Source organism: Cebidichthys violaceus, unplaced genomic scaffold (assembly GCF_023349555.1).
Source record: "Cebidichthys violaceus isolate CVI_PGR_0920_01 unplaced genomic scaffold, fCebVio1.0.p SCAF_14, whole genome shotgun sequence".
Lineage (NCBI taxonomy): Eukaryota > Metazoa > Chordata > Actinopteri > Perciformes > Stichaeidae > Cebidichthys > Cebidichthys violaceus.
In genome coordinates, this window is record NW_027176307.1 from 9,998,881 (window position 1) to 10,070,969 (window position 72,089).

General features: G+C 41.8%; 2 protein-coding genes and 1 pseudogene across 3 annotated transcripts; 1 reads left to right on the plus strand and 2 right to left on the minus strand.

Moving 5' to 3' along the window:
* Positions 1–3,163: 3,163 nt before the first annotated feature.
* LOC137871130 (NACHT, LRR and PYD domains-containing protein 12-like) lies at positions 3,164–40,119 on the minus strand. 2 transcript variants are annotated; one of them, XM_068708760.1, is made up of 14 exons: positions 40,032–40,119; positions 35,504–35,784; positions 33,193–34,996; positions 32,918–33,091; positions 32,263–32,436; positions 25,637–25,810; positions 21,359–21,532; positions 19,833–20,006; positions 16,356–16,529; positions 14,664–14,837; positions 10,578–10,751; positions 8,938–9,111; positions 7,578–7,751; positions 3,164–5,913 (listed from the first exon to the last, which is right to left on the minus strand). In XM_068708760.1, exons 2-14 carry the CDS (start codon positions 35,775–35,777, stop codon positions 5,895–5,897), a joined length of 3,837 nt encoding a protein of 1,278 aa, XP_068564861.1. In that variant the 5' UTR covers positions 35,778–35,784; positions 40,032–40,119; the 3' UTR covers positions 3,164–5,894. The 2 variants fall into 2 exon arrangements, with proteins under 2 accessions (XP_068564861.1, XP_068564860.1); XM_068708759.1 differs by having other exon boundaries at positions 40,019–40,110.
* An 18,413-nt stretch (positions 40,120–58,532) lies between these two features.
* On the minus strand, positions 58,533–65,150 carry LOC137871146 (transcription factor 24-like). The gene is made up of 4 exons (XM_068708779.1): positions 64,577–65,150; positions 62,972–63,118; positions 60,937–61,101; positions 58,533–59,804 (listed from the first exon to the last, which is right to left on the minus strand). The coding sequence occupies exons 1-4, from the start codon at positions 64,745–64,747 to the stop codon at positions 59,667–59,669; spliced, it is 621 nt and encodes a 206-aa protein (XP_068564880.1). The 5' UTR covers positions 64,748–65,150; the 3' UTR covers positions 58,533–59,666.
* A 2,859-nt stretch (positions 65,151–68,009) lies between these two features.
* Positions 68,010–71,502, plus strand: LOC137871410 (scavenger receptor cysteine-rich type 1 protein M130-like; annotated as a pseudogene).
* The last annotated feature ends 587 nt before the right edge of the window (positions 71,503–72,089 follow it).

The window sequence follows — 72,089 nt, forward strand, 5'->3', positions numbered from 1 at the left end:
CACAGGTCTACCTGCTCCCATCCGGTGTGACTGAACTAAGCTCCGCTCTGAACCACACAGAGGAGCCGTCTTGGGCCGAGGAGACGGACCTACCTTTAGTTCCATTAGGCAGTGACTTGATATATTTGAAGGTAAATATGATTCAGTCATCTGGTATTTTTGTAGTCTCATTCAGGTTGTCGTCAGTGCCAGTATGTGATTTGCTTAATAGTGTGTATGTTTGAATATTATTGTCGTCCTGTGTTTTGGAATCCCAGAATTCTTGACCATCCTCATTTTAGCGTTTGTCATCCATCGTCACCGTGTAAGAGAGGTGTGTGTGTGTGTGTGTGTGTGTGTGTGTGTGTGTGTGTGTGTGTGTGTGTTTCTGCATCAGTGCCGTCTGTGCTGTTGACGATGGACCGTGTGACTCACTGCGTTTGTTCTGTGTTAAACGTTAAAGTTGGGATTCCTTTCCTACTCATTAGTGGCACCCTGTGGCCATGAGACGCAGGTGTGTTCTCTGTGGGTCCCTTTCATTGTCTGTAGTCGTCGCTCAGCCACAGAAACACGCTAACTAGCAACACTAGCAGAGACCGGGAAATAACCGCACGTTAGCGCCGCCTGCTGGTGTTGGTGAAAATATTCACTAACCGTGCGCCGACACCCTCGGTGACTTCACAGACATCTAAATGAAAATCTGTTATTATTATTATTACTTAAAGCTGGTACCGGCTAAAACCAGTCTGACATGTTTCCAAAGAGCGTTCTACAGTTTAGAGAGAGTCCATATGAAGTGCATTGATCCGGTGTTTACCTCTCATTTAAACAGACATCCAGGGTTAGGTTAAGAGTTTTCTGGAGTTGTATTTGAGGTACTTGTCAGACGATCAAGGTAGACCTGGTCTAGTGTCCGATAAGAACCGCTTAGCACGTCTCTTTTATTTAAAGATTTGAAAGTGTCCGGACCACGAGCTTCCCCGTCTGATGGAACGTTGAGCCCGTTTTAAAGCATGCAAGCACCGGTCCATCACGTCTGTGCCATCATACTCAGAAATACCTCGACTTATCCAAAGCATATAGAATATGAATTTATTTCATATTTTGATTTGTTTTTTTGTTTTTTTACCAACAGAAGATCTATTTGAGATTGTGTATATTTTTGTAAATTCACGTAAAAGCCACATTTCATCTGTTGAAATGTGGAATTCTATATGCAAGAACCACGAAGTGTTTCCTTTCTCGTGAACATCCGGCAGCATTGGGGAAGTAGCATCCTTTGCCTTCGACAGCGTTTCACACCGGGAATTATGAATTATTATTTTAGTGCTACATCTCATATGCTGGCCTCCACAATCACGTTTCAAGACATCTTAACGGTTCCTTTTAACTGAAATGACGTGACATTGTGTACTTTTATTTATGATTTATGATGCCTTCATACTTGAAATTACTTGAAGTGTGTGCCTGTAACGATACACAGATAGACCCCGCCCCCTTTTGATAACGTGAGGGAACTTAATTGAAGTGCTGACATGTTGTTGTTAAAGATGTCCTTTTATAGACCCAGACTGGGTGGAGCACTGTGATCCTAATGAACACTAACACGTAATAAAGCACAATGATGTTGATTTTAATAAGTCCGATACATGCTTATTCTAGTCATTAGTGGCCTTTTTAAATCAGAGCTCAGAATACAGTTTGTGAAAGAAGAAGCATGGCACTTAGTAATTTCCAGCAACGATAAATATTGTTTTTTTAAAACAATATTTATTATATTTGTTCTCCCATCCACAAGAATTCTTCCTGTTAGCATTCCAAAAACAAAAGAGAACTAAGCACTTAAGTGGAGGTGATGACTCTGCTTTGGCTGTGCCTTCATTTTGTGATGTTTTTAGTTTCTTCTGGATCCTCATGTCATTTTCATAAAAGGATATTGACATGAATATAAGCCCAGTCCCAAACATCTGTCCAGATGTATGAGTGAATATGATCTAATCACCTGTGCTCCTGTGTCTCATGAAGTGATGGAGTATGAAACCCAAAACTGTCTGATGCACCTTTCATGAAAAGCTAAATTGACTGCATTTTAATCTGTTGACATGTTTCATGTTGTTTGGATCTACGACTATTAGATTTATAAATTAGATGTACTTGGATTGAGATGATATTAAAAAATATACAACAGCTGTTTTTTGTATCTGTAAATAAGTTTAATGTATGCCTTTTTCTTTTTAAAATAGACATGTGATTTGTTCTCTTCTAAATTTCTACAATCCCAGCAAGTCATAGAATGACATTTTAAAGATATTCTTAGGATGGCGTACTATGAATATTTCTATGATTTTGTGACATAAGATAACTTTACAACGTACTATACTGTGACATTTTTGTCATTCTGTACCCGATTTTTACATTTACAGTTGTTTGATGTTTTACCACAATATACTGTGACTTTTCTGACGTACTATACTACCACGTTTTTCAACAAATGGAAACTTTTTGTTTTCTATGATCATTTTTTTTTTTAGACTTACTATAGTTTGTATATTATGTAAAAAAGTTAAAACATCGTAGTGTAGTATGCGAGGAAAAAAGGTCACGAAAAAGAATTTTTAAGTCATAACTTTTACTTTTTTTTGACATACTACCCTATAATTATTTTTATCACACGCTAAAGTATAACTTATTTTTCACGTTTTAGACATAATGTACTATGACGTTTTAATGACTTTTCCTAAACATACTATAGTTTGGATTTTTACTTTTTTCGAAACTTTCGATACTGTCACAGCCCCCATATGGGAGACAACGAGCTAGCGGCCAAAAAGAAACAATTTATTTGTCTCGCCAAACAGGTAGCACAATGTTCACAGCCGATTACACCACAACAGCACCAACAGCCGTGAGCCCGTCAACAATGACCTTCCTTCCAACCACCGCGGCTGCCAACTGCCAAGGGTATTGAAGCCAGAGCCGCACCGGCACAGGTGTGGCTCATCCAGCTGATGAGCCTCCGATCAGCACCTGTAACAAATGAAACATAACGAGTCACCCAGTGCATGATGGGAGGAGGGTCGTGTTATGGGTCTCAACTCTCTCCCAGACAAAGGGAGGCCGCATGTCTCCCACTGCTGCGTCTTTCGTCAGCAAAGCAGTGCTAAAAAAATCAGCTGGTTCCGGCTTACAATCAAAAAGTGTTTAATAACAAACAGAAGCTATGAAATTACAAACTGAAGTACATTATCGATAGAATATGTTCCACAGATCAGAGTTAACGCCCCCACCAAACAGGCCACCTCTCTGGTTACCTGTAAGGAGGCCAGCAACGAGAACTGAAGAGAAATTCTCAGCAACAATGTCTTATACTTTAAAGTCCATTATCAGCTTTGTGATTGGCTGAAATCCAAATGTCCCCTCCTGGATTCGGACAGTGTCCACTCTCGGCTGACCTCTTTGGCCTGGTCTGCCCCCCCTCATCTGAAGTGAACCACCCTCGTTCCATAGGGCTGTATTCACCAACATCTCTGCTTGTCCTTCCCCCGCTGTTCACACCTTCTCACATTCCTGAAGCCGGCCTCTCCAAACTCATCACCATATGGTTGCTTACGAATCTGAAAAGCCTATCTCAAAGGTCCCTGTCTCTCCCTCACGGCTCAATACTATACCTTTAGTTTATATATTCAACGGTTATGCTTCTATGGTTTGACACGTCTACAATTAACCATGTTATGACATTTTATATAATAATACCTTTGGCTTAAAACTTATAAAGAAACATTGGCATAATATATCCACCACTAGGGGTGCTATTAAACATACTAGGAATGATTTCTAAACTTAAATTCTTCACAGTCGTCACAATACTCTTATACAAGTTTTTTCGGCAGACTACTTTTTTTTTTTTTTTTTTACTAAACTAATACTTTTGACTATTTAAGACATAGTACTGTGACTTTTGTTAACTATTGTATGACTTTTCAAACTGCTATACTACGTTGTAGGATTTTTTTTCTTTGGCTTTTTTCAATATACAATATGACTTTTCTTTGAGCTTTTTAGAACTTTTTTGAAAAACTATACTTTTCTGACACTACATACTGACTTGTGCCATTTTTTTAAATTCTATGACTTGGCTGACATACTATAGGATTACTTTTTAATATTTTTATATATTATCTAGTAGTATACTATTACATGACTTTTTCAACATACTATGACTTCTGTTTTAGAACTTTTTTCAACTTCTAGACTAATTGTTTATGACTTTTTTCAACATACCATACTGACATTTGTATGACTTGTTTTTATATATTATACTATGACATGACCAACATATTGTACTTTACTGTACTATGACTTCAACGTACTACACTTTGACTTTGTTCAACCTATTATTATACCACAACTTTTTAATGACTTTTTTCCACATATTATTAGTACGACATATTTTTCCAACATACTACACTGACTTCGACTTTTTTCGACATACAATATTATTATGACTGTTTGAAGTACTATATCATGCTTTTTTTCGACATGCTTTATTGTAGCCTTAATAGCCTTAAGGAATGGCGTGTTGCCAATCAGGTGTGCAAGCATTGATATACCGTCTGTCCTGCCTGCTTGTTTTGCCTATATGTGCATGATATAATCATAAATAATCGCATGCATGAGCTAACTTCAAATCACATTCATGAGACAATTTGTCTAATTTCAGATTAGAGTGACACGTTGAGGTGGTCTACTATCAACCTGAGGTGAAATGATTTTGTAACTATTCACCATTTCCTCTAAAATCCAATCTGAAATTAGACAAATTTTGTCATGAATGTGATTTGAAGTTAGATAATGCATGAGATTTTGAAGGGCTTTAATTTTGAAATGACTTTATGAGTCTAAAATATAACTAAAGAAAACAAGCCAAGTCTGTTTCACGGTGCCGGGGTTACAACTGAAAGAAGAAGACTAAAACATTGTCATTCATTTCATCAGAAAACATCTGCAGCACATTAATGTAACAGAATACACACATGTAGTAGATGTTGTGCTCTACACGAGACAGTGATATTATAAATGTGTTAATTTCATCATTCACACAGTCTGTGATTTATTGACAGCTGTTCTTTCTGCATGAAGCAGTTTGAACTGTGTTACTTTTATGACTTAACTTCTTCTTATTTCTTCACTATTTCCTAACAATCCACGTACTGAGCTCTGATTGGTTAGTAGGCGGTGCTTTTATACAAGTTGATGTCTCATCTAGAACGTGTTCAGCATCAGTTACCACGGTGATTTACCAGGTATAGTACCAGGTTTACCAAGATATCCACAAGATGTTGGTAACCTTTGACAATGTTTTAGCAATAATGATCCTCAGAACATTTGGTAGCAAACAGAGGTAAGGTTTAGGAGGAGATAGCAAACATCTGCATACACTCCAAAACACTGTTCTGTAGAGCAGACTGAGCTGGACATGGGTGTCAAATTTCCAGTCAATGGGACTTCTGGTGTGAGGAGCGTGGCTTTTCAAAAATCGCATTTTGGGAGGTTAATTACAGCGCCACCATGTGGCCGATCGGAGTCATATTTCTTGAGAAGCACATGAACATCATTTCCAGTTATTGATCTAAGTTTCATTTTTTGACCTCATTCCAGCTCACGGGAGTTTGAGTTGAAGCAGCAGACAACAAATAAGAACCCTAACAAAAATAATCAGAATTTCAAAAGGTCCTCGGGCCCTAAATAAGAGTAAATATGTTGTTATATGAGGCCCAATGTCTTTACATGTGAGAGGGTGTCAGACTTTAGTCTTTTTAAAGTCTTCTGGTGTTTAATACACAAAATAAAATCCAGGTGGAGGTGGTGGAGCAGTCTCCAGTCTCCAGATGCTCTCTGGATCATCAGGACTCAGCTTATTCATACCACTGCAATCTGATGAGAGAAGAAGAAGACAAAAGAAGAGATGAATGAGTGTTTACAGAGACTCCCTTCATCAGCTGTCAGTCAGTGACAGCACATCCAGTAGAAAGAGCAGCTTCCTCTCAGCTCTCATGTTAACCTACACTGAGCTCCAAGCTCACACACCTGCAGACACTTTGGGCCTCCAGTCTATTGACTCTGCAGGTTTCACTGAAATAAAGTGCTGAGAGTCCTGAACGCATCATGACTGCAGAACCAGAGAGGTGTTCACTACTCACTGTTAAAATGGATTTAACACTGTTATGCTGCATTCACAACAAATGCCAAGCGGATTTTGAACACGACGCCATTACATACAAAGTAAATGCAAAGACGCTAATAGATGTAAATTTGAGCCAATGAGGCGAAAGGCGCGATGTGAACTGAAATATTTCCAATGGAGTAAGAAATACACGTGAGGCTGTGTCGTTAAAGCCTTTCAGCGTTGAGATTGACGTCCTGACGTTGTTGAATCAAAAATGGAGGATAAACATATAATATAAACATATTGTATCCGTCTGTGTTTACCCAGAGCTCTACGATACCTCATATTAGTACAGAGACCAGACTATGTGTATAAATGTATGAGTGTGAACCACAGACTGTCTATGGTACAAACAATAACCACGCTGACCTATGTACGCCTAGATGATGGAGCAGCTACAATGTTAGCATAGCCTAGCATTGATTGAGCCAGACTCAAAAACAACCATTTTAACAGTTCTTAGCTTGTCATCTTGTGGACAGACCTGACAAAGCATGAATTCAGACTTTTTACAAATCAACATCAATATATAGTTATTTCAGGATCTTTTGAATGTTTCTTGAACTTAAATCACAGCTGAATCTGTTTATTCTGGGTTCATGCAGCTGTAGTAAACCAGCCGATGAGTGTCTGGAAAGATACAGTGAATACTCCTCCAGATGATATTATGAACCAGACATGATGGAGTTTGGTTTCATAAGATATCTGGGACTTCCTCAACTTGTACAAAGCAGCACTAGAGCTTATTTCAGCCATGATTGATGATTGGCTACATGGAGGTAACCCCCCCTTGATCAAACTACCACGATGCTAACATTAGCTTTGCGTTTGGTGTGAACACAGCATTAGAGTTCAAAGAGTCTCCGTCACATTTCATCTACTGTGAAATATTCAATGTCAAACATGTAAATATGGAGTCTGTTCTAAAAATATTAAGACAAAACTAAAGACAAACGGACAGATACCTACAAGATGTTAAAGGTTCCACATGTTCCTACAAAGACTGAGCAGTAAAACATCAGCAGAGGTTCTTGGTTACTAAATGTAATGCTGGTTCTATGAAGTGAGAGCCAGTGATGTGCTGGCTTCAGTCAGACTGATCTCAGAGCTGTGACAAAGATGAACTGATCAATAGTTTGATGAATGAGGATAATTGTCTCTAAACATCTGGTGATGCTGTCAGCTGTTAACAAGCTTCACTTCCTGTAGACGTGAACAACAACACATTGACTCAAACACACAATCACAACAAGCTTCTGACTCATCTGATTGGCTGACTGCTCTCTCTCTCGTCCAATCTTGAAGCCTGTGGATCTCTGTTTGGTACAATACTGCTGAAACCAGCACGGACCGACTCCAACCCTCTACTGACCTCAGAGTCTCCAGTCTACAATGTGGACTCTTCTTAAGATCAGACAGCAGCTTCACGTATGAATACTTCAGGTTGTTTCCACTCAGATCCAGTTCTCTCAGATGGGAGGGGTTTGACTTCAGAGCTGAGCCCAGAGAAGAACAGCCTTCCTTTGTGATCTGAGAGTTGAACAGACTGCAAACACACAAAACAACACACAGAGTTTCTTATATCGATACACAATGAATAATTATTTTCATCATAAACACGGGTGGCTTTCTTTTTGGTTTCATCTTCTTTTGTAAATAGACATTTAGTGAAAATCCAGCACGACTTAAACCGTCCTGGTTCCCTGAAAGCAGGTGGGCCAAAGGACAGAAAGCTCAGTGAGACAGTCAATATGAAAAAAATTAACAAATAAAATAAATAAATAAGTAAAGCTCTAAAACCAAACTGAAACTTATCCAAGCCGTTATTAAGACACATGAAGTGGGATTGAAACCACTTCCTCTAAAAGTTTTGATAAAAACAGAAGTTTAGAAATGGGTCTAAAATTGCTAAGAACAGAGGAATCAACATTAGGTTTCTTTAAAAGAGGTTGGACCACAGCATGTTTAAGAGTTGATGGAACAGTTCCTGTTGCTAATGAGCTAATAATAATCAATAAAACACTGTGACCAACTGTATTAATAGCCTCTTTAACAAATGTAGTTGGTATAAAATCCAGACTGCATGTAATTGATGTCAAACAGGATATGATTTCAGCTAAAAAGGACAGAGAAATAGGTTTAAAGTTGCTAAGATAACTAATATCTATCCTGACATGTAAAACACAGTGTGGGGGGTAATGTGTTGCCTGATGTCCTCGACTCTGTTTGTAAAAAGTTTAAAAACTGCTCACACATCTCTTGTGAGGCATCAATTAAATGACGGGGGGGGGGGGGGGGGGGGGGGCACCAAGTTGATTGTCTTATATAGAATTCTCCGATTCCAGTGATTTTTTGTGTCTCTTTGAAGTCTTTTTGTGTCTCTCTGTAGTCTTTTTGTGTCTCTCTGTAGTCTTTTTGTGTCTCTTTGTAGTCTTTTTGTGTCTCTTTGAGTGACATTTTGTAGGTGAAGGTCAGGGGGGCCCCTGACACTTTGGGCCCCTGGGCCTGTGCCCGGTAGGCCTGTTCAGTAATCCATCCAACAGCAGAATGAAGCCAGACAAGTTGTACATTTCATGATTGTAGAGAATGATATGCAGACAACGAGGCAGCTGATGTGAAGTGGAACATATTACCAGAAAATGTAACACTTTATGGATCTATATGTAGATAAATCAAATACAGTTATTGATGAAACATGAAGGTGCTACACTAGCAGCAGACACTGAACCCACCGCAGAGTCTCCAGTCTACAATGTGGACTCGCCAGAAAACCACTCAGCAGCTTCACTCCTGAATCCTTCAGGTTGTTTCCACTCAGATCCAGTTTTCTCAGATGGGAGGGGTTTGACTTCAGAGCTGAGCCCAGAGAAGAACAGCCTTCCTTTGTGATCTGACAAACTGACAGACTGCAAACACACAAAACAACACACAGAGTTTCTTATATCGATACACAATGAATAATTATTGTGTATAATTGAAATGGCTTTCATTTTGGTTACATCTTCTTGAGTAAACAGACATTTAGTGAAAATCCTGTCACTGTTGTGACATTTTAAAATCATTATTACAGTGAAATAAGTTATTCCAGTGTAGTAGATTGCTCTAACAACCTAAAAGCACAACTTAAACCATCCTGGTTCCCTGAAAGCAGGTGGGCCAAAGGATGTTCATGTTGGTTGGACAAGCCATCCAACACTTTGATCCCGAGCAGGATAGTGACCAGTTCACCATTCACTTTACACCATTATTTCCAAATGCATATTAGCAGAGACACTAGTAGACATTGTTATCCCACAGTAACATGTTGGTAACACCACCATGAACTTGTATGCAGTATGTTGATTTCCCAACAAGAGGGGAAAACATTTTGGATCTGGTCTACACTACTCACAAAGGAGCGTACAAGGCCTCACCCCTACCCCACATAGGACTCTCTGACCAGATGAAGAGAAACAATCTGTTCATAATTCAATCAGATGTGTTCATTTTTTAAATGTGGAACTCGACTTCACCAGGGTTTCCTGCAGCGTGGTAGCAAATGAGTAAAAGCAGCTTAAGTCAGGAGAATTCATGACTTGTTTCAAATATAATTTGAACTTTCAGGACAAACTGATCACATAGCAAATGTTCAAATGAACCTGGAGCACAACAGGTTGATGAAAGATGTGAAATGAATGATGCTTTATAGAACTTTGAGACATCTGTTACAAAATGTATTGATCAGTATTGATCCAGATTCTAAAGAGCAGATCAGAAAATAAAAAATAAATTTAAAAAGGCAGTATCAGAATTGTTTTGTTTTTTAAAATTTCTTTAATAGTTATTTTCCTAAAACTTAAAAAAAAATTGTTTCTTTACGTGTGATTAAATTACATTTTCATTTTTTTATGATGAACATTGAGTCACTCAAGTATAGTTTCTATATATATAGTATATTCAAGTAACTTTTTTGGCTCTCTATAGTCTTTTTGTCTCTTTGTGGTCTTTTTATCTCTCTTTGTAGTCTTTTTGTCTCTTTGTAGTATTTTTATCTCTCTTTGTAGTCTTTTGTGTCTCTTTGTGTCTCTGTAGTCTTTTTGTGTCTCTTTGAGTGACATCTCGTAGGTGAAGGTCAGAGGGGGCCCTGACACTTTGGGCCCCTGGGCCTGTGCCCGGTAGGCCTGTTCATTAATCCATCCAACAGCAGGATGAAGCCAGACAAGTTGTACATTTCATGATTGTAGAGGATGATATGCAGACAACGAGGCAGCTGATGTGAAGTGGAACATATTACCAGAAAATGTAACACTTTATGGATCTATACGTAGATAAATCAAATAGAGTTATTGATGAAACATGAAGGTGCTACACTAGCAGCAGACACTGAACCCACCTCACAGTCTCCAGTCTACAATGTGGACTCGCCAGAAAACCACTCAGCAGCTTCACGTCTGAATACTTCAGGTTGTTTCCACTTAGATCCAGTTTTCTCAGATGGGAGGGGTTTGACTTCAGAGCTGAGCCCAGAGAAGAACAACCTTCCTCTTTGATCTTACAGCTTGACAGACTGCAAACACACAAAACAACACACAGAGTTTCTCATATCAATACACAATGAATCATTATTTTCATCATAAACATGAGTGGCTTTCATTTTGGTTACATCTTCTTTAGTAAACAGACATTTAGTGAAAATCCTGTCACTGTTGTGACATTTTAAAATCATTATTACAGTGAAATAAGTTATTCCAGTGTAGTAGATTGCTCTAACAAACTAAAAGCACGACTTAAACCGTCCTGGTTCCCTGAAAGCAGGTGGGCCGAAGGATGTTCATGTTGGTTGGACAAGCCATCCAACACTTTGATCCCGAGCAGGATAGTGACCAGTTCAACATTCACTTTACATCATTATTTCCAAATGCATATTAGCAGAGACACTAGTAGACATTGTTATCCCACAGTCACATGTTGGTAACACCACCATGAACTTGTATGCAGTATGTTGATTTCCCAACAAGAGGGGAAAACATTTTGGATCTGGTCTACACTACTCACAAAGGAGCGTACAAGGCCTCACCCCTACCCCACATAAGTCTCTCTGACCACATCACCATCCTGCTAATGCCAGCATACAGACCAAGAGTGAAAGTCTCCAGACCGGTTCTGAAGCAGGTACGGGGGTGGCCAGAGGGGGCCTCCTCTGCTCTCCAAGACTGCTTTGACACAACAGACTGGGGAATGTTTAAGCAGGCAGCCACATACAACAACCACACAGACATTGAGGAGTACACAGACACTGTTACTTCTTACATTAGTAAGTGCATTGATGATGTGACCCATATAAAAATCATCATCACTCGGGCTAACCAGAAGCCATGGCTGACAGGGGAAGTGCATCGGCTGCTGAGGGCCAGAAACAACGCCTTCAGAGCCAGGGATGAAACTGGCCTGAGAAGAGCGAGAGCCAACCTGTCCCACGGCATCAGGAAAGCAAAAACAGGAATACTCAAATAAGATAACCTGTCACTTTAAAGACAGCAGAGATACACGGAGCCTGTGGCAGGGCATTCAGACCCTTACGGACTACAAACCCGTGAGCACAGATCTGCGACAGCAACATCTCTCTGCTAAATAACCTCAACAGCTTCTTTGCACGGTTTGAAACACAAAACAGCACACGTCCACACAAGACTCCGTCCCCTCCCCACGATCAGGCTCTGTGCCGGTCTGCTGCCAGCGTGAAGAGGACACTCTCCACTATCAACACCCGCAAGGCAAAAGGTCCAGACAACATCCCTGGTCGTGTGTTGAAGGACTGCGCAGAGGAGATTAAGGATGTCTTCACGGATGTCTTTAATATTTTTCTGAGACAAGCTGTTGTTCCATCATGCTTCAAGGCCACCATCATCATACCTGTGCCGAAGAAATCCACTCCGTCCTGCTTTAATGACTATCGTCCGTTGGCACTGACCCCCACATTCATGAAGTGCTTTGAACGGCTAGTCATGTCACATATCAAATCCATTCTTCCCCCCACCCTGGACCCTTTCCAGTTTGCATACCATGCCAAACGGTCCACGGAGGATGCAATCTGCTCTGCTCTCCACCCAACCCTCACCCACCTGGACACAAAAGACTCATATGTGAGAATGCTGTTCATAGACTTTAGTTCAGCATTCAACACCATAATCCCACAAAATCTCATCTGCCAACTTGACCAGCTGGGGCTCAACACCTCGCTGTGTAACTGGCTGCTGGACTTCCTCAGTAAGAGGCCACAAGCAGTACGTGTCGGCAACAACCCCTCGAGTAGCATCACACTGAGCACAGGGGCCTCTCAAGGCTGTGTGCTCAGTCCACTGCTCTTCACCTTGCTGACACACAACTGCACAACAACCTTCAGCACCAATCACATGGTCAAATTTGCAGATGACACAACTCTGGAAGGTCTCATCACCAAAGATGATGAGACCTACTATAGGAAGGAGGTCAGCCTTCTGGCCACGTGGTGCAGAGACAACAACCTCCTTCTGAATAACAGCAAGACCAAGGAGATTGTTGTTGACCACCGGAGAGGCCACACTCAACACCCACCACTGACCCTCAATGGTGCTGATATAGAGAGAGTGAGCAGCACCAAATTCCTGGGGGTGGACATCAGTGAGGACCTCGCGTGGACAGCCAACACAACATCACTGGCAAAGAAAGCCCAGAGGCGCCTCTACTTTCGCCGCAAACTAAAGAAGGCAAGAACACCCCCTCCCATCATGTGCACTTTTTACCGAGGCACCATTGAGAGCATCCTGACAAACTGTATCACTGTGTGGGGCGGAAGCTGCACCAACTACAACAGGAAAGCCCAGCAGCGCATAGTGAACACAGCTGGAAGGCTCATTGGTGCCTCACTCCCCTCCCTGCAGGACATATATGTCACCCGCAAAGCGACCATGATCGTGTGCAACTCCAGCCACCCTTCACACAGTCTCTTCAGCCTCCTGCCCTCTGGGAGAAGATACCAGAGCCTCCATGCTCGCACCACCAGACTTTCAAACAGCTTCGTCCACCAGGCTGTTAGGAAGCTGAACTCTCTCCCTCCTCTCTTTTAAGTCTCTTTTAAGACTCCCTATGTCTGACTGCTGCTAAATACAGAATGAGAGTTTTTCTTAATATATATGTTGTCTCAATATTTTTTTTATTTATTTGCACTTTATCTATTTTCACTTTATATTTTGGACTGGAGAGAAACGTTTTTTCAACTCCTCTGTATGTTCGGTACATATTGAGAAATTGACAATAAAGCTGACTTTGACTTTGAGTAGATCACTTCAGAGCACTTCAGATGTCAGAGCTTAGAGCAGAGAAGAGCAGCTGACCTCTGTCATACTGCAGTAACTCAATCTGCATAAAGAAGAAATGATGAAGAGAAAAAATCTGTTCATAATCCAATCAGATGTGTTCATCTTTTAAATGTGGAACTCAACTTCACCAGGGTTTCCTGCAGCGTGGTAGCAGACGTGTAAAAGCAGCTTAAGTCAGGAGAATTCATGACTTGTTTCAAATATAATATGAACTTTCAGGACAAACTGATCACATAGCAAATGTTCAAATGAACCTGGAGCACAACAGGTTGATGAAAGATGTGAAATGAATGATGCTTTATCAAACTTTGAGACATCTGTTACAAAATGTATTGATCAGTATTGATCCAGATTCTAAAGAGTAGATCAGAAAATAAAAACTAAATTTCAAAAAAGTCAGTATCAGAATTGTTTTGTTTTTTAAAATTACTTTAATAGTTATTTTCCTAGAACTTAAAAAAGGGTTTGTTTCTTTACGTGTGATTAAATTACATTTTCATTTTTTTATGATGAACATTGAGTCACTCAAGTATAGTTTCTATATATATAGTATATTCAAGTAACTTTTTTGTCTCTTTGTAGTCTTTTTGTGTCTCTTTGTGGTTTTTTGTGTCTCTTTGTTGTCTTTTTGTGTCTCTGTAGTCCTTTTGTGTTTCTTTGTAGTCTTTGTGTGTCTCTATAGTCTTTTTGTCTATTTGTAGTCTTTTTGTGTCTCTTTGTGTTTTTTTGTGTCTCTTTGTAGTTTTTTTGTGTCTCTGTAGTCTTTTTGTGTTTCTTTGTAGTCTTTGTGTGTCTCTATAGTCTTTTTGTCTCTTTGTAGTCTTTTTGTGTCTCTTTGAGTGACATTTTGTAGGTGAAGGTCAGGGGGGCCCCTGACACTTTGGGCCCCTGGGCCTGTGCCCGGTAGGCCTGTTCATTAATCCATCCAAAAGCAGAATGAAGCCAGACAAGTTGTACATTTCATGATTGTAGAGGATGATATGCAGACAATGAGGCAGCTAATGTGAAGTGGAACATCTTACCAGAAAATGTAACACTTTATGGATCTATATGTAGATAAATCAAATAGAGTTATTGATGAAACATGAAGGTGCTACACTAGCAGCAGACACTGAACCCACCTCAAAGTCTCCAGTCTACAATGTGGACTCGCCAGAAAACCACTCAGCAGCTTCACTCCTGAATCCTTCAGGTTGTTTCTCCACAGATGCAGTTCTCTCAGATGGGAGGGGTTTGACTTCAGAGCCGAGCCCAGAGAAGAACAGCCTTCCTTTGTGATGTGACAGACTGACAGACTGCAAACACACAAAACAACACACAGAGTTTCTTATATCGATACACAATGAATAATTCATTTCATCATAAACATGAGTGGCTTTCATTTTGGTTTCATCTTTTTTTGTAAACAGACATTTAGTGAAAATCCTGTCACTGTTGTGACATTTTAAAATCATTATTACAGTGAAATAAGTTATTCCAGTGTAGTAGATTGCTCTAACAACCTAAAAGCACGACTTAAACCGTTCTGGTTCCCTGAAAGCAGGTGGGCCAAAGGATGTTCATGTTGGTTGGACAAGCCATCCAACACTTTGATCCCGAGCAGGATAGTGACCAGTTCACCATTCACTTTACACCATTATTTCCAAATGTATATTAGCAGAGACACTAGTAGATATTGTTATCCCACAGTAACATGTTGGTAACACCACCATGAACTTGTATGCAGTAGATCACTTCAGAGCACTTCAGACTTCAGAGCTGAGAGCAGAGAAGAGCAGCTGACCTCTGTCAAACTGCAGTAACTCAATCTGCATAAAGAAGAAATGATGAAGAGAAACAATCTGTTCACAATCCAATCAGATGTGTTCATCTTTTAAATGTGGAACTCAACTTCACCAGGGTTTCCTGCAGCGTGGTAGCAGACGTGTAAAAGCAGCTTAAGTCAGGAGAATTCATGACTTGTTTCAAATATAATATGAACTTTCAGGACAAACTGATCACAAAGCAAATGTTCAAATGAACCTGGAGCACAACAGGTTGATGAAAGATGTGAAATGAATGATGCTTTATCGAACTTTGAGACATCTGTTACAAAATGTATTGATCAGTATTGATCCAGATTCTAAAGAGCAGATCAGAAAATAAAAAATAATTTAAAAAAAGTCAGTATCAGAATTGTTTTGTTTTTTAAAATTACTAGAATAGTTATTTTCCTAAAACTTAAAAAAGGTTTGTTTCTTTACGTGTGATTAAATTATATTTTCCTTTTTTTATGATGAACATTGAGTCACTCAAGTAGCTTCTACATATACAGTATATTCAAGTAACTTTTTTGTCTCTTTGTGGTCTTTTATGTCTCTTTGAGGTCTTTTTGTGTCTCTGTAGTCTTTTTGTCTCTTTGTAGTCTTTTTTATCTCTCTTTGTAGTATTTTTGTGTCTCTATATTCTTTTTGTCTCTTTGTGGTCTTTTTATCTCTCTTTGTAGTCTTTTGTGTCTCTTTGTGTCTCTGTAGTCTTTTTGTGTCTCTTTGAGTGACATCTCGTAGGTGAAGGTCAGGGGGGCCCCTGACACTTTGGGCCCCTGGGCCTGTGCCCGGTAGGCCTGTTCAGTAATCCATCCAACAGCAGAATGAAGCCAGACAAGTTGTACATTTCATGATGTAGAGGATGATATGCAGACAACGAGGCAGCTGATGTGAAGTGGAACATATTACCAGAAAATGTAACACTTTATGGATCTATACGTAGATAAATCAAATAGAGTTATTGATGAAACATGAAGGTGCTACACTAGCAGCAGACAGTGAACCTACTTCAGAGTCTCCAGTCTACAATGTGGACTCTCCAGAAAACCACTCAGCAGCTTCACTCCTGAATCCTTCAGGTAGTTTCCCCACAGATCCAGTTCTCTCAGATGGGAGGGGTTTGACTTCAGAGCTGAGCCCAGAGAAGAACAGCCTTCCTTTGTGATGTGACAGTGTGTCAGACTGCAAACACACAAAACAACACACAAAGTTTCTTATATCGATACAAAATTAATAATTATTTTCATCATAAACATGAGTGGCTTTCATTTTGGTTTCATCTTCTTTTGTAAACAGACATTTAGTGAAAATCCTGTCACTGTTGTGACATTTTAAAATCATTATTACAGTGAAATAAGTTATTCCAGTGTAGTAGATTGCTCTAACAAACTAAAAGCACGACTTAAACCATCCTGGTTCCCTGAAAGCAGGTGGGCCAAAGGATGTTCATGTTGGTTGGACAAGCCATCCAACACTTTGATCCCGAGCAGGATAGTGACCAGTTCAACATTCACTTTACATCATTATTTCCAAATGCATATTGGCAGAGACACTAGTAGACATTGTTATCCCACAGTCACATGTTGGTAACACCACCATGAACTTGTATGCAGTATGTTGATTTCCCAACAAGAGGGGAAAACATTTTGGATCTGGTCTACACTACTCACAAAGGAGCGTACAAGGCCTCACCCCTACCCCACATAAGTCTCTCTGACCACATCACCATCCTGCTAATGCCAGCATACAGACCAAGAGTGAAAGTCTCCAGACCGGTTCTGAAGCAGGTACGGGGGTGGCCAGAGGGGGCCTCCTCTGCTCTCCAAGACTGCTTTGACACAACAGACTGGGGAATGTTTAAGCAGGCAGCCACATACAACAACCACACAGACATTGAGGAGTACACAGACACTGTTACTTCTTACATTAGTAAGTGCATTGATGATGTGACCCATATAAAAATCATCATCACTCGGGCTAACCAGAAGCCATGGCTGACAGGGGAAATGCATCGGCTGCTGAGGGCCAGAAACAACGCCTTCAGAGCCAGGGATGAAACTGGCCTGAGAAGAGCGAGAGCCAACCTGTCCCACGGCATCAGGAAAGCAAAAACAGGAATACTCAAATAAGATAACCTGTCACTTTAAAGACAGCAGAGATACACGGAGCCTGTGGCAGGGCATTCAGACCCTTACGGACTACAAACCCGTGAGCACAGATCTGCGACAGCAACATCTCTCTGCTAAATAACCTCAACAGCTTCTTTGCACGGTTTGAAACACAAAACAGCACACGTCCACACAAGACTCCGTCCCCTCCCCACGATCAGGCTCTGTGCCTGTCTGCTGCCAGCGTGAAGAGGACACTCTCCACTATCAACACCCACAAGGCAACAGGTCCAGATAACTCATCTGCCAACTTGACCAGCTGGGACTCAACACCTCGCTGTGTAACTGGCTGCTGGACTTCCTCAGTAAGAGGCCACAAGCAGTACGTGTCGGCAACAACACCTCGAGCAGCATCACACTGAGCACAGGGGCCTCTCAAGGCTGTGTGCTCAGTCCACTGCTCTTCACCTTGCTGACACACGACTGCACAACAACCTTCAGCACCAATCACATGGTCAAATTTGCAGATGACACAACTCTGGAAGGTCTCATCACCAAAGATGATGAGACTTACTATAGGAAGGAGGTCAGCCTTCTGGCCATGTGGTGCAGAGACAACAACCTCCTTCTGAATAACAGCAAGACCAAGGAGATTGTTGTTGACCACCGGAGAGGCCACACTCAACACCCACCACTGACCCTCAATGGTGCTGATATAGAGAGAGTGAGCAGCACCAAATTCCTGGGGGTGGACATCAGTGAGGACCTCGCGTGGACAGCCAACACAACATCACTGGCAAAGAAAGCCCAGAGGCGCCTCTACTTTCTCCGCAAACTAAAGAAGGCAAGAACACCCCCTCCCATCATGTGCACTTTTTACCGAGGCACCATTGAGAGCATCCTGACAAACTGTATCACTGTGTGGGGCGGAAGCTGCACCAACTACAACAGGAAAGCCCAGCAGCGCATAGTGAACACAGCTGGAAGGATCATTGGTGCCTCACTCCCCTCCCTGCAGGACATATATGTCACCCGCAAAGCGACCATGATTGTGCGCAACTCCAGCCACCCTTCACACAGTCTCTTCAGCCTCCTGCCCTCTGGGAGAAGATACCAGAGCCTCCATGCTCGCACCACCAGACTTTCAAACAGCTTCGTCCACCAGGCTGTTAGGAAGCTGAACTCTCTCCCTCCTCTCTTTTAAGTCTCTTTTAAGACTCCCTATGTCTGACTGCTGCTAAATACAGAATGAGAGTTTTTCTTAATATATATGTTGTCTCAATGTTTTTTTTATTTATTTGCACTTTATCTGTTTTCACTTTATATTTTGGACTGGAGAGAAACGTTTTTTCAACTCCTCTGTATGTTCGGTACATATTGAGAAATTGACAATAAAGCTGACTTTGACTTTGAGTAGATCACTTCAGAGCACTTCAGATGTCAGAGCTTAGAGCAGAGAAGAGCAGCTGACCTCTGTCATACTGCAGTAACTCAATCTGCATAAAGAAGAAATGATGAAGAGAAAAAATCTGTTCATAATTCAATCAGATGTGTTCATCTTTTAAATGTGGAACTCAACTTCACCAGGGTTTCCTGCAGCGTGGTAGCAGACGTGTAAAAGCAGCTTAAGTCAGGAGAATTCATGACTTGTTTCAAATATAATATGAACTTTCAGGACAAACTGATCACATAGCAAATGTTCAAATGAACCTGGAGCACAACAGGTTGATGAAAGATGTGAAATGAATGATGCTTTATCGAACTTTGAGACATCTGTTACAAAATGTATTGATCAGTATTGATCCAGATTCTAAAGAGTAGATCAGAAAATAAAAAAATAATTTAAAAAAAGTCAGTATCAGAAATGTTTTGTTTTTTAAAATTACTTGAATAGTTATTTTCCTAAAACTTAAAAAAGGTTTGTTTCTTTATGTGTGATTAAATTACATTTTCATTTTTTTATGATGAACATTGAGTCACTCAAGTATAGTTTCTATATATATAGTATATTCAAGTAACTTTTTTGGCTCTTTTTATCTCTCTTTGTGTCTCTATAGTCTTTTTGTCTCTTTGTAGTCTTTTTGTGTCTCTTTGAGTGACATCTCGTAGGTGAAGGTCAGGGGGGCCCCTGACACTTTGGGCCCCTGGGCCTGTGCCCGGTAGGCCTGTTCAGTAATCCATCCAACAGCAGAATGAAGCCAGACAAGTTGTACATTTCATGATTGTAGAGGATGATATGCAGACAACGAGGCAGCTAATGTGAAGTGGAACATATTACCAGAAAATGTAACACTTTGTGGATCTATAAGTAGATAAATCAAATAGAGTTATTGATGAAACATGAAGGTGCTACACTAGCAGCAGACACTGAACCCACCTCAGAGTCTCAAGTCTACAATGTGGACTCTCCAGAAATTCACTCAACAGCTTCACGTCTGAATCCTTCAGGTTGTTTCCACTCAGATCCAGTTTTCTCAGATGGGAGGGGTTTGACTTCAGAGCTGAGCCCAGAGAAGAACAGCCTTCCTTTGTGATCTCACAGTCTGACAGACTGCAAACACACAAAACAACACACAGAGTTTCTTATATCGATACACAATGAATAATTAATTTCATCATAAACATGAGTGGCTTTCATTTTGGTTTCATCTTTTTTTGTAAACAGACATTTAGTGAAAATCCTGTCACTGTTGTGACATTTTAAAATCATTATTACAGTGAAATAAGTTATTCCAGTGTAGTAGATTGCTCTAACAACCTAAAAGCACGACTTAAACCATCCTGGTTCCCTGAAAGCAGGTGGGCCAAAGGATGTTCATGTTGGTTGGACAAGCCATCCAACACTTTGATCCCGAGCAGGATAGTGGCCAGTTCACCATTCACTTTACATCATTATTTCCAAATGCATATTAGCAGAGACACTAGTAGACATTGTTATCCCACAGTAACATGTTGGTAACACCACCATGAACTTGTATGCAGTAGATCACTTCAAAGCTTAGAGCAGAGAAGAACAGCTGACCTCTGTCAAAGTGCAGTAACTCAATCTGCATAAAGAAGAAATGATGAAGAGAAACAATCTGTTCACAATCCAATCAGATGTGTTCATTTTTTAAATGTGGAACTCAACTTCACCAGGGTTTCCTGCAGCGTGGTAGCAGACGTGTAAAAGCAGCTTAAGTCAGGAGAATTCATGACTTGTTTCAAATATAATATGAACTTTCAGGACAAACTGATCACATAGCAAATGTTCAAATGAACCTGGAGCACAACAGGTTGATGAAAGATGTGAAATGGATGATGCTTTATAGAACTTTGAGACATCTGTTACAAAATGTATTGATCAGTATTGATCCAGATTCTAAAGAGCAGGTCAGAAAATAAAAACAAAGTTAAAAGAAATCCCAAATGTTTTAAAAAAAAGTCAGTATCAGAAATGTTATTTATAAATTACTTTAGCAGTTATTTTCCCAAAAAATTGAAAAAAAAGGTTTGGTTCCTTATGTGTAATCAAATTACATTTTCTTTATTTTATGATGAACATTGAATCACTCAAGTTTATTATATATAGTATATTCAAGTAACTTTTTGTGTCTTTGTAGTCTTTTTGTGTCTCTTTGAGTGACATTTTGTAGGTGAAGGACAGGGGGGCCCCTGACACTTTGGGCCCCTGGGCCTGTGCCCGGTAGGCCTGTTCATTAATCCATCCAACAGCAGGATGAAGCCAGAGAAGTTGTACATTTCATGATTGTAGAGGATGATATGCAGACAACGAGGCAGCTAATGTGAAGTGGAACATATTACCAGAAAATGTAACACTTTATGGATCTATAAGTAGATAAATCAAATAGAGTTATTGATGAAACATGAAGGTGCTACACTAGCAGCAGACAGTGAACCCACCTCAGAGTCTCCAGTTTACAATATGGATTCTCCAGAAAACCACTCAGCAGCTTCACGTCTGAATCCTTCGGGTAGTTTCTACTCAGATCCAGTTTTCTCAGATGGGAGGGGTTTGACTTCAGAGCTGAGACCAGAGAAGAACAGCCTTCCTTTGTGATCTTACAGCCTGACAGACTGCAAACACACAAAACAACACACAAAACACACAATCACACAAAACAACACACAGAGTTTCTTATATATTATATTGATACACAATGAATAATAATTTCTTCATAAACACGAGTGGCTTTCATTTTGGTTTCACCTTCTTTAGTAAACATTTTGTGAAAATCCTGTCACTGTTGTGACATTTTAAAATCATTATTACAGTGAAATAAGTTATTCCAGTGTAGTAGATTGCTCTAACAACCTAAAAGCACGACTTAAACCGTTCTGGTTCCCTGAAAGCAGGTGGGCCGAAGGATGTTCATGTTGGTTGGACAAGCCATCCAACACTTTGATCCCGAGCAGGATAGTGACCAGTTCACCATTCACTTTACACCATTATTTCCAAATGCATATTAGCAGAGACACTAGTAGACATTGTTATTCCACAGTAACATGTTGGTAACACCACTGTTGGAAACGAAGAGGAGAGTGTTTGAGTTATCAGCATTTAAGAAAATTAAATTATTGACATCAATACAAGTATTAATGTCAGCAAGATTATTAACGACGATTAATAATAACTGGGCACCACCCTGCGAACAGGGACCAATAACCAAACGATAAACTAAGTCTCATAATTAAGGTTCACTCACAATGTCAATAGTCAAAGTACTATTACACATTCAGAGTGAAAGTGAAGGTTTAAGTTCGAGCAACAGACCACATATCCAGCTATCTGATCTAATCAACTAATATCTAAACTAACAACAAAACTATACATTCCTGAGCACGCCATCTAAAATCAACAGACTGCGGTAAAAGGGTTAGGGGGGGGTGCATGTAGTATGTGTGTGTGTGTGTGTGTGTGTGTGTGTGTGTGTGTGTGTGTGTGTGTGTGTGTGAGAGTGTGTGTGTGTGTGTGTGTGTAAGGAGAGAGAGGACAGCTCAGATAACGTATGACGTAATCTGAAATGTGGCGACATCTCTCGCCAGACCACATGATGGCGGTAAACATAGAGCTCTCGTTAGCTCCACGTGTCTACAGCCGTTAGCGCACCCCGGAGCTACATTAGCTTAAAGCTGTATGTGTGTGGGTTAGTAAAAGAAGAGAGAAAGCAAACGAAACAAAATAAATCCTTCAAAAACAAAGATTAAGATCCTCCGCGCCGCGCTGGAGTACGGAAGATTGTTCTCTCAGCCAGAGGAGCACAGCCGGCGACTCTTTGATTGCACAGCCGCGGTTCTGACCTCTGAACTGTTGAGGAACAACTTCCGGGCGGGCGAGCGGTGAATTATCTTAACACGATTGCAGTAGCATGAAAATTCCACAATAACTTCTTCACAACATCAACGATCTCGATCGCTAATCTCGGCGATTATTATGCATACACCACGTTATAAAAATGGCAGTAACTTAAGCAACTCGAAACAAGACAATGAAACACAATAGACTAAATCTGCCCAGGCTCTATTCGCCTTACTGTGAGTCGCAATCGTGGCGATTGATGAGTTTCTTCCGAGTTGTCGGTGGAACTCGGGTAGCGCGGCTCCGTGCGGCGCTGTGATTAAACTCTGTGCGTCAGAGAGTTATTCGGCTCGGTAAGGGAATTTCCCGTCCTTACGGCTGGAACAAAAGTCGATTTGAGGAGAAATAGAAATCTGTTTTCTTTCTCTGAAGAAGTCCATTTCTTCACTTCTGCAGGAAAATGGTTCACTTCTTCCTCCAGGAAGCGAAACAAAAACAAACAAATAAACAGTCCAGTCTTCGTCCAGCGAATATAAAACTGTTTAACCTAGGACAGCAACGTTGCATGTGCTCCCTTTAAGACCGAGGTCGGGGAAAAGCAAAGAGCAAAGAGAGCAAGGCTGTTTTATAGAAATAAAGCAGAACTGCAGGGGTCCTGGGGTGTTTGTGGCCCTCGGCCAATTAGATCGCCTTGTTGCATTTGGGTGATGAGTTCACACCTTAGTGTGAATTTCTTAGTAGTGGGGGTTTGGTACTATCAAACTCGAATCAGAATGAACCCTTGCTTGCAAAGGGGAGGCCTGATGTTCTCTTTGTCTGATAGCACATGATGACGACAAGGAAGCACCTAGGCCCAACACCACCATGAACTTGTATGCAGTAGATCACTTCAGAGCACTTCAGACTTCAGAGAAAAACAGCTGACCTCTGTCAAACTGCAGCAACTCAATCTGCATAAAGAAGAAATGATGAAGAGAAACAATCTGTTCACAATCCAATCAGATGTGTTCAGCTTTTAAATGTGGAACTCAACTTCACCAGGGTTTCCTGCAGCGTAGGAGACGTAGCAGACGTGTAAAAGCAGCTTAAGTCAGGAGAATTCATGACTTGTTTCAAATATAATTTGAATTTTCAGGACAAACTGATCACATAGCAAATGTTCAAATGAACCTGGAGCACAACAGGTTGATAACAGATGCGAAATGGATGATGCTTTATAGAACTTTGAGACATCTGTTACAACATGTATTGATCAGTATTGATCCAGATTCTAAAGAGCAAATCAGAAAATAAAAACAAAGTTTAAAAGGAATTCAAAATGTTTTGAAAAAAAGTCAGTGTCAGAAATGTTTGTTTTTTTCTTATTACTTTAATAGTTATTTTCCTAAAACTTAAAAAAAAAAGGTTTGGTTCTTTACGTGTGATTAAATAAAATTTCCTTTTTTATGATAAACATTGAGTCACTCAAGTATAGTATATATAGTATATTCATGAAATATAGTATATATAGTATATTCATGAAGTATAGTATATAGCAGGGGTCACCAACCTTTTTGAAATGAAGAGCTACTTCAAGGGTCCTGAGTAGTATGAAGGGCTACTTGTTTGATACAAACTTCCTAAATAACAAAGTTGCACAGATAATCTTTTAATAATAATAATAATAATAATAACATGTGAAGAGACTGTCTGCTCACATGTCAATGTTAATTATTCCTCAAAATAATTATTAACAATGATTGTGTATTTTGTTCAAAATCACATCTGTTATATTTTTGTACAAATTATCACTTCTAAAAATTTTTAGGAAATCATTAACTGTCATATCTTCAAATCATGTCTCATTTGTACTAACTACTACCTTTGTAACATTTTTGAACAAATGATGAACTCTGTCCCATGTTTATACAAATTCTCAGTGATGTAAGATTGCTATCTGAGTGATATCCGGCCAATCCAAAGACGAGGATTGTAACCAATTAAATGTAGTCATACAATGGTGACTGGGTCCGCCCACTTAGTGTCAAAAAGAAAAAATAGGTGAAAGTTTTGCAAGCAGAAGAGCAGTGATAGTCGCACGCTAGGGGCGCTAGGGGTTTCTACTCGCAGGCTGCAATTTTGCGAGCATGAGTAGAGATATTCTGCGTGGAGTGATGTGGAAGCACTCGTCAAAGTAATATGCGTGCGCTGCTGTTTAATTTGCACGCACGAGACCTCTACGCACGCGCGTGCGTGGATCTTATTTGCGCTCTCGGATTTTGACAGTGATTAGCCTTCATACTAGTGCTATTTTTAGAACATGCCTTGCGGGCAACTCACGTGGTCCCTGCGGGCGACCAGGTGCCCGCTGGGACTGTGTTGGCTACCTCAAGTATATAGTATATTCATCAAGTATAGCATAACTAGTATATTCAAGTAACTTTTCTGTCTCTTTGTAGTCTTTTTGTGTCTCTGTGGTCTTTTTATGTCTCTTTGTAGTCTTTTTGTGTCAATTTGTAGTCTTTCTGTGTCTCCTTGTTGTCTATTTGTGTGTCTTTGTAGTCTTTTTATGTCTCTATAGTGGTTTTATGTCTCTTTGTAGTCTTTTTGTGTCAATTTGAGTGACATCTCGTAGGTGAAGGTCAGGGGGGCCCCTGACACTTTGGGCCCCTGGGCCTGTGCCCGGTAGGCCTGTTCAGTAATCCATCCAAAAGCAGGATGAAGCCAGACAAGTTGTACATTTCATGATTGTAGAGGATGATATGCAGACAACGAGGCAGCTGATGTGAAGTGGAACATATTACCAGAAAATGTAACACTTTATGGATCTATACGTAGATGAATCAAATAGAGTTATTGATGAAACATGAAGGTGCTACACTAGCAGCAGACAGTGAACCCACCTCAGAGTCTCCAGTCTACAATGTGGACTCTCCAGAAAACCACTCAACAGCTTCACGTCTGAATGCTTCAGGTTGTTTCCACTCAGATCCAGTTTTCTCAGATGGGAGGGGTTTGACTTCAGAGCTGAGCCCAGAGAAGAACAACCTTCCTTTGTGATCTCACAGTCTGACAGACTGCAAACACACAAAACAACACACAGAGTTTCTTATATTGATACACAATGAATCATTATTTTCATCATAAACATGAGTGGCTTTCATTTTGGTTTCATCTTCTTTTGTAAACAGACATTTAGTGAAAATTCTGTCACTGTTGTGACATTGTAAAATCATTATTACAGTGAAATAAGTTATTCCAGTGTAGTAGATTGCTCTAACAAACTAAAAGCACGACTTAAACCATCCTGGTTCACTGAAAGCAGGTGGGCCAAATGATGTTCATGTTGGTTGGACAAGCCATCCAACACTTTGATCCCGAGAAGGATAGTGGCCAGTTCACCATTCACTTTACATCATTATTTCCAAATGCATATTAGCAGAGACACTAGTAGACATTGTTACCCCACAGTAACAGTTTGGTAACACCACCATGAACTTGTATGCAGTAGATCACTTCAGAGCACTTCAGAGCTGAGAGCAGAGAAGAACAGCTGACCTCTGTCAAACTGCAGTAACTCAATCTGCATAAAGAAGAAATGATGAAAAGAAATGTTCAAATGAACCTGGAGCACAACAGGTTGTATCAGTTAGCATCAGAAATTAAATATATTTTTCTAATTACTTTAATAGTTATTCCACCAAAACTTAAAAAAAGGTTTGGTTCTTTACAAGTGATTCAATAAAATTTCTTATTTTTATGATAAACATTGAGTCACTGAAGTATAGTATATATAGTATGTTGGAGCCATAATGTGGTTTTGTTGTTTTCTTTTGTCTTTGAGGGTAACACAAGGTGAATTTACACATAGCAGTTCTGACACTGAACACGGGGTGGCGCATTGAGCTAAAAGTACATATAGGGAAGTGCCTGGTGATGAGAATCAGGTGTGTGGACGGGAAGCTAACAGTTTTTGACCGTGTCAATGTGGCGTGTCAGCAAGCGTGTCAGCGTGGCGTCTCCAGGAGTTGTATAATACTGTCCTGCAGCATCCTGTGGTGTTCTGCTATGGTGTCAATGTACAAACTGAATAAACGGATCATACGGATCGAAAGAAAGACAGCTCACTGGACAGTGAAATGTTTGTGGCATGAACACGCGTCCGAACAAGTTCTCCCGTTCACCCCCCAGTGGCTTTAAAGATAAAATGGATATTTGTTAAAGTCATTACATATTATAACCTCTCCGGGGAGCCATCACCTTAACGTGGTGGAGAGGTTTGAGTGCCACCATGACCCTGAGGGCTATGTTGTCTGGAGCCTAGAGCTCCTGGTAGGGTCTCCCATGGCAAATTGGTTTCAGGCGAAGGGCCAGACTAAGAATGGTTCAAAAACCCCAATGAAAAAACAAAGAAGAGTCAAGGAGACCCTGCCCAGAGGAAGCTCGGGGCCCACATCTGGAGCCAGGCCCAGTCGGAGGGCCCGACAGCGAGCGCCTAGTGGCCGGGTTTGTCACAGAGCCCGGCCGGGCACAGCCCAAAGCAGCAACGTGGCACCCCCCTCCTCTCCATCCTGTGGGCTCACCACCTGCGGGAGGAATCGCTGGGGTCGGGTGCGCTGCCCCATGGGTGGCAGTGAAGGCCAGGGACCTCAACAGACCAGACCCAGGCGGCATAGGCTGGCTCTGGGGACGTGGAACGTCACCTCTCTGTGGGGGAAGGAGCCGGAGCTTGTGCGGGAGGTGGAGCGCTACCAGTTAGATCTGGTGGGGCTTACCTCTACGCACTGCATCGGTTCTGGAACTGTACTCCTGGATAGGGGTTGGACTCTTTTCTTCTCTGGAGTTGCCCAGGGTGTGAGGCGCCAGGCAGGTGTGGGGATACTCACAAATCCCCGGCTGAGTGCCGCTGCGTTGGAGTTTACCCCGGTGGACGAGAGGGTCGCCTCCCTACGCCTGCGGGTTATGGGGGTGGAAACTCTGACTGTTGTCTGTGCATATGCACCGAACAACAGTTCAGAGTATTCGGCCTTCTTAGAGACCCTGACTGGAGTCCTGTATGGGGCTCCAGTGGGGGACTCCATAGTTCTGCTGGGGGATTTCAACGCGCACGTGGGCAACGATGGGGATACCTGGAGAGGCGTGATTGGGAGGAACGGCCTCCCTGATCTAAATCCAAGCGGTCGTTTGTTGTTGGACTCTGTGCTAGTCATGGATTGTCCATAACGAACACCATGTTCGAGCATAAGGATGTTCATAAGTGTACGTGGTACCAGAGCACCCTAGGCCGAAGGTCAATGATCGATTTTGTTATCGTATCATCAGATCTGAGGCCGTGTGTTTTGGACACTCGCGTGAAGGGAGGGGCAACTGATCACCATCTGGTTGTGAGTTGGGTCAGAGGGTGGGGGAAAACTCTGGACAGACCTGGTAAGCCCAAATGGGTAGTGCGGGCAAACTGGGAACGTCTGGAGGAGGCCACTGTCCGGGAGATCTTCAACTCACATCTCCGGCGGAGCTTTTCTAGCATCCCTGTGGAGGTTGGGGGCATCGAACAGGAATGGACGATGTTCAAAGCTTCTATTGCCAAAGCTACGGCGGTGAGTTGTGGTCTCAAGGTCTTAGGTGCCTCAAGGGGCACTAACCCTCGAATACCGTGGTGGACACCGGTGGTCAGGGAAGCCGTCCGACTGAAGAAAGAGGCCTTCCAGGATATGTTATCCCGGAGGTTTCCTGAGGCAGTTGCAAGGTACCGACAGACCCAAAGTGCCACGGCCGCTGCCGTGAAGGAGGCAAAGCAGCGGGTGTGGGAGGAGTTCGAAGTAGCCATGGAGAAGGACTTTCGGTCGGCACCAAGGTGTTTCTGGAAAACCATCCGGAACCTCAGGAGGGGGAAACGGGGAAACATCCAAGCTCTATACAGTAAGGATGGGACTCTGTTGACTTCAATTGAGGGAGTAATTGGGCGGTGGAAGGAGCACTTTGAGGAACTCCTGAATCCGACTAATACGCCCTCTACTGTAGAGGCAGAGCTGGAGGCTGATGGGGGAGGATCATCAATTTCCCAAGTGGAAGTCACTGAGGTAGTCAAACAACTCCACAGTGGCAAAGCCCCAGGGATTGATGCGATCCGTCCAGAAATGCTGAAGGCACTGGGTGTGGAGGGGCTGTCTTGGATGACACGTCTCTTCAACATTGAGTGGAGATCTGGGACGGTGCCTAGGGAGTGGCAGACCGGGGTGGTGGTTCCCCTGTTCAAAAAGGGGGACCAGAGGGTGTGTGCCAATTATCGCAGTGTCACACTACTCAGCCTCCCTAGTAAAGTCTACTCCAAGGTTCTGGAAAGGAGGGTTCGGCGATAGTCGAACCTTGGATTGAAGAGGAACAATGCGGATTCCGTCCTGGCCGTGGAACAACGGACCAGCTATTCACTCTTGCAAGGATCCTGGAGGGGGCTTGGGAATACGCCCATCCGGTCTACATGTGTTTTGTGGACCTGGAGAAGGCGTATGACCGGGTCCCCCGGGAGATACTGTGGGAGGTGCTGTGGGAGTATGGGGTGAGGGGGCCACTTCTGGGGGCCATCCAATCCCTGTATGCCCAAAGCGAGAGCTGTGTCCGGGTTCTCGGCTGTAAATCGGACTCGTTTCCGGTGAGGGTTGGCCTCCGCCAGGGCTGCGCTTTGTCACCAATCCTGTTTGTGGTATTCATGGACAGGATATCGAGGCGTAGTCGTGGGGAGGAGTGTTTACAGTTCGGTGGGCTGAAGATTGCATCGCTGCTGTTTGCAGATGATGTGGTCCTGATGTCTTCATCGGGCTGTGACCTCCAGCACTCACTGGATCGGTTCGCAACCGAGTGTGAAGCGGTTGGGATGAGGATAAGCACCTCTAAATCTGAGGCCATGGTTCTCAGCAGGAAACCGGTGGATTGCCCACTCCGGGTAGGGAATGAGTCCTTACCCCAAGTGAAGGAGTTCAAGTACCTCGGGGTCTTGTTCGCGAGTGAGGGAACAATGGAACGTGAGATTGGCCGGAGAATCGGAGCAGCTGGGGCGGTATTGCAGTCGCTCTACCGCACCGTTGTGATGAAAAGAGAGCTGAGCCGAAAGGCAAAGCTCTCTATCTACCAGGCAATCTTCGTTCCTACCCTCACCTATGGTCATGTGGACTGGGTAATGACCGAAAGAATTAGATTGCGGGTAAAAGCGGCTGAAATGGGTTTCCGCTGCTCCTTTGCGTGGAAAGGAGCCAGTTGAGGTGGTTCGGGCATCTGGTAAGGATGCCACCTGGGCACCTCCCTAGGGAGGTGTTCCAGGCACGATCAGCTGGGAGGAGACTCCGAGGGAGGCCCAGGACCAGGTGGAGGGACTATATCTCCAAACTGGCCTGGGAGTGCCTCGGGATCCCCCAGTCAGAGCTGGCTGATGTGGCCCGGGAAAGGAAAGTTTGGGGTCCCCTGCTGGAGCTGTTGCCCCCGCGACCCGATGCCGGATAAGCAGTTGAAGATGAGAGAGGTGAGATTACATAGTATATTCATCAAGTATAGTATATTCATCAGGTATAGTATATTCATTACATTACATTTACATTACATTACATTACAGTCATTTAGCAGACGCTTTTATCCAAAGCGACTTACAATTCAGTATCTATATACCGTAGACGCAGCTACGGGAGCAATTTTTGGGGTTAAGTGTCTTGCTCAAGGACACATTGACATGAGACTAGTAGAGCAGGAGCCGGGGATCGACCCGCCAACCCTCTGATTGAAAGGCGGCCCTGCTCTCCACTTAGCCACGGTCACCCCTAGTATTCATCTAGTATATAGTATGTAGCACCCCAACACTCTATAGAGTAGACCTAAGTTACCTTTTAAACTGGAATGATGGGGTGTTTGGGTTTGATATCTTAAGGTAGCTACCACGAAGGTTTACCTGATTTTGGATGAAATTTATATTACTTATATTAACCTCTTAATAAACAAATAAACTGTCAAACTTAGCAATAGATCTAGTCACTTAGACCACACTCTATTTTAAGTAACTGACCACAGACAACCTTTTGGGATGAAAAGTAAATAAAAGTTTACAGACTGCTTTTTAGAATGTTCAAATAATATTAAACCTTTAGAGGGACAAAAAAACAAAACACCAATGACACAAATTAGATCCTTTAACATAAGAAATAGTACTTTCAAAAATAATATGAAAACAAAAGTTATTAAGGCAACAAATTGCTTGGACAAATATACTAAACTGAATTAGCTTATATCAACACAACTTAAATGTTTCTTTCTAAAGCTTTCTTTGCAAAAATCTCTATTCCTTTTTTCTACTTTTTCACAACAGCAGACTCAAAGTAAAACAGAATACTTACATTGACTTTAACACACACACACTAAAATAACAAAAGTTGCAGGCCTGTGTAGCTTGGGTGCGGTGCTGCCTCCCGAGTCCTTATCCTTGGCAGAGCAAAGAAAGTCTAACTCACAGTTCATCATCAGTGTTGGAGAAACAGTTAGTGGTCCAAAAGATTAAACACGTTGACAGCGGAGGTGAAGGCCACGGCGGTGAAGTCCTTCTCAGGAACACACCAACAGTCATTTTCGGTCAGCAATGGTGTCCTTGGTCCAGTGACTCAGCAACTTTAGCTTTTCACAGACACACTTGCACAAAACCTCTGCGCAAAATCAACTGAGATTAAGCAGTAAATGAGCAGTGCTGTCCAACAGCTAACAGTTTTGTTCTCTAACCTAAACATTCACCAAGCTATCTACCCTCACATGTCTCTGCATTTCTCCCGTTCTCTATTTATTACACTCTCTCTTCCTTCGCTTCTTCTCCATTCATTTTCTCTTTTCTCTTCACCCCGTTCTCTCCTTTACCTACGACCAAATACCGCAGGTGTGTCTGAATGACACCTCAAGTAACCAATCAAACACCACAGCTCAAACTGAAATATTTTTTTATTTTTTTAACTTTCAGTTCATTTAACCCATTTTCTGCCGTCAATATTGTTTAGAGCTGTTTATTTCAACTACTTACTCACCTATTTACATCCTACTTTATTTAGGACTAAATTATCTTAACCTCTCAGTAAGCCACTTTTTCTTTATTAAACTAAATTATTTTCAGTTTAATTTCCTCACTGAGTTATTTCATCCAACTTTATTAAGAACAAACTTGTTTTAGTACCTAACTTTTATGCCAGGGCTACAAGTATATTCATCAAGTATAGTATATAGTATATTCAAGTAACTTTTTGTGTCTCTTTGAGTGACATCTCGTAGGTGAAGGACCCTGGGCCTGTGCCCGGTAGGCCTTTTCAGTAATCCATCCAACAGCAGGATGAAGCCAGACAAGTTGTACATTTCATGATTGTAGAGAATGACATGCAGACAACGAGGCAGCTGATGTGAAGTGGAACATATAACCAGAAAATGTAACACTTTATGGATCTATACGTAGATAAATCAAATAGTTATTGATGAAACATGAAGGTGCTACACTAGCAGTAGACAGTGAACCCACCTCAAAGTCTCCAGTCTACAATGTGGACTCTCCAGAAAACCACTCAGCAGCGTCACTCCTGAATCCTTCAGGTTGTTTCCACTTAGATCCAGTTTTCTCAGATGGGAGGGGTTTGACTTCAGAGCTGAGCCCAGAGAAGAACAGCCTTCATCTGTGATCTCACATTGTGACAGACTGCAAACACACAAAACAACACACAGAGTTTCTTATATCGATACACAATGAATAATTCATTTCATCATAAACATGAGTGGCTTTCATTTTGGTTTCATCTTCTTTTGTAAACAGACATTTAGTGAAAATCCTGTCACTGTTGTGACATTTTAAAATCATTATTACAGTGAAATAAGTTATTCCAGTGTAGTAGATTGCTCTAACAACCTAAAAGCACAACTTAAACCGTCCTGGTTCCCTGAAAGCAGGTGGGCCGAAGGATGTTCATGTTGGTTGGACAAGCCATCCAACACTTTGATCCCGAGCAGGATAGTGGCCAGTTCACCATTCACTTTACACCATTATTTCCAAATGCATATTAGCAGAGACACTAGTAGACATTGTTACCCCACAGTAACATGTTGGTAACACCACCATGAACTTCGTAGATCAGACACTTGGACCACTTAGTCATCTTTGTAGTAAATCACCTGATCCTGACCTGAGAGTTTCAAGTGTACAGTGTGGACTCTCCAGTCCAGCCGAAAGCAGCTTCACTCCTTTGTCCTTCAGGTTGTTGCCACTCAGGTCCAGCTCTTTCAGACTAGAGGACTGGGAGCTGAGGACTGAGGACAGAGCTCCACAGCTTCTTTGTGAGAGATGACAGCCTCTCAGCCTAGGGGCGGAATAGGGATTAATACAAAACAAAATGTTGAATCAAAGTAAAATATCAAACATATTTAGTAATGGTAATGTATCTGTAGTGTATCCACCTACAGAGCTTTGTTGGAGGCTTTGACCACTGGAAGCAGCCTCAGAAGAGCCTTCTCTGAAGCAGAGTATTTCTTCAGGTCAAACACGTCCAGATCTTTTTCTGATGACAGGAAGATGAAGACCAGAGCTGACCACTGAGCAGGAGATAGTTCATCTGTGGAGAGATGTCCTGACCTCAGGGACTGTTGGATCTCCTCCACTAGAGAAGCATCATTCAGTTCATTCAGACAGTGGAATAGATTGATGCTTTTCTCTGGAGACACATTCTCATTGATCTTCTTCTTGATGTACTGGACTGTTTCCTGATTGGTCTGTGAGCTAATTGTTGTCTGTGTCAGCAGACCTAGTAGGAGAGTCTGACTGGTCTCCAGTGAAAGACCCAGGAGGAAGCGAAGCAACAAGTCCAGGTGTCCATTTGGACTCTGTAAGGCCTTGTCCACAGCAATCTGGTGGAGAGGTTTTGGTTTAGATTTGTTCCTGAAGACTTTTGACCAAGAGGAGGTTGTTTGTTCTTCTGACAGCAGATTGACTCCAGAGTTGCTGAAGGTCAGTTGGACATGAAGAGCAGCCAGAAACTCCTGAACGCTCAGATGGACGAAGCAGAACACTGTATTCTGGTACAGTCCTCTCTCCTTTCTAAAGATCTGTGTGAACACTCCTGAGTACACTGAGGCTGTTCTGATATCGATGCCACACTCTGTCAGGTCGGATTCATAGAAGATCAGGTTGCCTTTCTGCAGCTGATCAAAAGCCAGTTTTCCCAGAGACATGGTCATCTTCCTGCTCTCTGGACTCCAGTGTGGATCCGTCGCAGCTCCCCCATCATACTTGACCTTCTTCAGTTTGGACTGAACCACCAGGAAGTGGATGTACATCTCAGTCAGGGTCTTTGGCAGCTCTTCTCCTGCCCCTCTGGTCTTCAACACATCCTCCAGAACTCCAGCAGTGATCCAGCAGAAGACTGGGATGTGGCACATGATGTGGAGGCTTTGTGAGGTCTTGATGTGGGAGATGATCCTGCTGGCCTGCTCCTCATCTCTGAATCTCTTCCTGAAGTACTCCTCCTTCTGTGGGTCGGTGAATCCTCTGACCTCTGTCACCATGTCGACACACTCAGGAGGGATCTGATTGGCTGCTGCAGGTCGTGTAGTTATCCAGAGGCGAGCAGAGGGAAGCAGTTTCCCCCTGAAAAGGTTTGTCAGCAGCACATCCACTGAGGTGGACTCTGTAACATCAGTCAGGACCTCATTGTTGTGGAAGTCCAGAGGAAGTCGACACTCATCCAGACCATCAAAGATGAACACAACCAGGAACTCGTCAAACCTGCAGATTCCTGTTTCTTTGGTTTCACTGAAGAAGTGATGAACAAGTTCCACCAAGCTGTACTTTTTCTCTTTCAGCACATTCAGCTCTCTGAAAGTGAATGGAAATGTGAACTGTATGTCCTGGTTTTCTTTGTCTTCAGCCCAATCCAGAGTGAACTTCTGTGTTAAGACTGTTTTCCCAATGCCAGCCACTCCCTTTGTCATCACTGTTCTGATTGGTTCCTCTCCTCCAGGTGAGGCTTTAAAGATGTCTTCTTGTCTGATGGTTGTTTCTGGTCTGTCTGGTTTGCTGGATGCTGTTTCAATCTGCCTGAACTCATGTTCATCACCGACCTCTGCAGTCCCTACCTCTGTGATGTAGAGCTCTGTGTAGATCTGATTCAGAAGGGTTTTGTTTCCTGCTTCAGCGATTCCCTCAAACACACTCTGGAACTTATTTTGAAAGTTGGATTTAAGTTTTCGCTGGCACTCAATAAGAATATCTGCATGAATGAAACAAAGATAAAAATCAATGAGAGGTTGTTTCAGTGAATGTGAGTCATTTCTAAAAAGTGTACACATATTTGTATTAATGAAATGTATTCAACTCATTTGATAACTAAAGGCTCTGAATGTGAAATGTCTTAGTATAATTTAACATCAACTGACATGTTGTGCTTCATGTGTCCATGAACTCTGTGCTCTCCAAATAACCAGAAGGTTTATTACTTTATTACAGAGAGAATTAATGACGTCCAAGCAGTGTCTTACAGTCACACCAGTGTGCTAATTTTAAACATTAGAGGCAACAAAAACAGGATTGCCTGCCTTTGTATTGCTGCTTTTTCTTCTCTGAGACATTTTATTTTCTTGTTTGGTAGCTTGGTCTATAAGCCAAGGTGCAACACAAGACATGAGTCACTGTTGTTAAAATTGAGACATTGCTTGCTTTGCTAATGTTTGTTGAAGTCTTTGTAATATGCCACTTTGATCTTCATACGATGACTTACTTTCAGGTTCTGAGATGGTTTTTGATAGTTTCTCCACTAGATCATTCCTATTTATCTCCTTTAAAACTTCCCGGATCACTTTAATAGTGTTTATGCTGTAGTTCTTGACCATCTGATCTACTGTGTCCATCCGGTCTGCATTCTCCAGTCGGGAAAATGGGATTGCTGGGAAGCCTTCTAGGACCTCCTCCTTCAGGTACCACTTGAATTCTTTAAACTGGTCAGCTCCTAAATCCTCCAAAGTTCTCTTGAAGACCACGATAGGGGTCTCCATCTGTCCTCTGTCAAGATAGAAAAGATATCGTTTCATAATACTACAATTTTTACATTTTAAAATCATGTGATGAAAGAATAATAATCATGCTGTACATTGTGACAGGAAAAAGTTTCATAATCATGTCATTATAATATAATTATTGTGATACTGCTTTGACAATTGTAGCGCTCAGTTCCAAGTAACTGAGTGCGGTGACCTAAAACGGCTCCCTATAAGGGAGGGTATTCAATTAACATTCCAAAAGGTCCAGATTGAGAAAATCTCCTCGTGCAAAGGTCCAGAACATTACAATAATATCTAACTTGTGCTATTTAGTGCCATATATATATATATATATTCAAGAAGCCTAGTAGTAGTAACAACGTGTCTGTTTTGTCAACAACTGTCAAATCCAATAAAGAAAGTACACATACATTATTATTCTCAGTGTTCACATTTAACTGGATGGATTATAAATAACGCATAGAAATACATAAATAAATGTTACTCTCTCATTTCAAGTAAAATAAGGTCTCCATCTAAAATAAAATACACAAGAAAGATTTTTTTAAAAACTTGTATCTTTATTAAAAACGAGGCCTATTTGCAGGCCTCAGCTCGAATAAAGATAAGAAATACCTAATTAAGTGTATAATTAAATAAAAATAAAAAAATAAAAAAATAAATTGTTTTATATATTTTTGAGATGTGAAAAGTCATGGAAATATCAGTATACATGTTACAGGTTAACATAAGATAAAGATGGAACACAGCACAACTTGGAAAATTCAAAAGCTCGCCCTGGAAAACCAGCAATTTCAGGATATTGGTTTTTGGAAATTATGGAAATCCAAGATTTAAAATATTCCCAGCTCTTATAACAACTGATAAAGGCTCTCTATACACAGTTATACATAGATACAGTGAAACATTTATAAAATATAGAGCATATAAAATTGCAAAACTGATTAAATATTCCAATATTTGAATAGCAAAGTATTTTTTAAATTCAAAAACACTCTATATCACTTCTATGTATCACTCCTGATGTTCAATGAATCAAAAGACAGAAGATTGGACCTTTTTTGAGTGTTTTAAGCTCTTTCTAAGCCCTTTTTAGTTGTTTAGTTTATGGTCACATACTGCTTCAGATTCAGCCCACTCTCTCTGTTTAGGACTGTATCTCAGCCTCCCTTTCTCCGATTTTCACCATTGAGACCTCCTTCGAACCGTAGGAGCCAATAGAATTGCCTGGAATTGAAAGCTAAATGATTGACAGCACTATTAGCCAATGGGAATGATAAACGTCCCATCTGATGGCAGATCTGAAATCTAATTTGCTGAGCTTCCAACCCTCCCAAGAAGCCGAGGAGTGTCGGAGAGACACGAATCGAACGGATTCACACGGAGCACATGCAGCTGGATATACCAAACAGTGGAAGTACGGAGATATTTCATTTTTTCGCTGAGATTCGACCAAAAGTGAGTACAATATTCGATGAAAGCTGTGTGACTTTTTGTGTTCGAAGCTGAATATCTCTGCGATGGTTTACCGGAGAGAGAAATGGAAACTATGTCCGTAATCTCCGTCAAGCGGACATGCTTTTTCATGCTGCATGTTCGTAGGTAGCACGTTGCTAACGGAGTGTAGCAGCTGTTTTCTCCGGTCTTTTCCAGTCATATCGAGTATGATTTATGATATTTTGTTATTTGTTTGCTCGGCTGATGGGAGATGTGTTTGTCTCATGTAGAAGTGACCGAGTTCATGTTGTTTTCAGGACGCTGAGGTTTCTGCAGAACTATAACATCATTATATTCGTTCTTCGTGGGTTCTCTGCCAGTTACTTTTAACACAAAACTCTCTAAGTTTTGATGTACTCTGCGTCCAAATGGGTGACCCTCGGGCTTAAGAAAATGCTTGATTTTAGAAAATGCTTGATTTAATGAAAATTAAAAATGAAAGAGTGGCTGGAGTTTTTTCTTCTCCTTAAAACCAGATACACCCGTAGGTCCCCCATTTGGACGCAGAGTACATCAAAACTTAGAGAGTTTTGTGTTAAAAGTAACTGGCAGAGAACCCACGAAGAACGAATATAGTGATGTTATAGTTCTGCAGAAACCTCAGCGTCCTGGGAACAACATGAACTAGGTCACTTCTACATGAGACAAACACATCTCCCATCAGCCAAGCAAACAAATAACAAAATATCATAAATCATACTCGATATGACTGGGACAGACCGGAGAAAAAGGCTGCTACACTCCGTTAGCAACGTGCTACCTACGAACATGCAGCATGAAAAAGCACGTCCGCCTGACGGAGATTACGGACATAGTTTCCATTTCTCTCCCCGGTAAACCATCGCAGAGATATTCAGCTTCGAACACAAAAAGTCACACAGCTTTCATCGAATATTGTACTTACTTTTGGTCGAATCCCAGCGAAAAAATGGAATATCTCCGTACTTCCACTGCTTGGTATGTCCAGCTGCTGGTGCTCCGTGTGAATCCGTTCGATTCGTGTCTCTCCGACACTCCTCGGATTCTTGGGAGGGTTGGAAGCTCAGCAAATCAGATTTCAGAGCTGGACCTTTTTGAGCTTTATTGGCTAATAGTGCTGTCAATCATCTAGCTTTCAATTCCAGGCAATTCTATTGGCTCCTACGGTTCGAAGGATGTCTCAATGGTGAAAATCGGAGAAGGGGGGGCTGAGATACAGCCCTGAACAGAGAGTCTGAAGCAGGATTTGACCTTAAACTAAATAACTAAAAAGGGCATAGAAAGAGCTTAAAACACTCAAAAAAGGTCCAATCTTCGGTCTATTGATTCAATGAACATCATGAGTGATACATAGAAGTGATATAGAGTGTTTTTGAATTTTAAAAATACTTTTTTATTCAAATATTGGAGTATTTGATCAGTTTTCTAATTTGAAATGCTCTATATTTCATAAATGTTTCACTGTATCTATGTATAGCTGTGTATATAGAGCCTATATCAGTTGTTCTAAGAGCCCAGCATATTAAAAGTCTTGGATACCCATACTTTCCAAAAAGCAATACCCTAAAAGTGCTGTTTTTCAAGATCGAGCTTTTGAGTTTTCCAAGTTCTGCTGTGTTCCATCCTTATCTTATGTGAACCAGTAACATGTATTCTGATAGTTCCATGATTTTTCTCATCTCAAAAATATATTAAAAAAAAAAAAAAAAAAATTTTTTTTTTTTTATACAATTAATTAGGTATTTCTTATCTTTATTCGAGCTGAGGCCTGCAAATAGGCCTCGTTTTTAATTAAACAATCTCTACACATCTCAAGATGTTGCCCTCAGTTCAGACTGGAGTGTTTGGTCTCAAGATTTATGTTTGGTCTCGTAGTGGCGTTTCACATTGGTGCTTTTATTAATGGCCACGATATCTGAACATATGAGACAGAGAGGTTTAGTAGCACCATCAGGAAGAATGAACTAATAAGAGTCCGTCCATTCTTTGTTAGAAGCCCTGTTTTCAGGGTCCTTTCTCTCTTTTTAGAGCATGCCATGTTAAACTGCTTCTCCGACTCACTTCTCCCACTGCTCTCTCTCTCTCTCTCTCTCTACCTCTCTCTTTACCTCTCTCTTTACCTCTTTCTCTCTCTCTCCCTCCCTCCCTCTGTCTTTCTTTCTCTCTCTCTCTTTACCGCTCTCTCTCTCTCTCTCTGTCTCTCTCGCTCTTTACCTCTCTCTCTCTCTCTTTACCTCTCTGTCTCTTTCTCTCTCTTTACCTCTCTCTGTCTCTCTCTCTCTTTACCTCTCTCTCTCTCTCTCTGTCTCTCTCTCTCTGTCTCTCTCTCTCTCTCTATCTATCTCTCTCTCTCTCTCTTTAACTCTCTCTTTACCTCGCTCTCTCTCTCTCTCTCTGTGTGTGTGTAAAGGTCACTCGGCTCACGATGCATTTCAGAATACACATATTCGATTGGCTGAGTAGCGTTACGTGAGATGATTTACAATGCATGTAATTGCTCGGTGTGTTTCCTGGACTGCTGACTGAGTGCCATAAAGGCTGAACCAGATTACAAACTTCTTTTGAAACTTCTTGAGAAACATGAACATTATATTTCTAAAAATCATTGTTCTTGATCTCAGAGAGAAATTCTACTGCATATAACAAATACATCTTTTGAAACATCATTCTATTCTCCAGTTAAACAGAGAAACAACACGTAGTGATCAAAGTGATCCTGATGATCAAACATGTACAGATTCCTCTGGTAGGATTCTCACCTCCTGAACTCACTTCAGGTCAGTTTACAGATACGTTCCACCTTCATGTGTGGAGGAAACACTTGAGAGAAGAAGCTGCTCATGTCCTCCTGTCAGTCCTGGTGTCTTTGTGCATTTGATCTGAGGACGCAGTCACGCCCTCATCACTTCAGAGTCCAAAGGTACACACCAAAGGTGTGTCTCAATTCAGGGGCTGCATTCTTCGGAGGCTGCATTCGTAGACTGGTTACGTCACAGCGGCTGGACAAGCTCCAGAGGTCTCATGGTCGACACCGGGGCTCCGGCAAGTAGAGAGTTGCAGTAGTCCAGTCGGGAGATGACAAGAGCCTGGATGAGCACCTGTGCCGCTCGTCAGTGAGGAAGGGGCGAATCCTCCTGATTCCAGTAATCATCACTGTACTTAATAATAGTAACTAATAATACTAATAATTAATAAAGACACACAGTAATCATCACTGCACTTAATAACAATAACTTATAATACTAGTAACTAATAAAGACACACAGTAATCATCACTGTAGAGGTGTTTTCTCTCTGTAGTCTGTTTCCTCTTTAATAAACGGTGTTCTGTTTATAAACGCAGGATTGAATTCTACCGGTGGAATGAGTGTGTCTTATTTATAAATTATTTGCATCTGTAGGTTTTGAAACTGATTGTGATGTCATTATTAATTAACCCAGAATATGATTATGGTTTCTCTTGAATACTGAATTAATTTATTAGGCTCAATGTTTCAGGTTAAAATTAAATGATAAAACTCATCAAACACTCAGGAATGATCAGCCTCACGTGACTGAATAAAATGATGATCAATGATGTAAAAAAACTCTCTCTCACTTTAATTGTATTCATAATAAAAGTTATTGAGGGAAATATCAGATCATGAAAAGACAAATCTTTCTAACAAATGAAAAAAGTTGTTTGTGGTCCTTTTGTTGTTCAGTCTACAATGAACATATTTAAACCAGATGGTGAATCAGAAAACTATTCAAATATAAAACTTGAGTTTAATCTGTGATCTGTCTTCGCTCTGGTATGAAACTCCACTGATATTTAAAATCTAATAATAATTTAAAAAATATGTAAAATCTGATCAGTCCGATTGGCTGCAGTGTCCAATCACATAACTGATGAACAATGAGGGGGCGTGTCGGCCGTTAAAACGCTTCCTGGAAGACTGTTCTTGTGGCTCCGAGCGAGGAAATGACAATTAAGAGACTTGGGATGTACCCTATAACCCCGAGCTCTCACACCAGCCACGCTCTCACTCTTATCAGCCTGTCCTGCTATCTTCTGCCTCCGCTGCTCCTCCTCAACCTCTTACCATCCTCATTGCACTTTGTCCCTGCAATAAATCCCTCATTTACTCTACACTCTGTGTGTCTGTACCTGTGTTTTATTCACCAATTACTGATTGTAGCAGTTTTATTAGAATGATTTAACAAGTTGACATATTATTACCATTGTTATGGTAATAATACATCATTACCATTGCCAGTGTACACTTGTCAATGCTTGACGGGCGTGACGCGCTACAATTTAAAGTTGAGCTGGACTCAACTTTTTATGTTTTTGTTTACACTTTTTATGTTTTGTTTCCACACCTTTTTGATAATCTCCTAATTATAATTAAAAAATAAAGCCACATACAGTAAAAATCACATCTTAATCCACATATTTCAACTCTCTATGCATCACCAACCATTACAATTTTAAAGCAATAATTGTTAAGGTCCAAGTCAGTTCTTAACTAACTGCCATCTAATGACGGCACCTCGGACTCTCATAAATCTACGCTGCATTTCTTCTCAAGGAAATGTGTATTATTTCACTGGATCCATGAAAAACCTAACTCACTGTAGGAAGAGTTTTTTTATGGGTGTTCCAATGAAAAGCTAGGTGCCAAAATAAAAGGAATTAGTGCAAAGAGCAAACTAAATCTTTCTTTTCTCCTTGTTTTCATTTTAGATGAAATAATACATACATTCATTTAGCAGACGCTTTTTTCCAAAGTGACTTACAATTCAGATTCTATCACATTTATACACCGTAGGCACAGGAGCAATTTTGGGGTTAAGTGTTTTGCTTAAGGACACACGTACATGCGACTAGCAGAGCCAGAGCCGGTGGTCGAACCGCCAATCCTCTGATTGAAGGACTGCCCTGCTCTCCACTTAGCCACAAGCTCTCCCTGTGTCTGTAATATAGACACATGCACTCGTCAGAGGCAGATGTTACATGACCCTGCAGCATATATACTGTAAAGTTGTGATAAAGACCCAATTTTAAACAGAAACCATTTTATGAGCAGCTGTATCCTTGTCTCTGCATTAAAACACTTAAGACACTTGTATCCCTTGTCACCAATACTTCCAATACACCAATCTTGATAGCTACAATGCTATCACATGCATTGAGAAAATAAAGGAGTTAATGCTTCATGCTGGGAGAAATACTCCTCCTTTACCATCGCAAAACTCAGTTGCAAGCTAAAGAAAATCAGAAGCAAACTGAACAGCTGCACCCCCCTGGTGATCGCTGCGTGTTTGGCTGACATCTCGAAGTGGATGACGACACACCACCTCAAGCTCAACCTAGACAAAACTGAGCTACTGTTCCTCCCGGGGAAGGGTTGCCCGCACCGGGACCTGTCCATCACCATTGATGATACCGTGGTGACGCCAACTCGGACTGCGAGGAACCTGGGTGTGACCCTGGATGACCAACTGTCATTCTCAGCAAACATTTCATCCGTTACACTCTCCTGCAGGTTCCTGCTCTACAACATCAGGAGGATTCATCCCTTCCTGACTGACGAGACGGCGCAGGTTCTCATCCAGGCTCTTGTCATCTCCCGCCTGGACTACTGCAACTCTCTACTCGCCGGAGCCCCGGCGTCGGCCATCAGACCTCTGGAGCTTGTCCAGAAAGCCGCAGCTCGCCTGGTGTTCAATCGCCCCAAGTTCTCCCACACAACTTCCTTTCTCCGTTCTCTACACTGGCTACCTGTAAGAGCTCGCATCCAGTTTAAGACTCTGGTGCTAGCCTACAGGGCAGTGAAAGGAACAGCTCCTTCGTATCTCCAGGCCATGGTCAAGCCCTACACCCCCGCAGTCGCTTTGGATAAAAGCGTCTGCTAAAAGACTGTAATGTAATGTAATGTATTGATTAATCCCATAATATCCACATGTGTTGACAGTGTGACCTGCTCTGTAACTCCATCTCTCTGAGCTTCAGTCACTTCAAACTGTAAACCACGTCTTGTGCTGTTGAACCATGAGCTCTCTGTATTGTTTCACAACTACTGTTCATACTTAAGGCTGATATAATAATCACTCAATGACAACAACAAACTTACAACAAGATAGAAAAACACATTTTTAAATGTTTGTGATCCAGATTGTTATAACTTTTTGTTATATGAACAGAAAAACAAAGATAAAAGTGTTTGTTTGTGACTATTCACCTCTCCATCAAGTTCATTGAATATTATGTTACAAAGAAAGCCCCGTTACTTTGCTGTATCTGTGGCGCTGCACTGACTGCTGTGATTGATGCTCATTGCTCCTCTCCTCCAGGTGGAGGCGCTGTAGGACAAACAAACAACTGGTTTTTGAATGTTTTCATGGGAACTAGAATATAAAGAAGCAGTGATGAAGCTGCTGTAACATGTAACATGTATCAGCAGTAGAACGAGTGTGAAAAGACTGAGTCCCGCTGTGTTACTCAGGCTGTACTACAGCGTCTATTCACAGGCGCGATCCCACTACTGAGCGGCACGGGGGCTTTGACCTGCTCCGTCTCCGACCTGGGTCGGTGCACCCCTCCTTAGACGACCCGGTGGTCCCGGGCTCCCCCAGGAGCACCATACCGATACCGAACTTAGTGCGGACACCCCGATCTTCATAGTCCGCTGCAGGTCAGAGCTCCTGAGCTCAAACGATCCTCCAGCCTCAGCCTCTCGGTAACTTGGATTACAGGCGCGCGCCACCGCACCCGGCAAGAGAATTATTCGTTCAGAGAGGTTTGGGTTTTTACAAACGTGACATCATCAGGGTGTACGATCAAGCAGCATCTAATGATGGAAAAAAACCTGCAGCTGCAACGTTGAAAGCTGATCAGTATTTGTACGATTTACCTAAAACCTTATTTCAATAATGACTAATACTTTATCTCGTATCTTTAAACATCTGTGTGCTCAGTATGAGTTTGTATCATCCACAGTCATGCACAGTTGATGTTTTTCATAATGTCAGCAGATTGCATGATACAATAACTTATATTCACAATCTGTTATTCAAATATAAAGAAGTTATGCTTGTTCTAACGCTTAATAACAAGACAGTTGGGCTGAGTAGCTTAAAAGTGGATCACAATGTGACATATTTTCTTTATTTGAAGAATAAAATGAATACGTTTCTGGAACTACTTTTGTCTCCAACATTTCTACAACAAAGGTGCAACATGACACTTCAATTTAGGTGTGATGAGGTTTAAAAAGCCCTTTAACCTTTTCTGGATTCAAAACTTCTTAGCCTACTATCACCTGAAGAATATATCAAGGATTAGAGGACTTATGTCTCAACAGGATTTGGAAAAACTTGTCCATGCATTTATCTTCAGTAGACTGGACTACTGTAATGGTGTGTTTACAGGTCTCTGTAAAAAGTCAATCAGAAAGCTGCAGCTGATTCAGACTGATAGTCAGAACTAAACATGGAGAAGCAGCGTTCAGTTTTTCTGCTCCACATATCTGGAACAAAGTCCCAGAAAGCTGCAGGTCTGCTGAGACCCTCAGCTCCTTTAAATCAAGACTGAAGACGTTTCTGTTTGCTGCTGCCTTTGATTGAACCAGATTCAAGGATATTAATCAATTTCTGCATTTTACTACTGCTGTATTTTATTTCTTAAACTGCACTGCAACTATTATTCTGTTTTTAGTGTTTTAATGACTGTTTTTAATGTTTCAATGAATGTTCTTGATTGTTTTTAAATCTCCTTTTCTTTTGCATTATGTTTTGATGCTTTTAATGGTTTTATGTGAAGCACTTTGAATTACCTTGTTGTTGAAATGTGCTATACAAATAAACTTGCCTTGCCTTGCCTTACCTAGACTGGTAATTTGTTGTTATTTATGAGCCTCTGGTTTATTTAGTGAAGTCTGGTTCAACCACACAGACAACAAATGAAAGAAGTTGTGTGGTTGAACCAGACTTCACTAAATTAGTTCTCTTGTCAGGACTTTGTAGATGTGTACTGACCGAGCTCTCTTTACATAAAGCAACTTTTAACCTTTTCTCAATAGTCCGTTGTGTTCCTTTATTTCCTACAGCTTTATATCAACAGTGAATTGAAAGTTTAATGTAGAAAAACTTGTGAAATGAAGTTAAACCTCCAACTGTTAAGTTCAGCTTTAGTGTCAAGATAATGTGAGACATGTTTTCCTCTTGTGTTCAGTTTTCATTAGTGAAGCATGTTCAGGGCTGAATGTTGGATTACTTCACATTACACAGTCACTAGACTGGACTTCTCCTGTACTGCTAACAGTCACATCCACATCTGGATCAGTGGACAAAGAATTTAGCTCAACTGTTTACAATGTTTTCACTCTCATCATAGAGAGGACCATGTGACTCATAAAAAATAACATAACAACTCTCCATTATAACTTTACCCAAGTTAGAGAGAACACGACTCTGGAGAATTTGAACCCAAACGCAAAGCATGCTGGGAAGAGTGATAACAAGCTCACAACCTTTCAGTGTTCAAACTTCTGAAATGGTTCAAAAGTTCAAAAATAATTATTCTCACTTTGTACTGAATAAAAACTAGACTTTTCTATATTTTGTATATATATATATATTCTAGGTATATATATCAACAGTGCATGACTTGGAAGATTAATGTAGAAAAATGTGTGATATGAAGTTAAACCTACAACTGTTTATTTCAGCTTTAGTGTCAAGAATTATTTCTCACTTTGTACTGTGAGAAATTTTTCACTATTTTTAGTTTATTTTTCACTTTTTCGTGACATCCAAGCATCTACAGAGTGCCAAATGACCCTGACAAGTGGTTATGCCAAAATGTTTGAATACTTTATTTTTTTTAAATATGTAATATCTTCACTCTTCCTCTGCTTATATGTAGGTGTCATAGGTGCCACAAGCTGCCAGTGTCACCACTAGTCAGAGTAGTGCCACTAGGCGTCAGACGGGTGCCACTACTAGTCAGGGAAGTGCCGCTAGGCGTCAGCCGGGTGCCGTCAGCCGGGTACCACTAGGCGTCAGAGGATTGTCACCAGTAGTCAGAGGAAAGTAAGACAGGTAGTCCGGATGTAAAAAAATGTCAAAAAAGTCAAGGCGTGAATGATCGTATGCAAGACAACTGTTAGTCTATGGTGCAAGCACATACCAGGGTAACATTAGAAGAAAAATAAATAAATAAAAATAAATAAATGTGGGCTGATGGGAGTATGCGATTTCATATTAATTTATCCATGTACACAGCAATAATCAACTTTTCGATTAATCTGTGGATTGTTCGATGCAATACAGTTCGTAATATAGTTTAATCAAAATCCTATCGTGACAACAATAGGTGTTCTCAGGAAATGTGGCTCCACCCACTCAGCTCGGCAGCTTATTGACAGGTGCCGAACGAGTGCCGCTCGCTAGCCACAGTTGTGGCACCTGACTGGCGCTTGCCGCTGAAGTGCCAGTGCCACAAGGAGGATCTGGCTGTCTCTCGGCTCATGTCTCTTAAGCCCGAGGGTCCCCCAATTGGGGGACGTAGTACATAAAAACTTAGAGAGTTTTGTGTTAAAAGTAACTGGCAGAGAACCCACGAAGAACGAATATAATGATGTTATAGTTATACAGAAACCTCAGCGTCCTGGGAACAACATGAACTAGGTCACTTCTACATGAGACAAACACATCTCCCATCAGCCAAGCAAACAAATAACAAAATATCATAAATCATAACTCAATATGACTGGAAAAGACCGGAGAAAACAGCTGCTACTGTCCATTAGCAACATGCAGCATGAAAAAGCATGTCCGCTTGACGGAGATTACGGACATATCTTCCATTTCTCTCTCCGGTAAACCATCGCAGAGATATTCAGCTTCGAACACAAAAAAGTCACACAGCTTTCATCAAATATTGTACTCACTTTTGGTCGAATCTCAGCGAAAAAATGAAATATCTCCGTACTTCCACTGCTTGGTATGTCCAGCTGCATGTGCTCCGTGTGAATCCGTTTGATTCGTGTCTCTCCGACACTCCTCGGCTTCTTGGGAGGGTTGGAAGCTCAGCAAATTAGATTTCAGATCTGCCATCAGATGGGACGTTTATCATTCCCATTGGCTAATAGTGCTGTCAATCATCTAGCTTTCAATTCCAGGCAATTCTATTGGCTCCTACGGTTCGAAGGAGATCTCAATGGTGAAAATCAGAGAAAGGGGGGCTGAGGTACAGCCCTAAACAGAGAGAGTGGGCTGAATCTGAAGCAGTATGTGACCATAAAATTACCATAAAAAGGGCTTAGAAAGAGCTTAAAACACTCAAAAAAAGCCCAATCTTCTGTCTTTTGATTCATTGAACATCAGGAGTGATAAACAGAAGTGATATAGAGTGTTTTTTAATTTAAAAAATATTTTTTTATTCAAATATTGGAATATTTCATCAGTTTTGCAATTTTATATGCTCTATATTTTAGGAATGTTTCACTGTATCTATGTATAAATGTGTATAGAGAGCCTTTATCAGTTGTTATAAGAGCTGGGAATATTTTAAATCTTGGATTTCCATAATTTCCAAAAAAAAATATCCTGAAATTGCTGTTTTTCCCCAGCGAGCTGTAGAATTTTCCAAGTTGTGCTGTGTTCTATCTTAATCTTATGTTAACCTGTAACATATATACTGATATTTCCATGACTTTTCACATTTCAAATATATATACTTACACTCCGTCTGAGTGAGACAAACGGACTGTTTGTCTCACTCAGACGAAGTGTCGGTCTGTCTGTCTCACTCAGACGGAGTGTCTGTCTGTCGACCTCACTCAGACGGAGTGTCTGTCTGTCGGCCTCACACAGACGGAGTGTCTGTCTGTTTGCGTCACTCAGATGGAGTGTCTGTCTGCTGGTCTCACTCAGACGGAGTGTTTGTCTGTCAGCCTCACTCAGACGGAGTGTCTGTCTGTCGGCCTCTCTCAGTCGGGGTGTCTGTCTGGTTGTCTGTCTCAGTCGGGGTGTTTGTCTGGTGAGACAGACAACCAGACAGACACTCCGCCTGAGTGAGACAGAGAACCAGACAGACACTTCGCCTGAGTGAGACAGACAACCAGACAGACACTCCGCCTGAGTGAGACAGTGAGACCGACCGGCCCACACTCCGCCTGAGTGAGGCAGTGAGACCGACAGACCGGCCGACACTCCGTCTGAGTGAGACAAACGGACTGTTTGTCTCACTCAGACGGAGTGTTTGTTTGTCCGTCTCACTCAGACGGAGTGTCTGTCTGTCGGTCTCACTCAGACAGAGTGTCTGTCTGTCGGCCTCACTCAGACGGAGTGTCGGTCGGTCTGTCGGTCTCACTCAGACGAGTGTCGGCCGGTCTGTGTAACTCAGGAGGAGTGTCGGTCTGGTTGTCTGTCTCACTCAGGCGGAGTGTCGGTCTGGTTGTCTGTCTCACTCAGGAGGAGTGTCTGTCTGGTTGTCTCTCTCAGTCGGGGTGTCTGTCTGGTTGTCTGTCTCAGTCGGGGTGTCTGTCTGGTCAGACAGACAACCAGACAGACACTCCGCCTGAGTGAGACAGAGAACCAGACAGACACTCCGCCTGAGTGAGACAGAGAACCAGACAGACACTCCGCCTGAGTGAGACAGACAACCAGACAGACACTCCGCCTGAGTGAGGCAGTGAGACCGACCGACCAGCCTACACTCCGCCTGAGTGAGGCAGTGAGACCGACAGACCGGCCGAAACTCCACCTGAGTGAGGCAGTGAGACCGACCGACCGGCCAACACTCCGTCTGAGTGTGACAAACGGACTGTTTGTCTCACTCAGACAAAGTGTCGGTCTGTCTATCTCACTCAGACGGAGTGTTTGTCTGTCGGTCTCACTCAGACGGAGTGTCTGTCTGTCTGTCTGTCTGTCTCACTCAGACGGAGTGTCTGTCTGTCGGTCTCACTCAGACGGAGTGTCTGTCTGTCGGCCTCACTCAGACGGAGTGTTTGTCTGTCGGTCTCACTCAGACGGAGTGTCTGTCTGTCTGTCTGTCTGTCTCACTCAGACGGAGTGTCTGTCTGTCGGTCTCACTCAGACGGAGTGTCGGTCGGTCTGTCGGTCTCACTCATACGGAGCGTTGGCCGGTCGGTCTCACTCAGACGGAGTGTCTGTCTGTCTGTCTAACTCAGACGGAGTGTCGGCCGGTCGGTCTCACTCCGTCTGAGTGAGACAAACAGACATACACTCCGCCGGGTGAGACAGTGAGACTGACCGGCCGACACTACGCCTGAGTGAGGCAGTGAGACCGACCAACCGGCCGACACTCCGTCTGAGTGAGACAAACAGACAGACTCTCCGTCTGAGTGACGCAGACACACACACACTCCGTCTGAGTGACGCAGACAAATACACACTCCGCCTGAGTGAGGCAGTGAGACCGACCGACCGACCGGCCGACACTCCGTCTGAGTGAGACAAACGGACTGTTTGTCTCACTCAGACGGAGTGTCTGTCTGTCGGCCTCACTCAGACGGAATGTCTGTCTGTCGGCCTCACTCAGACGGAGTGTCTGTCTGTCGGCCTCACTCAGACGGAGTGTCTGTCTGTCGGTCTCACTCAGACGGAGTGTCGGTCTGTCTGTTTCTGTCACTCAAACCGAGTGTCTGTCTCACTCATACCGAGTGTCTGTCTGTCTCACTCAGACAGAGTGTCTGTCTGTCGGTCTGTCTCACTCAGACAGAGTGTCTGTCTGTCTGTCTCACTCAGACATTGTCTGTCTCACTCAGACAGAGTGCCTCTCTGTCTCACTCAGACAGAGTCTGTCTGTCTCACTTAGACCTTAGTGTCTGCCTGTGTCACTCAGAACGAGTGTCTGTCTGTCTCATTCAGACCGAGTATCTCAGATAAAGATGTACAGACAAAAGATTGAACAAGTGAAAGTTTTTTGGTTTGTTAGGGTGTGGTTTGACAATAAATTAACATGGAAAGAGCATATTCAGAGGATAGTTATAAAATATAAAAAGATTTTAAATGTAATGAGGTGTCTAACCGGGTCAGAATGGGGAGCCAGCAGGTCTGCAATCAAAAATATGTATATCGCTCTGATGAGGTCAGTCCTTGATTATGGTTGTGTGGTATTTGGATCAGCTGCAAAAACTTCACTAAAGAAGTTGGAAGTGTTGCAATCCCAAGCTCTGAAACTGTGTTGTGGTGCTTTTAAGACAAGTCATATGGCTGCTCTTCAGGTGGAGGTGGGTGAAATGCCGCTGCATTTGAGACGCAAGCTCTTAACTATGAACTACTGTCTGATTATGTCTTATGTGTTGTGTCCTGTAGGGGGAGAGCTGGAGCAGCAGCATCAGCAGTCAGGCCAGAGAGATCAGCCAAACCTTCCAACAAATGAAGCTCTAGTGTAAGTTCAGACAGGAAGACTATACTCATGCGTGCCTAAGCCCATAGGTTATTTACCATACATCTGCCGTCACTCATGCATGCACACATTATTTCCTTGTTCACAATCATATGTCACATAGTTTTGTTAGTGAGTAGGCACATAAACTAAGTCACAGTAGAAATGTATTAGCACAACTACATTTTCCATCACAATATTTAAAGTCATTCTCTACAAGGATTGAGTGAGAGGCTCGTTTAATCGGTTTACTGGGTCGATATCTGAGTCAGATTAACCTTTAAAAGATAAGAGAGACGAGACCAGAATTAAAAGAGATCCGCATATAAAATATGCAATAATATTTATTGTCATAAAATCAGGATTAATTTTTTTCCTTTTTAACGTCAGTTTTCTCAAAGAGGTGCATCTTTCATAATGTTTAGTTAGAGGTTGTGGTTCTTTAGGCAGGAAACCTCAGGGAGAAAATATATTCAGTAAACTGGTTTATTGTTGGCAATAAACTTTTTAAAATGTATTAAAGTTAGACGTACATAATTCAAACAGCTCATTCTGAAGATTTTAACCACACAATGGCCAATATATAACACATCTATCTAGTGAATGACTGCATGTAAAGAGTGATTTGTGTATTTTTCTTCCTATAGGACACAGAGAGCACTCATTTCTACTCTTTTGAATTAATGAAGACGGGAGAGGCTCCAGAAAATATAAAGAAATTTGGGCTGCAGTTGAGGCCGAGGCGGATGAGATGAGTGTGTCTGCATCTGGTTCACAAACTATGAGAATTTATTTCTAGGGCTAACTCTGGTTGTCACAGCAGACGGTCCTCACTGATGTAGTCGACCAAAGGTCTCACAAGGGCAGATGGTGGGAGGCTAAAGTCAGTTATCTCTACTATATCTGGAGATGTGTTTGTTTTAGTTCAGTCATGTGGTAACAACTTGACAAAAACAGAAAATTATTGCATTCTGAAGATTTTATTGACAACAATGTACATAAAAAAACACACAAAATTCAAGTAAGATGAAGTGCAAAGGTAATGCTTCAAAGACATTAATGCCAATCAGTCAAAATTTAAAAACCTTGAGAATAATTCACATTTTAGTACATTAAAATGATTATTTCACTTCTAATGCTGAACTCCTATGAAAATACACAGAAATAATAAATGCTGCAGTTCCAGTAAGCCTTCATATCCAGTTTGTGCACAATGCAAAGCAGAATGTGGAAATCCAAAGTCTTTTTGTCTTCACACCGTACTCTTGATGTCAAGGACTATGGAGTAACTGACCAGCTGAGTGACTTCCTTACTGTTGTTCTCCGTCACTGCTGGCTTCTTCACCTCAGGAGAGCCGGGCTCCTGCATCAGAGATGTCAAGGCCGAGAGAGACTCCTTTTTCTGGATTATATATATATGTATATATATATATATATGTATATATATATATATATATATATATATATATATATATGTATATATATATATATATATATATATATATATGTATATACATATATATATGTATATGTATATGTTGAGAGCAAGAGTGCAGAAGTAAGAGAAAAGAAGGAAACAGGTTGAGATACTGTGCTGATTTCAGATTTGTATAATAAATACTAATAATAAAATACTTATTTATAATGAAAAAGGAACTTGCATGTTAACTGAATTTAGTCTTAGCTTATATTGTGAGCTGCTATTTCCTTTGCTGTAAAATGAAACAAAAAAGATTGTGTGAATCATGTGAATAATCCTGTTTTGAATTATTATTATTTTTTCAAGGAGCTTGTAGGGCTGATGTGATGCACATTTTAGTTGACAAAATATTATAAAAAAATTTATTTTCAGTGACACAGTGGACGTAGACACCCGCGTTCACTACTTGATTGGTTCTTAGCAGTCACAACGTGTCCTTCCCTGATTCGTCACACCCCTATCACGTGACCCTTACCCGGAAATTCACAAACAACAGCCTTGATTACAGATCGACTACCAGGTTAATTTAACATGGACAACTGATTACAGGCGTTTATTTTTTTTTATTAGTGTGGATGTAGACTCAGGGAGCCGCAACAGAGGGGCTGAAGAGCCGCATGCGGTTGCCGACCCCTGCACTAAAGTTTCCTCACAGTAAATAAAAGTAACAATACATACAGAAGTGGTATGCATATTATCACCATTTTTTTATTATAATATATTACTAATACTACTACTATTACTACCACCACTAGTATTATTATTATGACTCTTAGAATCAGTCAGGCTAAACATGAACTCTCTTGTTTACCCCATTATTAACTCACCTGTTCATTAGGAGAATATGTTGCTCCATCGTTCCCATTCTTCTTGATGGCCTGCAGCTCCATGCTGGCTTGCTTCCAACTCCCAGTGCCAAAGAGGAGTTTTGTAATCCTGGCTAAAGTCCCAACCCGGAAGTGCCTATTAGCTATAACTTTAAATAATGAAACCGCGGGACAGTAAGGTGCGGTGCAAAAAGGCAGCAATTCCTCAAGAAAACAACAGGTCGCGAGTTTACATTGTTTAAAGTTATTATTTGTTTCTTTCCCCAGACTAAGCCATTCATTCAAAGCACTTCATTCCTTGTTGAAGAAAATCATCATATAACTTAGAATTAAACTAAAGCCATGGTCTGATTCTTAGAAATATTGTTTTTGAATAGTCCAAAAGTCAAAAGAAAAAGATGAAACTGACAGGTGTTTAAGAGACTAAAAACAGCTTACACATTCATTTAGAACATTTTGAAATGATTTAGTCTGCAGCTCTGCAACAGTCAACAAGTACATTCTTATGTAATACAAAGAGCACAAACCTTTGTGTTTCTGGTTTTCGAGCAGCTTGTGTCTTTGGCAATGCGGGGGTTCCCCTCAGATTCAACTTCAATGGTTTTGCGTTGCATTCAATAAAACACTCTAACATATAGTGTGACAGCTGACGTCAGTGATGTTGAGTTATGTGAAGCTTTTTTAAAAGTTGAATTGGATGCAGGAGTCATAAAATACATTGTTGCTAAAACATCTGCTACAACTCCATCTTTAAACAAGAGGATTACACAGAGTCAGCTGGAGTAATTAAATGAGTCCATATACAATGTGAAGCATTTCCACGTGTCCTTGAGTTCTGGGAAATAAGACGACACATTGGACGGATTATAAACACTTTTTCGATGCATTTAAAAAGCACCTATTCTGCTACCACATTTGTCACATAAATCCTTATTAGTTTTGTGTAATAAAGCTATTTCATGAAGTAATCATGCATTACTCTGGGTTTGAAAAACCAACAAAAATGTATCTTTCGCCACACACAATAAATCTAAAAGTCTATTGTCATGCTGGTGTTGAGGATGTAATGATATTACACATCAAAAGAAGTATAGGGGGAAAAGAAACATGGAGAAAAAACATTGCTGAAAAAAAGACCAAAAAGAGAAGTTTAGCCTGAGGGTGGCACCAGAGGAGCAGCCATGTTGTTACAAGTTTATCTCATGCTGCAGCTTGAGACAGAAAGCTCTCAGCACTGATATTCATGTTTGTAACATATTAATGGACGAAGGGGATGTTTACACACAGCAGCATGATTCACCAGTAAATTAAACTCATTATATGAGACCCCCCCCCCCCAATTCAACCACTGTACACAGCGCTCACAGTGAACACACATGCAGTTGCCCTGTACTGTTTGTACTGCATGTACTGTGTTCTTTATTCACTGCGGTGGTTTGAAAAGTGAAACCCAGAGGATGAAATGAAGATGGAAGAATCCTTACTGAAGAGCACTAGTTGTTTTTACAAACTATGGACACAACAGAGGAACCTTAGAAATAAATGTATGCCTCTGTATTGCTATTCATTTTTGGTCTTCATCGTCATTATTTTCCCAGTTTAGGAGTATTTAATTATAGTCAAATAAACAGCAGCATAAAACAAACCGACCACTGTGGATGAAGACAATGTGACAGCATGTTTTATCTCCACAATGTCAGACTGAACTTTTTTGTCATGAACATAAAGTCACCATTGCTGCAGAAACGTCTCCCCCTACATTTAGATGGTCAACAGCTATTAACACAAACATTGAATCTGTGAAACATACTGTATTAGGTGTTGTCTCCACTTTTCAACAGCTTGAATGGAGTTTGCTATCTATTTGTCAGTTCCACAACTTTGGTCCTGTCACTGCTGTCAAAATGTAGATGTGTAGATGTGACTTTACACAACACAAATAAAATAAAAAATACATGCTTGTGAATCAGTGAAATATTTGTCAATCATGGTGCACAGTTATGGATCGTCTCCAATAAAAACTGTATGTATGAGACTTCCACATGTGTTTACTCAGACATTTATTCTTATTTGTTGGAGCCAGCTCCAGAGGTCTGATCCTCCTGCCAGATCCGCTGTATTTGCCATGACGCAGGTTAAACCTAGTGCTCCACCAGCCCACTGTATCTCCCGGCATTGGGTTTTTTACAAACCAAATCTGACCCGCCACCAGGCAGCAACCTCCTATTCTGCTGAGTGAAGCCAAGTCTCCAAGCCAGTCTTAAAATTTGCATTCTCTCTACTGACCAGCAGGGGGCGACTCCTCTGGTTGTATAGAAGTCTATGAAAAAAATGACTCTACTTCTCTCTTGATTTATTACCTCAGTAAACATTGTAAACACAAGCTTATGTTCTCAATCTCTAGTTTCAAGTCTTCTTAAATACAGCATGATGTTCATTTAGTAAATTATGGTCCATTTAGAGTCAAACAGACCATAAAGCAAAGTATGCTTTAGGGCGGGGCTTACTGTGATTGACGGGTTGCTGCTGCTACCAGAGACGTATACGGCGTCTCTACGTCAGTCATCCGCATTCCAAATATGTAACTTCTGTTCATTGGCTGCACAAAAACATGGCGACGGCCGTAATACAAGATGGTGACGGCGGAATCGCCGAACTCGAGGCTTCAAAACGTCAGTCCACAAACCAACGGGTGACGTCACCATGACTATGTTCACTTCTTATATACGGCCCATGCCCACCACAGCCGGCAGCTGAAGCTCCGTTTCTCCAGAGTCATCATACTCCCTCCTGGCAAAGCCGTCCCCCCGTCAGCAAGGAGGACCAAACAAAGACATGAGTCACTCCCTCCTGTGACTGATGACTGAATTTAGATTGTATGGATCCAGTAGAGGAGTTGAAACGCTGCCCTGCTTCAGACATGACACACTGCTCCTTTAATGCTCTTGTTATTTACTGAAATGTCATACTGAGCAACCTCAATAAAAGTGGATAAATGATGTTTGAATTTGTTCGAATGTTTAGCCAAGCTTACTCTTACAAGCATAATTTTTTATCTCGGACTGATCAGATATGATTTATCAATAACAAATGAAAGCCGCCCCCCCCCCACACACACACACACACACATTTTTCCTTTACTGACCCTTTCTCCCTCATCTTCCCCCTGTTGTTCTCCTTCGTTCTCCTGTCATCTCCTTTCATTCTTTCCTATTCTCTCTATATGTATTTTCTCCACAGTCCAATTCTCTCTCTCTCTTCTCCACCACCCTCCCCTCTTCCTCTTCATCCTACTCATCCTCCTCCCCGCTGTCATCCTCTGTCTCGACTTCTACCCAGTTCCAGCAGAGGCCCGCGGGCCAAAGCGGGGGGAGAGTCGGCCTCAGAGCTCCATAAATCCAGCCTGTAATCAGTGTGTCCCGGCCATAATGAGCAGGAGATAGAGAAAATATGCAGATTATCTCCCATCACTGCGGGGATGAGGGGGCAGACAGTTTGGATACACGCTTTCTTGAGTCTGTTCCAGTGGCATAAATATCTGTCTTTACATGGAAACATGACATGAGCAATAACACACGTTATAATAATAATAATAATATTATTATATAATAATAACACACACATGCTCACTTTGAAGGAAGCCACAGCTCCCTTTGGTGCACCTGTAACGGTTCTGATATACTATTTGTAATATTATTCAATAAAAGAGTTTAAAAAAAAGTGTATTTAGTTGAAATTATATTTGAATTAAATTATTAAAATATCTGCCACTATAAATTATACATTCCATAGAGTGTTTTTGTGCACCAGTGCAATAGAGCATTTTGTTTCCATTTAATTGAGAAATTTGCAGTTGAATCATATGAAATAGTTAAAATACTGAAAGTAGTGTAAGTGGCAGTCAAAATTGTTTCAGTTCAATTGTAAGCACTGAAAGTGTCAATTAAAGCAACAGCACTGAGTGAAGTTGAAGCAAAAGCACTGAAAGGAGTTGAAGTTCATTGATGATTAGAGCTGGAATTGTTTAAGTGGAGTACATGGAGTAACATTGTGGATGAACAGGGGATATTGTGGGAGTTAGAAAAGCTGCATTTTGGTTTTATTTTAATTTTTTTTTTAAGTGAAGACCTGTAAGGGTTTGAGGAGTCCGTTCTGAGTTGTAATGAAGGACGCTGAAGTGGCAGTTTAGTGGAGGTGCTGAAATAATCTGGAGCTTCAGTTTAGTGTAGGTGCTGAACTAATCTTAAACTTCAGTTTAGTGGAGGTGCTGAACTAATCTTAAACTTCAGTTTAGTGGAGGTGCTGAACTAATCTTAAACTTCAGTTTAGTGGAGATGCTGAACTAATCTTAAACTTCAGTTTAGTGGAGGTGCTGAGTGAAGCTGAAGGGTCTGCAGAAGTGAAAGTGCTGAAAGAAGTTGGATTGTTGCGATAAAGGTGATTAATTGAGCTTGAGGTGTCCTACAATATATGTGTGCCACTTCAATGGATAAAGAGAAGGAAGATGTTTCAGATGAAGTGTAAGCACTGTAAGCAACATTAAGAGTGTAAGTGCTGCAAAAACGTAAGTGAAAGCATTGAAGCTGAAGTGTCAATTTAAGAGAAGTTGAAGTGCTGAAAGCAGTTGAAATGATTGAGGTGTTTGTGATCGATTGACTGTGATTGAGTTGGGGGTGTACTACCAGTGCCATTGTGGCTTCATGTTTTCATTTTATACATATTTCCTATGCTTATGTCTGTCTGTCTCTGTTGCAGAGTTGCTTTACCAAACTGTCCTTCTCTAACCTCTGCCTTAGTATTCAGAATCCAGCAGCTCCAAATTAGTCATCGCTGCACACGGCCCCCTCTGGACAGATTTATAGAGCTAGCCTTGAACGCTGGGCTGTTGCTTGTGGAGCTGAGCCCATCTTGTTCAAGGAGGAGAGGACTTCAGTCGGTCTGGTCTCTTCTATCAACGCTACAAACATATCTACATGAGTTATTGGACTGGATTTCAGTTCTGAGCTCTCATTTCTGCAATTACTGTGTAATCATACAGCAAAAAAATTAAGATACTTAGTAAATTATAGGTTGAAATACAGAAACTACAAGTACTGTGAAGAACCAGAAGCTTTTCCTGGATGTTATCACTAGGTGTCCAGCTAAACTGTGCTACTATATAGCTTTTTAAATGATTTCAGTTGGATAAATTTATTTCCTTTATCTTTCTTTACTTTTTACATATACTACGATACACTACACTACAGTATACTGAGATACATGGTGGCTGGTGGGTTTCATGTGTACTGGGTTATTTTATGATAAGTAAATACGTAGTGCCAGGTGCATGCAGCCAAAGAAAACAAGAAAAACTAGAGGAGGTTCTTCAAAGAAAAAAATAAATGATGGTTTCGCAACTACTTAACAAACCAGAATATAGGCTTTTTATATATAGGCTTTTTATTATTTATCAGTCCACAAAGCTTTGATCTAAAACGATCTGGGCTCTGTGGCATTTCTGATGTTCATTTTAATTTATAACTATGTTTTCACACTGCCCACTGCGGTTTAACGCACTGCGTTTGTCACTTTGTAAGAAATAACAAATGCACACAAGCTGTTATTGTAGATGGTGTTTTACTCAAAAGTAGAAGGTTACATTCTGTGGCAGGGTTGTAATGAGAACTAAGTGGTCATTACTGCAGAGATATGAAGTGATCAGACAGCAGCTGTGTTCCCACAACAATCCCTCCCTCACTGCCCATCTGTCTATCCATCCTTTCACTCCCACACACACACACACACACACACACACACACACACACACACACACACACACACACACACACACACACACACACACACACACAGACTTCACGAGGTACCGCAAACATCTAAATAAAAAAAGCCTAAACCCTCACAAAAATACATTTTATATCTCCTTAACTGACCGAACTCTTCCTGACAGCAAAAGTAATATCTGAAAAAAATGAAACACTGTACAACCTCTAAATCAAGATAATAGGATACACGCTGCTCCTCCGCGTGGTGATTTGTGGCGTTGTTAGTCAAGAGAAGCAGCTTTTTCATTTCCTCTTATTAAATCCGTCTATCTGTCTGAAGCTCAGATAATGATTAATTAATAATGAATATTATCAACAAGAGTGAATCTAAACCTCTCTGTGCTTTGTGCATTAACACGTGTACCTGTGTGTGTGTGTGTGTGTGTGTGTGTGTGTGTGTGTGTGTGTGTGTGTGTGTGTGTGTGTGTGTACACGTGATTCTGGTGGAAAAAACAACTTTCAAGGCCTTTGCGGATACACACAACAAACTAGTCACAGTAACCAAAGAAGCTGTTTTTATTATGATATGTAAAGATAAAATAAACGTATTGACAGCCAGAGATCAAAATGGCCGCTGTCTTTGTAGCTGCATGTTGATTTAAGCCCTCTCCTTCATTGTTAGATAAACCAAAAACTGCAACTTTATTATTTTTATCTCTATCCAAAATATTAAAGTTTTCGCCTCACTTTTTACTTTTGGTGGGCTAAAATTTCTGCTTTGCTGAAATTAAACTTCGGCAACTATGTAACCAAGCCGTCACTTTGAAAACAGCTTCTTCTTGTAACCGATCACTGTCTCCAGATGAATATTCTTCTTTGGCTGTCCATGGCAGCTACGTGGCTAGCTAACAAGAGGGAAAGTTATGTCCCGCGCTATCACTCTTTTTCTGCTTCCAAGGTGGGGGTCAGCGGGTGTGTCACCCCCCGTCCAGGTGGAGGCATCTGATTGGCTTGGACTCCTGACAGCAGCTCTCCCACGCTGCCGCAGTAGAGCAGGGAACGCATGGGCCACTTCTGAGGAGAGAGACAGCACACTGGGTTAGCTCCTCATGCTAACATGATTAGCACCGCGATATGTGGTGAACCTGCAAACCAGTCAAGACCGAGAAATTAAGCCGATGCGGAACTGCCGAAAACTGCAGTTCTTCAGCAGCTCCACACTCGAGCCACTCCCCATAAACACCCATATTAAAATGCACAACGTTACAGTGGAAATAACTATGTTTACAAAAGCTGGTACAAAAACGGTTTTGGTGTCTAGTTCCCCCATTCATGATAACAGGGGGTGAATTTTTAGAGAACTTGAATCACATTAAGGCTTAAAGTTATATATAATAGAGGGTGTGGCCGCTTTGAGTGACAGGCTGTGTCACCCGGTGGCCCCTCAGCTCCACACACGATCCACCTCTTTGCCCATTTTTGGATTAGCCGAGAGTTTGTCACTGCCAAGATGGTGACAGCGGTAACCAACCACTTTGAACTTCACAATTGCACTTCAGAAATGTGCGGCGTCATGGAGACTATGTCCACATATTATACATTCACACCAAATCGGGTGTTGCAGCGCTCAGGGCGGGGTTGAGCGGCGCCGTGGGAGTGTCACTTAAATGGCCCATTAGTGTGACGTCATGTCGTGGACTTCAAACCCCCTACAATCCAGAAGGTGGCGGTAAAAATAAGAAGAAGAGGAACTTTAACCCTTGACCCTGACCTAACACTAAAAACAAATGGACACAAACCAAAGGAAGCTTCTTAGTTTAATAAGCATAGACTGCAAGCCAGACAAAAGCATCGAAGCTGGGAACACAAAATAAACCGAGTTAAGGAACCGTCAGGGGAGAAGACAGCAGCTCAATGTTCTCGAACTCCAGACTGTACAGACAATACCTCAGCTCAGCTGGAAATTGCTGGTTAGCTTAGTTTTTTCAGTAGGCATATAATATTACAACTTTCAATGTCTTTGCTTCAATCTTTAACCAATCTTTCTGGTTGGGGCCCCCAAAGTGAGATCAGGCCCTTGGCCTGTCTCACCTAACGGTCACATAGGGTGATAATCATCTCCAGCGGGTCATGTCCTGTGTATGTCTGACAGTTAGTGTAATGCACTCAGCATGACAAGCAGTGCGTTGTTGTTTCCTGTCCTCACCTTAACAGGATGCAGGTATCCGCCCGGCCTGGAGGGCAGGGTGTGCTCGGCCGGCGTCGCTCCCTGGTCCAGCGTCTCTGTCAGGTGAGCTATGTAGTTAGTGGCCAGAACCAGAACATCCAGCTTGGACAGCTTGGTGTCTGGTGGGACTGAGGGCAGAGCGGCCTGAGGACAGAGGAAGCACGGCGGACAAGCTTATCAAATCTAAGAGTGAGACCTTTAACAATTTTCTACTTTTTAGTTCCATCTTTAACTGAGTGAACTGAAAATGGAGGGGTGGCAAGATGGATTAAGTTTTAAAGATATTATTTTTAAAAACTTTTTTTTTTTCTTCAATAAGTGCAAACAAGTGTGCAACACATACACACAAATACATGTTTGGCATAAAATGATCTTGAGTCATCCACAACATAAACTCAAAGAGCACGGCTCTGTTTGAAATCGCATTCGAAACATGCTATTCATACGACTGCATAGTAGGTGGAATTTGTGTTTGTGAGAATTGCCTGTATACTACATCTGAGTATGCAAAGTGAGCTTACTGGACATACTCAACTGGCCCAAATTGCATTGCGTCTCTTAAGACTGTCCAATGGCTGACTGTAGGGAAGACAGTTTAAATAATTACACGTTGGATAAAATAATTACGAATGATAGCGAGCAACATTAAGATACAGTTAAGAGAAAAAAAACGTACTGTACTGTAAAAAACATTACTGAAATATCAAATTACATTAATTTGCCTTCAAACAATACTGTTAATTATTACATTCACTGGCAGAGGTTACGTTGGTTCACATTTGTATTCAACGGTAGCTCGGACCGGTAACATCGTGATCAATGCTGTCGAGTGATGCAGAGAAGACGTTCTGCTTGAGTATGCTTCAGTGTTAATAGTCTGCTGTTAATGGCATTTATTTATGAATTTAGTATTCAGTACATACTTATTGAGTGTGTACTACGCATTACGTTCGTATGCGATTTCTAACCCTTTCTCCAGGTGCAAAGCGCTATAGACCGGGGACACAGCCAATCCAGTTGATACAGCAATAGCTTAACTCAGTTGAGTCAAATCAATTGTTAACGGCGAAGAGACAGTTTGTCGAGAGAACAGCACAACAGAGATATGAGAGCGATGACCGCATGGTGAGCAACTGACCTCCTACTTTCTGGCTGCAGACTGTGACTGTTGAAAGATTGTTTAGTGTTTACCATACGAGTGCCATACAAGTTCAATGTGTCTGTATGTTAAAAGTATCCCACATTGCTGCAACGGTATGGAAATGCACGTTGTTGATTATATTTTATTTGACAGACGTAGGGGTCGGCTACAGGACGCACTTTAGACTTTATGAAGGCCTTTGCTGGGAGAAAAAGGCGCGTCCATTGTCCTGCCTGGCAGGAGCAAACAAGATGATGAGAACTGAACCTGTACATGTGACGCTTCTGGAAGCTGGGTATTTAACGGATTCTTGCTTACATGATTTATCAGTGTGACACGGTTAGGTTTCTCCCAAAACAGCAGTATTATTTTATCCACTCCACTATTATAAGTCAGTTCAAAAAATGTAAGTTGGAAAATTCACATTTTATTTTCAATATTCCTATTATCAATAAGCTCTGGGGTAAATACGTTTATGATACTTATACATTTTGTCCAGCACGATGATCTTTAAAAATGAGCAACACTTTTTGAAGCATGGATGCAATCGGCAGAAGCAAAAAAGCTAACGTTAGGCTATAAAACAAACCACACCATGGTCACATGACTTCCAACATCACCCCCGCTAAATGTGTTCCGCGTGATGATGTCAAATGTCCCAGACCCCCTCTGTCGTCTCAATAAGCAACCGCCTTTTTTAAGACATGTAAAAGCTGCAAAATTCACGAGCGGTGATGGATTCTAAACATTTGTAATGTGGCATTTACATGTTTTTAGCGGTTACAAGGTTGTACTGTACCTCTTTATGCAGGCGGTTATTTTTCTACCAAATAAATGTTTTGGGCTGACCAGGTGGGGAACTGAAGAAAATACCTGCAGGCTGTGGAAGGCCTGTCGTAGGTTGCGTACGCGGCTCCTCTCTCGCGCTGCATTTTCTGGGGAGTGCTGACCCCTCAGTGTACTGCACTGGACCGCAGACTCACAACCAGAACCGGACCTGGACCCACACACAGACTGCACCTGCAGCAGAGGACGTGTTTAGAGCCTGGCAGTGAAATCAAATCATATTAAATTAAACACGCTGGGATTGTTTTGTCTAAATGGGGAAGTTAGACAATATTGAAACATTAAGACATTAGAATTCATTAAATTGATTTTACACTGTAGCAATTTAAAAATGCTCCTTCTACTTACTTTGATAAAATAAAAATGTCACATTCTGTTAATTGGTTCATGTTACAATAAGACTTTCTATTGCAGTGTGTATTATATGCATGCAGTCAATTGCAAATTGCACAAGGTGTAATGTGAAAATCAGTCATTTTCCACTTAAGTTTATCAATTAATGTTTTAACCTTCTTTCATCACTGTCACTTTTTCATTTGAGTCTTAGGACAGAGATGTTATTTACGACACACACATTTACCAAACGGACATCTCTAGTTGTTATGGTATTGAGAGAAACAAATTATGAAGAAACTGGATAACTTGTCTTTCTAGCTGTTAGATGCATTAGTGTTATATATTATTAGTGGGTATTAATCTACACTGTGTGAGATTATCAGAATCCAAATCTGCTTTTTTGCCAAGTACACATACAAGAAATTTGCTTTGCCGTATTGGTGCATAACATAAACAAGGTTTTTAAGAGAAATAAAAAAATGAAAGCAAGTATTACAAAAATATAGAAACATAAATATAGAATAGAAGAAAAATACAATTGAAATTTGAAAAATTACGATGAACTTACAAGAAAAAAATATATAAAACAGAAGAAAAATACCAAAGAAATATGAAAACAGATAATGTCAAAAATATGTACAGAATACATAAATATAATTACATATGAATAAATACCATCAAAATATGTACAATATATCTGAGTTAAGTATTATTATCATTATTATTATTATTGTTATGTGAAGAGAATATTGGTATTTCTCTAGTGTATGGTTGAAAAAGGACAAACATGGATGGAGAGGAGTGCATCAGGACTGCTTCTGAACATGACAAATGTGCTTGAAAAGTGCAAACTTCAACAAAAAATACAAATCAGTGTCAGTCATGCATCCTCCACAGCTCTTTCCTATAATTAGTGTAGTTCAAGTTATCTGAACTCGAGTGGAGTTCTCTTAATGTTTCCACCAAATCCTTAATGGAAGAAGCGAGATTCATCTTCTACTTGTTGACACTCTCTTACTTCAACTTTTCCACATCACACTAATAAGTCAGTGGCATAGTCTGACAATCTGCGTATCGATCTGTGAGGAAGTATTACATGATCTCACTAATACTTTATGAGCTGGTCTTTGATCCTGAAGCATGACGTCCCATAGTCTTCCTGGATGAGATTACATTTGACTACTTTTGTTAAGAAAACTAATTTTGAGCAGGTGGTTTCCATGCCATTTTCCCTGTTTTATTATGAACTAAGTATAGCACTATTAATTGCTAAATCTTTCTTTGGGTCAGACTCACCCACTTCCTGGGCTCCCGGCTGCTGCGTGTGCTCTGCCTGTGTCCGTGCAGGGATGCCGGGCCGCCGGCCGCACGAGGCTCCTGCTGCCTCTGTGGCTCGGCTGCGGAGCCGGAGACCAGCTGGTGGTTCGCCGCCACCGACATGAGACCTTGCAGGGGACTCAGTGCCATAGGTGCCACCGGACTGCTGTAGCGGACTGTCCTGAAGACCTTAGTTCACTTCTGACCCGTCTGTTTTCATTGGCTGGATGGAAGTTTGCTTTCCCGTGTTGGAGATGGTTGTGAAAATATCATCCACTCAGTGCTTTTGGGAAGTAGTACACTACAGGATGCACAGCCTGAGGTCATCTTTCCATCGAAGCATTTTAAATGGAGATATAAATACTGGCTGGACAACAGCTGAACTCACTCATCTGATCTCAGACATTCTATTCTGTGCTCATGCTTTCCCGACTATTCTGCTCAAGCATCTCCAAAGTCCTCTCCAAAGTTCCCCAGGTCTCTGTGGGTTCCCCTAAAAGAACCACAAAAAAACCCACAATCCCCGTCTGCCTCTCTGCGCATCACCGTCCTCCCAGTCTGACCCCCCCCCCCCCCCTCTCTCTCTCTGCCTCTCCCTCTGTCTCTGCTTGTTTCCTTATCGGGTGAGGTAACGTGGGGAACTTCATGTGGTCCTTATCTCAGCCGCCCCGGTCATCCTGATCCTCCCCTGGCTGTTTGGCTGCCAAGAGGAGCAGGCGGGCAGGCAGTCAGGCCCGGGGGAGTGCAGCACTGGGAAAGGGTGTCCTGAGCCAGGGTACTATGGGGGGGGGGGGGGCTTGGGAAACTGAAAAGCTCTGCTAACAACTGGACATGGGTGGGACTGGAAGCTCAGGGGCAGTGCGACATTGAACATTACCAAAGAGAGGCGCAAGAGTCCTTTGGTTCGTTCAGGACATCTTATCAACCTGGTGAGATGATGAGGATGAAGAAAACAGAAAGTAGAACTACAGTTGCAGTTTTACATCCATGTCTGTCCACCATGTCATTCATCATTTTATCCTTTTATACGTTTGTGGGAAATTGACACAATTAGCATATTCATTCTTGAGTTATGGCCAAAAAATGTGTTTTGTGAGGTCACAGTGATCTTCAGTTCACCCTTGAGTCCAAGTGGACAAATTTGAAGAAATTCTCTCCAAGGGTTTCTGAGATGGGACGGATGGACAACCGTAAAAAAACAAAACAAAAAAAAAACTGAATTCCCACACAAAATCGCATTCACTTGAGCATCAACGTTGAACATCATGAAGCCCATTCTGTGAGTGACGTATGTGATACGGAGCACAACTTGCTAAAAAGCATTCTGGGCACATGTAGAATAACTCCAGGGTGGTATTCCAGAAAGGTGGCCAAATAACAGATAACCCCATCTGTAAAATCCAAGATCACCTGCCCCTGTTCCAGAAGTCAGGTTTAATGGAAGTCCATGTCTGTCACTATGGCAACTGATGACCCAAAGCTAATTTGCTATGAGACAAGTTAACTTTAGTTTTTAACTCGGGTCCCAGCAGACTCCAATTCTCAGGAATGGCTTGAACCAGAATCAGCTGTTCAGGTTAACTGAAGTCCGTCTCTTTCACAATAAGACTGGGTTTCTTATAGAATGAGCTCCGGGAATTGATCAAAAAACACAGTGAATTGTGAATGAAGCAAAACACACACAACACAATGTGCCTTTGCCAGTGGAGCTATGTGGAGGCCTCACTGTTCCAAACAACAGGCTCTTATTAAGGACAGTACATGTCCGAGACACACCATATTTTAGATTGCAAATTAAAAAGGTAAAGTTCTGATTGTATTTTTTTGTGAATTATAAGGTTATTGCAGGCATTAGCAGTTATACGTCTTTTCACTTTTCTAAATATAACCAAATCATTTTCATCAGTCAATTAAATCATCTTCAGACAACTTGTCTTAGGTTACCATGGTAAATGGCAGACATGTCATCATTCACTCATTCATACACTGACGGGAGGAGCTACCATCAGGACTAACTAACCATTCATATCCAATTTAAGGTTAAGTGTCTTGCCCAAGGACACGTCCACATGGACTAGCGGAGCTGGGGATCGAACCACCGATCCTCTAAGTGCATGACGCCCCTGCTCTACCACTGAGCCACAGTCGCCATGCATTCATATCAAAGTGCTGAATGTCAACAACTTTTTGAAGGCCTTCAACGTCAAAGCTTTACCTGAGGCTTACATCAATAAATATATATATATATACACATTTATCGTTGAGCAACACAGTAAAATCAAGCATGAATCAGAGGTTTAAGGCGATAACGTGGCAGCATCTTCATGCTCAGAGGTTTGGTGTTATCAGTTAGAGGAATGTCTGGCACCTTGTCCAGGCTGTCAACACAATAATCCCCGACCTCCACCATCTGCAGCTGCTTTTAAACTGTTCAATACTACCAGGCTGAGGGACGTTCTGAGCAAGGGCCTATAGCTTCGGTTTCAACATTGGTGGGGACACATTTTAAGAGGGGGGGGGCATAAAAACATGTCTAGTACAAATATTATTTACAAAGTGAAACTCAAAGAAAGCATAACCTTGTTTATAGGAATAGTTCAGTCAAACCATACAATACAATAAAGCAAATACCCAGTAGCAATGAAATATGTCATCAAAAACAAATAGACAACAACTCAGTTCAACTCTCAAGAAGTGAACTCAACCAAGGGAGCTAAACAGTTGGTGTGTGTGTGTGAGTTGAGTGTCCCACAGTCTTATCGTTCAGTCCACTCGCTAAATATTCCGTTTTTTAAAACGCACGAAGAGGACCAGGGAAGAGAGCCTCATGGAGCAGGTAAGTACGCAGAGGCAGAGGCGGAACGGTGAGGACAGCCATGAAGACTCCACAACCTGGACCAGTGAAGAGGACTACAAGGACTCGGCACCCTCGACCTCAGGCCTCATATTGAATGATATTTGTCAGAATATGACACCTGTGTTGTTCTTTAGTTATAGATCGGAGTGTTCACAAAGGAGCCACATAAATCATTCATTTCATCATTCCATTTTTGGGTGTAAGCTTCTTGTGATCAGCTGGAAATCAGACAGATCAATTGGTTGGACACCTCTGGTAGACCCAGTGTCTGACCCACAGTTATTTTAGTGTTTTTTTACCATTGTGACCCATTCTACTCATGACATATGTAGTTATGAAAATTCCTCAGTCAATGTACTGTATCTATTGAACCAGTATTATGTTACGGTATGTTTTGTATTATTATAATTATTGCTTATTATTATTAGTAGTATTGTTGACTTATATTATTTCTGAAATACACCTCTGAATTGTTGTTTCATGACATCTTTTTATTTAGTGTGTGGTGTCTTTTATCTCTCTCTTGTATCTTCTATCATCTCTCCAGACTCTGTCAGGCTGGTGAATGGGACTAGTCTGTGCTCAGGCAGACTGGAGGTGAAGTCTAACCAGTGGTGGTCCTCAGTATTCAACCCTGTCTCCTAAAAATTACGTTCCCCCAAAACTAAAATGCATTCTCAATTACGTTGGGCTGCAGTGTGTGAAGATGACTTTGACCAACAGGATGCAGAGGTGGTCTGTAGGGAGCTTATCTGTGGGGCTCCTTCAGTCCTCCAGGGGGCGCTCTATGGAGAAGTGGAGGCTCCAATGTGGACCAAAGAGTTCCAGTGTGGAGGCCATGAGTCTGCTCTCCTGGACTGCAGAAGCTCAGGCTCAGCTAGAAACATCTGCTCACCTGGCAAAGCTGTTGGACTCACCTGCTCAGGTAGAAGAGGAGCTGCAGCTTTGATCTGGTTCATTTCTGTTCTACTGAAACTCACTTTGTTCTTTTACTGACGACTCTCTTGTTTCTGTTCAGAACCTGTCAGGTTGGTGGGAGGAGACAGTCGCTGTGCAGGAACACTAGAGCTGAAACATCAAGGAGACTGGAGACCAGTGTATGGCTATTACTGGAGCCTGAAGGAAGCAGATGTTGCCTGTAGAGAGCTGGACTGTGGCTCTGCTGTTTCTATAGGATGGAGAGAGGAGTCCTCAGAAAGATCTGTGTGGAGGATCAAGTCTGACTGTGTTCAGTCTGGATCTTCTCTGAGGGAGTGTGTAATACCAGATTCCTCTTCATTCATTATGAATCTCACCTGCTCAGGTAAGCACATCAGTGACATCATCTATGACATCATCTCTGACAGCAGTTTTTCCAGTATGTTCCTTCCTCTGTCACAGTGACAGTCAGTGGTTTTCCATTGGACTGAACTGTAAAGTTATCCAGGACAACGACATCCTAAAGTAGAGAGGTGGGCTTGTTTCTGGAAGCTTCAAACCCTCCATAGACTACTGAGCTCCAACTGAGAGGACACACCTGTCTGTCTGTCTGTCTGTCTGTCTCTGTGTTTGTCAGACCTGTGACATCACATCCTTTCTCAGGGTCCGTCTTGATTAATGGAGGGTAAATGTGAACTTTCATCATCTCTCTGTGTTTATAGACCTGCTGCTTCAGCCAATCATCTCTGTGTCCTCAATGTACAGGGTCTCTGAGGCCCAGCAGCAGGGGGCTCAGGTGCTCAGGCGCTCCACCTTCACCATCTGCTGCTCCATCCAGCCACAGTACCCAGGAGGCTCCTTCCAGCTCACCTTCACCGCCTCCAACTCAGCACAAAACTACACCAAACCAGCTGTCAATCACTCTGCCCACTTCCTGTTTCCTGCTGCAGAGCCCGCCCACCAAGAAAGCTACAGCTGTGTTTATCACCTCTATGTTTTTCTCATGACTTCTCTTCTGAGAGCCGTCTGCTCTCCATCACTGTCTTAGCTAAGCTGACTGTTCACATGCCGGTTTGAAGATGATTGGTCTAGACTGACTGAAATGATCAGCTGACAACAGAGTCCGTGCATGTTGTTGTTTCTGAAATGACACTGTGAGTACTGTCATTGTGTTACACATGTAAATTTAACCAAAGTCTATAAATGGCAACAGCAACAAATACACTGTAGGGCAGAGCATGTTTGGTTACCAGGATAACTCTGGTTCTCTGATAACTGAGGGAGGCGTTTCACTATGAGAAGCACCTTCTGACGTGATCAATCATAAAAGTCACTCCACTGCCACCACATCGGTCATAACACCCCTTAGCCCCTAACTCTCCATTTTCAAGTGTAGTTCCTCCACCTAACAGAAGCAAAAAGGCTGGTGTGCTCAGATACCTCACTCAGAGAACCAGGGTTATCCTGGAAACCAAACATTGAGACAGTTGTTAGGTTGTTACAACTAATGGTAGCAATTCCACTTTCAATTGAGTCTTCACTAAGTCACGCCCCTCTAACACTGACTAACCAATCACAGCATTGCATAGTCCAGCTCTGACCAGGAGTTCTGCTCAAGAGACTCTCATCAAAGGTTTCAGGCTAGTTTAAACGTTGTTCAATAGTGATACTCATTAACCAGAGAGGTTGGAAGGAGATATTAGTTTATAAAATATTAGTGGAGCTATTGTTAATATTAGCAGAGTACGTTAGCACAGCATTAACTAGCATTAGCACTTAAACTGAATGTATTTTAATGTGGCGTTCCTTCATTTCAGTTCTTCTCTCTCGTTCTCCAGGTGATGTGGTGGTTCACTTTTACACTTTAGCTGCGATCTTCGCTTTGGATAAAAGCATCTGCTAAATGACTGTAATGTAATGTAATGTAATCTTCATCTTTTAAACCTGTTTTCATCCTGATAAATCCTTCAGACGCAATTAGTAGACCCGTCTGTCTGCTGCTCTGAAATCACTTTTGAGTTTGAACAAAAATTAAATAATATTTCTTCAGGGAGATCAGTTAGTGGCAGTGTGGGCTCCATGGTAGCTCTGACAGCTTGATGGAGTAGCAGCGTGGGGCGGGACTTAGCTAAGGGTCAATTAGCCTGTGAATCATATTGAAATGGGCGTGGTCCAGTGGATTGGAAAGAAGCTGAACAAAGCTTTAGTCTCCCCCCTCTTCTCAGCCAGATGTTCCCAGTTCACCCTCACTACATGTTTGGGTTTACCAGCTCTGTCCGGCAGCCTCCCCGCCATCTGATTCAACTGACAACCAGGTGTGGATCAGTTGACAGCTTTGCTCCTCTTTTCACCCGAGACTCCAAGACATGCGGCCGCAGAACTGATGATACGACCACGATCATAGAGCTGTGGCCTAGGGTGTTCTGGTACCAAGTACACTAACGAGCCGCGCTATCCGTGAACATGGAGCACAGAAGTCCAATAACAAAGCACCACTTGGGTTCAGATCAGGCAGGCCGTTCCTCAGGGGCTCGTTAGTATCTCCACACCCGCCTGGCGCCTCTCCCTCTGGGTAACTCCGGAAAAACATGGAGTCCAGCCACTCTCCAGGAGTTTGGTTCCAGACATATGCTATGTGTGGAGGTGAGCCCAACTATATAGTTGGTACCGCTCCACCAACCACACTTGCTCCCGTTCCTTCCCCGCCAGAGTTTACATTCCACGTCCCTAGAGCTAGTCTGCAATGCCCGGGGGTCGGCACGCTTAGGTTTCCTGCCGCCCGGCTCACAAACCCCTCCACCAGGTTTACGGTGGCCATTTATTGGAGGGCAATAAGTGATTGTAGATTTCAGGTTTGATGGGAGCTGTTGGACTCATGATGTTGTGTGATGTAATGACCGTCCATGTGTTTTATCAGATCCATTACCTCTAATCATCAAAGTGGTCGTCCTGCCGCTGACTCTGCCGTTTGTGACCGTTGCCCTTTACTTCTACTGTAAGGTACTGACACACGTCTGTTGTTTAGACCAGCGACTGAAATGAAGCTCTCGCTCTGTGTTTAGTGAACTGAAGACAGGACTGCGCTGTCGTGTCTCTCCAGGCCAGCAGGGAGCAGACGGGAGAACACTGAGCTGGATTATTATAACCTGGGTGTTTCTGCAGCTGAAGAAGAAGGAGCTCAGGGAGCAGAGTAGCTCCTCCAACGAGCTCATCTCACATCCAGATGGATTTATGACACACAACCACCATCAGCTCACTTCTATGTACATGTTCCCTTTAAACAAGAAGGCTGGAATATTATATTACATTATTATAGCTGATCTTTCTTACTCTCAACATGAAAAGACCAACAATATGCTGGTCTCTACATATGCGCTGACTTCCTGTCTGTGGCTCTCAGCTCCAAGCCCATTGTGTTCCTGCTGAAGAATCTTAAACACCTCACAGATATAAAGTTTCATTAGAAAACTAGACTTGAGAGCAGGTTTACCAGACTCCAAGCAGCCGGTGTCTTAGAAACCAAAGACTATCATGAACAATGTCAATGTTATATATTTAATTAGAATGAACCTGAAACATTGACATATATCTTCTACATTCTGTACAACAATACTCAATGTTAAAATCACATTTAGAAACATGAATAAATTAATCCTGATATAAAAGGAAAACAGAGCCATCTACTGTTGGATGTGTGGATCAGGAGCTCATCAGGTT

Excerpts from the sequence above, each read along its gene's own strand:
- LOC137871146 (XM_068708779.1), bottom strand. The coding sequence starts at position 64,747 with ATGGCACTGAGTCCCCTGCAAGGTCTCATGTCGGTGGCGGCGAACCAC. Across the intron at positions 63,119-64,576 it reads GCCGGGAGCCCAGGAAGTGG|GTGCAGTCTGTGTGTGGGTC; the intron begins GTGAGTCTGACC and ends CCTCTGCTGCAG. Across the intron at positions 61,102-62,971 it reads AGGCCTTCCACAGCCTGCAG|GCCGCTCTGCCCTCAGTCCC; the intron begins GTATTTTCTTCA and ends CTCTGTCCTCAG.
- LOC137871130 (XM_068708760.1), bottom strand. The coding sequence starts at position 35,777 with ATGGAGACCCCTATCGTGGTCTTCAAGAGAACTTTGGAGGATTTAGGA. Across the intron at positions 34,997-35,503 it reads AACCATCTCAGAACCTGAAA|ATATTCTTATTGAGTGCCAG; the intron begins GTAAGTCATCGT and ends TCATTCATGCAG. Across the intron at positions 21,533-25,636 it reads TGTAGACTGGAGACTCTGAG|TCTGTCAGGCTGTAAGATCA; the intron begins GTGGGTTCACTG and ends GTGTGTTTGCAG.